The 58,854-nt window shown below is 60.8% G+C and overlaps 1 protein-coding gene, 17 non-coding genes and 1 pseudogene across 18 annotated transcripts; 2 read left to right on the forward strand and 17 right to left on the reverse strand.

Moving 5' to 3' along the window:
- Nucleotides 1-1,814: 1,814 nt before the first annotated feature.
- On the reverse strand, nt 1,815-1,933 carry LOC132596478 (5S ribosomal RNA). Its single transcript, XR_009562561.1, has one exon. It is a non-coding gene; the product is annotated as a 5S ribosomal RNA (ribosomal RNA).
- A 930-nt stretch (nt 1,934-2,863) lies between these two features.
- Nucleotides 2,864-2,982, reverse strand: LOC132596489 (5S ribosomal RNA). The gene has a single exon (XR_009562572.1). It is a non-coding gene; the product is annotated as a 5S ribosomal RNA (ribosomal RNA).
- A 2,696-nt stretch (nt 2,983-5,678) lies between these two features.
- On the reverse strand, nt 5,679-5,797 carry LOC132596492 (5S ribosomal RNA). Its single transcript, XR_009562575.1, has one exon. It is a non-coding gene; the product is annotated as a 5S ribosomal RNA (ribosomal RNA).
- A 931-nt stretch (nt 5,798-6,728) lies between these two features.
- LOC132596493 (5S ribosomal RNA) lies at nt 6,729-6,847 on the reverse strand. Its single transcript, XR_009562576.1, has one exon. It is a non-coding gene; the product is annotated as a 5S ribosomal RNA (ribosomal RNA).
- Nucleotides 6,848-7,778: 931 nt separating this feature from the next.
- LOC132596494 (5S ribosomal RNA) lies at nt 7,779-7,897 on the reverse strand. Its single transcript, XR_009562577.1, has one exon. It is a non-coding gene; the product is annotated as a 5S ribosomal RNA (ribosomal RNA).
- Nucleotides 7,898-10,591: 2,694 nt separating this feature from the next.
- LOC132596479 (5S ribosomal RNA) lies at nt 10,592-10,710 on the reverse strand. The gene has a single exon (XR_009562562.1). It is a non-coding gene; the product is annotated as a 5S ribosomal RNA (ribosomal RNA).
- Nucleotides 10,711-13,405: 2,695 nt separating this feature from the next.
- LOC132596480 (5S ribosomal RNA) lies at nt 13,406-13,524 on the reverse strand. The gene has a single exon (XR_009562563.1). It is a non-coding gene; the product is annotated as a 5S ribosomal RNA (ribosomal RNA).
- Nucleotides 13,525-16,218: 2,694 nt separating this feature from the next.
- LOC132596481 (5S ribosomal RNA) lies at nt 16,219-16,337 on the reverse strand. The gene has a single exon (XR_009562564.1). It is a non-coding gene; the product is annotated as a 5S ribosomal RNA (ribosomal RNA).
- Nucleotides 16,338-19,031: 2,694 nt separating this feature from the next.
- On the reverse strand, nt 19,032-19,150 carry LOC132596482 (5S ribosomal RNA). Its single transcript, XR_009562565.1, has one exon. It is a non-coding gene; the product is annotated as a 5S ribosomal RNA (ribosomal RNA).
- Nucleotides 19,151-21,844: 2,694 nt separating this feature from the next.
- LOC132596483 (5S ribosomal RNA) lies at nt 21,845-21,963 on the reverse strand. Its single transcript, XR_009562566.1, has one exon. It is a non-coding gene; the product is annotated as a 5S ribosomal RNA (ribosomal RNA).
- Nucleotides 21,964-24,657: 2,694 nt separating this feature from the next.
- On the reverse strand, nt 24,658-24,776 carry LOC132596484 (5S ribosomal RNA). Its single transcript, XR_009562567.1, has one exon. It is a non-coding gene; the product is annotated as a 5S ribosomal RNA (ribosomal RNA).
- A 931-nt stretch (nt 24,777-25,707) lies between these two features.
- LOC132596485 (5S ribosomal RNA) lies at nt 25,708-25,826 on the reverse strand. Its single transcript, XR_009562568.1, has one exon. It is a non-coding gene; the product is annotated as a 5S ribosomal RNA (ribosomal RNA).
- Nucleotides 25,827-28,520: 2,694 nt separating this feature from the next.
- LOC132596486 (5S ribosomal RNA) lies at nt 28,521-28,639 on the reverse strand. The gene has a single exon (XR_009562569.1). It is a non-coding gene; the product is annotated as a 5S ribosomal RNA (ribosomal RNA).
- Nucleotides 28,640-29,570: 931 nt separating this feature from the next.
- Nucleotides 29,571-29,689, reverse strand: LOC132596487 (5S ribosomal RNA). The gene has a single exon (XR_009562570.1). It is a non-coding gene; the product is annotated as a 5S ribosomal RNA (ribosomal RNA).
- A 2,695-nt stretch (nt 29,690-32,384) lies between these two features.
- LOC132596488 (5S ribosomal RNA) lies at nt 32,385-32,503 on the reverse strand. The gene has a single exon (XR_009562571.1). It is a non-coding gene; the product is annotated as a 5S ribosomal RNA (ribosomal RNA).
- A 931-nt stretch (nt 32,504-33,434) lies between these two features.
- LOC132596490 (5S ribosomal RNA) lies at nt 33,435-33,553 on the reverse strand. Its single transcript, XR_009562573.1, has one exon. It is a non-coding gene; the product is annotated as a 5S ribosomal RNA (ribosomal RNA).
- Nucleotides 33,554-36,254: 2,701 nt separating this feature from the next.
- Nucleotides 36,255-36,373, reverse strand: LOC132596491 (5S ribosomal RNA). The gene has a single exon (XR_009562574.1). It is a non-coding gene; the product is annotated as a 5S ribosomal RNA (ribosomal RNA).
- Nucleotides 36,374-39,443: 3,070 nt separating this feature from the next.
- Nucleotides 39,444-41,074, forward strand: LOC115850974 (transmembrane protein 102-like). Its single transcript, XM_060293424.1, has 2 exons — nt 39,444-39,657; nt 39,759-41,074. Exons 1-2 carry the CDS (start codon nt 39,444-39,446, stop codon nt 41,072-41,074), a joined length of 1,530 nt encoding a protein of 509 aa, XP_060149407.1.
- Nucleotides 41,075-51,417: 10,343 nt separating this feature from the next.
- On the forward strand, nt 51,418-52,235 carry LOC132596477 (glutathione-specific gamma-glutamylcyclotransferase 1-like; annotated as a pseudogene).
- Nucleotides 52,236-58,854: the final 6,619 nt, after the last annotated feature.

The raw sequence follows: 58,854 nt of genomic DNA on the forward strand, positions 1-58,854 counted from the left end.
CCACGAGGTGCGGCACCCGGCGGCCGAATGGGCTGAGATCCTGCCCTTGCGGCGCCCTGTGGCCACCTCCGCCTCCCTCACGGTACTGGCCGAGGCCTCGGACCAGCGGGCCCCGGCTCCCAGCTCAGCGCTGCTCCTCCGCCCCTCTCACCTCCTGCCCGACGTCCAGGCTACCGAGCACCCTCCACCCCCGCCCACCTTCATGCCACTCAGCCGGAACCCGGGAGGCAATGCCAACTACCAGGTGTATGACAGTCTGGTGCTGAAGCGGCAACCGCAGGAGGGCCAAGCGCGGGCCAACTCGCTGCTACCTTCCACCTCGGCCTCCAGGCCCTCTCTGCACGGGAGCCAGACTGGGAAAATGAACTTACCAGCAGCAAGTGGGGGCAGGGGCAGGGGGCGGCAGGGCATGGAGAGAGGAATAAAGAGCGCCAGAGTCCAGGAAACATTGGTGGTCTGTGGCTTGGAAGCGCCACTCCTTCTGCCAGCCTGGGTCCCTGCGCTTGGCTTCCTGCAATAAGAAGCCAGTGTCCCCTTCTTGGCCTGAGGGTCCCTTTGGTTTAGTGGCCACAGTTCTGCCAGCAGGCCCCTCCTGGTCCTATACCATGCACTAAGTACATCTGCAGCTGCAGACTCCAAACCCCTGGTCTCTGGGCACCTCCTCTGTGTCTCAGCTGTCCCTGTCCACAGAGAGCCTCATACAAGAAGTTGCTTCCAAACTGGGAGGTTCCACATCTGGGCAGGTCCAGCTCCAGGCCCAGTGAAGGGCATGAAGAAGGCTGAGGCTCTGGACTCCAGCCAGGCCTTCAGCAGGCCTCTGAGGCCAAGGTCTTCCTAGTCTCAAGAGGGGCCAAGAGACGCAATGTGTCATTTGAACAAGTGAGTCAGCGGGCGGTGAGCGAATGAATGACCGCTCGAGGGGATGTATGCCGGCCACCGGGCCCTGTTTGACTGTCCAGGCTCAGCTTACCTGACCCTGGTTACCAGGGAATGCCACTCTGGGCCCTCCTTTTCATCCCCCTCCCTCACTGTGACCTCACCACCTGCCCCATTATGACCCAGTCTGGCTCCCAGTTAAAACTGGAGGGCAGAGGGCCCAGGCAGTCCTGGGACCAACGGCCATGGGTGAGCGAAACTACTACCGAGCCGAGCCGTTCACTGGCCCCATCCCCAGGAAATGCCAGGAGCAAGGATACTCAATTCTTCTGATCCCGGTCAGCTTCATCTTGCTCAACGTGGGGATCAACATGGTGACTATGGTCAGGGCAGGATCTGTGCAGCGCGGTTGGGGGAGCCCTGGGGTCTTGAAGGGGCTGAGGTGGGAGGGCTGCTGGGGTGTGACCGGGACAAGGGTTGGATTTCAGGGCTCACCCTGCTCCCGGCCTCCCCCCTCCCCTTCTTCCCTCAACTCTGGAGGCATCTGAAGAGATTCTTGCGGGCACTTTTCAATCGTATTTTCCACAAAGGTGAGTGGGCGCCGGCGTGGGTTCAGGGGATGTGGGCCTGTCCCCTTTCTTCTATCCCTGCCTTGATTCTCAGCCCCTCAGGAACCCAGGCCCTGACCCATCTCGCCTTTCCCCACAGACAAGCAAGCCAGCTGTGTAGGCACCCATCGCATGTGCATGCGCTGCTCCGTGGATCCCAAGAACCTGTGCTCAAGAGTTTCTTCCCACTTCTGCCATCGCCCAAGCTTCCTGCTCGGGCAGGTAAACCCACCTTGACTACTGCCTGCAGCGGGGCTCGGCGGGGGCGGAGCCGGCGGCCCCCCCGCCGCGGGCGAGTAAAGGAGAAGGCGGGCGGAGCGGGAGGCAAAAAGCCTACAGCACCCGGTATTCCCAGGCGGTCTCCCATCCAAGTACTAACCAGGCCCGACCCTGCTTAGCTTCCGAGATCAGACGAGATCGGGCGCGTTCAGGGTGGTATGGCCGTAGACGGGGGCGGGGGGCCGCGGGCGGCCTCTTGAGGCCCAGTTTCGCTGGCGCTGGCGCCTTAACACCAGCCTGGCGGCCGGCCCGCCCCGGCAGGGCCCCCTCGCCCGCCCAGGCAGGGGCAACGGAGGTCTCGGGTATCGGGCGGCGGCGGAGGGTTTGGCGACCACCTCCCAGCCCAGGGCGGCCGTGACCCAGCAAACCCTTCGGCGCTTGGCGCCCCGCCCAAGATCCCGCACGTCGCTCACAGGGACGTGGCCCCGGAGGCTTCAGGGCCCGGGGCCCGCGGTCCCTTGGGCATCGGCCCTGCCCGCCCACGCGGCCCTAGGCGCAGCCCGGCCGCAGCCCGGGCCGGCCCTCCTGCCCGACAGCAGCTGGCCCGAAGCCACTGGGAGCCACCATTGAGTCGCCACGGCCCCTCAGCCCCGGCAAGGCCACCCTTGCCCCCACACCCCCCGCCGAGCTCAGGACCCCGCCCCTGGTGGCCGGCAGGCCCGGGGAAGCGGCCCCTGCCCTCGATCCCGCTCCCGCACCCGGCCGCGGTGACACGCCAGAGGGGCGGGGTGGGGGGTCTTTTGTCGGAGGGAGCTGTGGAGGGACACACCGGCACACAGGTGGCGGAGCCGGGGCTGGGCGCCGGTGGGGGCGGCCAGGTGCAGGTCGAGGGGCTCGCGGGCCGAAAGGACGGCAACTGGGCCCGCGGCGGAGTCTGGGTCCGGGCCAGCCACCCCGGGAGCGTCTGGGGTGCGCCTGCCTTCCAGGGCCGCCTTCTGGCCGCCTGGCCGGCCGGGCCGGCGGGGAGCGACCCCGCCGGCGCGCGCCGTGGTGGGAGGGGCCTGAGGAGGTGGGGCCTGCAGCGGGGCCCGGCGGAGGCGGAGCCGGCGGCCCCCGCCGCGGGCGAGTAAAGGAGAAGGCGGGCGGAGCGGGAGGCAAAAAGCCTACAGCACCCGGTATTCCCAGGCGGTCTCCCATCCAAGTACTAACCAGGCCCGACCCTGCTTAGCTTCCGAGATCAGACGAGATCGGGCGCGTTCAGGGTGGTATGGCCGTAGACGGGGGCGGGGGGCCGCGGGCGGCCTCTTGAGGCCCAGTTTCGCTGGCGCTGGCGCCTTAACGCCAGCCTGGCGGCCGGCCCGCCCCGGCAGGGCCCCCTCGCCCGCCCAGGCAGGGGCAACGGAGGTCTCGGGTATCGGGCGGCGGCGGAGGGTTTGGCGACCACCTCCCAGCCCAGGGCGGCCGTGACCCAGCAAACCCTTCGGCGCTTGGCGCCCCGCCCAAGATCCCGCACGTCGCTCACAGGGACGTGGCCCCGGAGGCTTCAGGGCCCGGGGCCCGCGGTCCCTTGGGCATCGGCCCTGCCCGCCCACGCGGCCCTAGGCGCAGCCCGGCCGCAGCCCGGGCCGGCCCTCCTGCCCGACAGCAGCTGGCCCGAAGCCACCGGGAGCCACCATTGAGTCGCCACGGCCCCTCAGCCCCGGCAAGGCCACCCTTGCCCCCACACCCCCCGCCGACTCAGGACCCCGCCCCTGGTGGCCGGCAGGCCCGGGGAAGCGGCCCCTGCCCTCGATCCCGCTCCCGCACCCGGCCGCGGTGACACGCCAGAGGGGCGGGGTGGGGGTGGGGCTTTTGTCGGAGGGAGCTGTGGAGGGACACACCGGCACACAGGTGGCGGCGCCGGGGCTGGGCGCCGGTGGGGGCGGCCAGGTGCAGGTCGAGGGGCTCGCGGGCCGAAAGGACGGCAACTGGGCCCATGGCGGAGTCTGGGTCTGGAGGGCTCTGAGCCTCCATCCGCTCTGGTGCCTCGGGTCTACCGGCCCGACGCCTGGTAGCGCGACACCCCACCGGCCCACAGACGTAGCCTCCCCAGCTGTGCTCACAGCGAGTCCAACCGCAGCCTGCATCCCTCCACGGGACACTTGGATTACTCCCGCGATCCCCACGAGGTGCGGCACCCGGCGGCCGAATGGGCTGAGATCCTGCCCTTGCGGCGCCCTGTGGCCACCTCCGCCTCCCTCCCGGTACTGGCCGAGGCCTCGGACCAGCGGGCCCCGGCTCCCAGCTCAGCGCTGCTCCTCCGCCCCTCTCACCTCCTGCCCGACGTCCAGGCTACCGAGCACCCTCCACCCCCGCCCACCTTCATGCCACTCAGCCGGAACCCGGGAGGCAATGCCAACTACCAGGTGTATGACAGTCTGGTGCTGAAGCGGCAACCGCAGGAGGGCCAAGCGCGGGCCAACTCGCTGCTACCTTCCACCTCGGCCTCCAGGCCCTCTCTGCACGGGAGCCAGACTGGGAAAATGAACTTACCAGCAGCAAGTGGGGGCAGGGGCAGGGGGCGGCAGGGCATGGAGAAAGGAATAAAGAGCGCCAGAGTCCAGGAAACATTGGTGGTCTGTGGCTTGGAAGCGCCACTCCTTCTGCCAGCCTGGGTCCCTGCGCTTGGCTTCCTGCAATAAGAAGCCAGTGTCCCCTTCTTGGCCTGAGGGTCCCTTTGGTTTAGTGGCCACAGTTCTGCCAGCAGGCCCCTCCTGGTCCTATACCATGCACTAAGTACATCTGCAGCTGCAGACTCCAAACCCCTGGTCTCTGGGCACCTCCTCTGTGTCTCAGCTGTCCCTGTCCACAGAGAGCCTCATACAAGAAGTTGCTTCCAAACTGGGAGGTTCCACATCTGGGCAGGTCCAGCTCCAGGCCCAGTGAAGGGCATGAAGAAGGCTGAGGCTCTGGACTCCAGCCAGGCCTTCAGCAGGCCTCTGAGGCCAAGGTCTTCCTAGTCTCAAGAGGGGCCAAGAGACGCAATGTGTCATTTGAACAAGTGAGTCAGCGGGCGGTGAGCGAATGAATGACCGCTCGAGGGGATGTATGCCGGCCACCGGGCCCTGTTTGACTGTCCAGGCTCAGCTTACCTGACCCTGGTTACCAGGGAATGCCACTCTGGGCCCTCCTTTTCATCCCCCTCCCTCACTGTGACCTCACCACCTGCCCCATTATGACCCAGTCTGGCTCCCAGTTAAAACTGGAGGGCAGAGGGCCCAGGCAGTCCTGGGACCAACGGCCATGGGTGAGCGAAACTACTACCGAGCCGAGCCGTTCACTGGCCCCATCCCCAGGAAATGCCAGGAGCAAGGATACTCAATTCTTCTGATCCCGGTCAGCTTCATCTTGCTCAACGTGGGGATCAACATGGTGACTACGGTCAGGGCAGGATCTGTGCAGCGCGGTTGGGGGAGCCCTGGGGTCTTGAAGGGGCTGAGGTGGGAGGGCTGCTGGGGTGTGACCGGGACAAGGGTTGGATTTCAGGGCTCACCCTGCTCCCGGCCTCCCCCCTCCCCTTCTTCCCTCAACTCTGGAGGCATCTGAAGAGATTCTTGCGGGCACTTTTCAATCGTATTTTCCACAAAGGTGAGTGGGCGCCGGCGTGGGTTCAGGGGATGTGGGCCTGTCCCCTTTCTTCTATCCCTGCCTTGATTCTCAGCCCCTCAGGAACCCAGGCCCTGACCCATCTCGCCTTTCCCCACAGACAAGCAAGCCAGCTGTGTAGGCACCCATCGCATGTGCATGCGCTGCTCCGTGGATCCCAAGAACCTGTGCTCAAGAGTTTCTTCCCACTTCTGCCATCGCCCAAGCTTCCTGCTCGGGCAGGTAAACCCACCTTGACTACTGCCTGCAGCGGGGCTCGGCGGGGGCGGAGCCGGCGGCCCCCCCGCCGCGGGCGAGTAAAGGAGAAGGCGGGCGGAGCGGGAGGCAAAAAGCCTACAGCACCCGGTATTCCCAGGCGGTCTCCCATCCAAGTACTAACCAGGCCCGACCCTGCTTAGCTTCCGAGATCAGACGAGATCGGGCGCGTTCAGGGTGGTATGGCCGTAGACGGGGGCGGGGGGCCGCGGGCGGCCTCTTGAGGCCCAGTTTCGCTGGCGCTGGCGCCTTAACACCAGCCTGGCGGCCGGCCCGCCCCGGCAGGGCCCCCTCGCCCGCCCAGGCAGGGGCAACGGAGGTCTCGGGTATCGGGCGGCGGCGGAGGGTTTGGCGACCACCTCCCAGCCCAGGGCGGCCGTGACCCAGCAAACCCTTCGGCGCTTGGCGCCCCGCCCAAGATCCCGCACGTCGCTCACAGGGACGTGGCCCCGGAGGCTTCAGGGCCCGGGGCCCGCGGTCCCTTGGGCATCGGCCCTGCCCGCCCACGCGGCCCTAGGCGCAGCCCGGCCGCAGCCCGGGCCGGCCCTCCTGCCCGACAGCAGCTGGCCCGAAGCCACTGGGAGCCACCATTGAGTCGCCACGGCCCCTCAGCCCCGGCAAGGCCACCCTTGCCCCCACACCCCCCGCCGAGCTCAGGACCCCGCCCCTGGTGGCCGGCAGGCCCGGGGAAGCGGCCCCTGCCCTCGATCCCGCTCCCGCACCCGGCCGCGGTGACACGCCAGAGGGGCGGGGTGGGGGGGGCTTTTGTCGGAGGGAGCTGTGGAGGGACACACCGGCACACAGGTGGCGGCGCCGGGGCTGGGCGCCGGTGGGGGCGGCCAGGTGCAGGTCGAGGGGCTCGCGGGCCGAAAGGACGGCAACTGGGCCCGCGGCGGAGTCTGGGTCCGGGCCAGCCACCCCGGGAGCGTCTGGGGTGCGCCTGCCTTCCAGGGCCGCCTTCTGGCCGCCTGGCCGGCCGGGCCGGCGGGGAGCGACCCCGCCGGCGCGCGCCGTGGTGGGAGGGGCCTGAGGAGGTGGGGCCTGCAGCGGGGCCCGGCGGGGGCGGAGCCGGCGGCCCCCGCCGCGGGCGAGTAAAGGAGAAGGCGGGCGGAGCGGGAGGCAAAAAGCCTACAGCACCCGGTATTCCCAGGCGGTCTCCCATCCAAGTACTAACCAGGCCCGACCCTGCTTAGCTTCCGAGATCAGACGAGATCGGGCGCGTTCAGGGTGGTATGGCCGTAGACGGGGGCGGGGGGCCGCGGGCGGCCTCTTGAGGCCCAGTTTCGCTGGCGCTGGCGCCTTAACGCCAGCCTGGCGGCCGGCCCGCCCCGGCAGGGCCCCCTCGCCCGCCCAGGCAGGGGCAACGGAGGTCTCGGGTATCGGGCGGCGGCGGAGGGTTTGGCGACCACCTCCCAGCCCAGGGCGGCCGTGACCCAGCAAACCCTTCGGCGCTTGGCGCCCCGCCCAAGATCCCGCACGTCGCTCACAGGGACGTGGCCCCGGAGGCTTCAGGGCCCGGGGCCCGCGGTCCCTTGGGCATCGGCCCTGCCCGCCCACGCGGCCCTAGGCGCAGCCCGGCCGCAGCCCGGGCCGGCCCTCCTGCCCGACAGCAGCTGGCCCGAAGCCACTGGGAGCCACCATTGAGTCGCCACGGCCCCTCAGCCCCGGCAAGGCCACCCTTGCCCCCACACCCCCCGCCGAGCTCAGGACCCCGCCCCTGGTGGCCGGCAGGCCCGGGGAAGCGGCCCCTGCCCTCGATCCCGCTCCCGCACCCGGCCGCGGTGACACGCCAGAGGGGCGGGGTGGGGGGGGCTTTTGTCGGAGGGAGCTGTGGAGGGACACACCGGCACACAGGTGGCGGAGCCGGGGCTGGGCGCCGGTGGGGGCGGCCAGGTGCAGGTCGAGGGGCTCGCGGGCCGAAAGGACGGCAACTGGGCCCGCGGCGGAGTCTGGGTCCGGGCCAGCCACCCCGGGAGCGTCTGGGGTGCGCCTGCCTTCCAGGGCCGCCTTCTGGCCGCCTGGCCGGCCGGGCCGGCGGGGAGCGACCCCGCCGGCGCGCGCCGTGGTGGGAGGGGCCTGAGGAGGTGGGGCCTGCAGCGGGGCCCGGCGGGGGCGGAGCCGGCGGCCCCCGCCGCGGGCGAGTAAAGGAGAAGGCGGGCGGAGCGGGAGGCAAAAAGCCTACAGCACCCGGTATTCCCAGGCGGTCTCCCATCCAAGTACTAACCAGGCCCGACCCTGCTTAGCTTCCGAGATCAGACGAGATCGGGCGCGTTCAGGGTGGTATGGCCGTAGACGGGGGCGGGGGGCCGCGGGCGGCCTCTTGAGGCCCAGTTTCGCTGGCGCTGGCGCCTTAACGCCAGCCTGGCGGCCGGCCCGCCCCGGCAGGGCCCCCTCGCCCGCCCAGGCAGGGGCAACGGAGGTCTCGGGTATCGGGCGGCGGCGGAGGGTTTGGCGACCACCTCCCAGCCCAGGGCGGCCGTGACCCAGCAAACCCTTCGGCGCTTGGCGCCCCGCCCAAGATCCCGCACGTCGCTCACAGGGACGTGGCCCCGGAGGCTTCAGGGCCCGGGGCCCGCGGTCCCTTGGGCATCGGCCCTGCCCGCCCACGCGGCCCTAGGCGCAGCCCGGCCGCAGCCCGGGCCGGCCCTCCTGCCCGACAGCAGCTGGCCCGAAGCCACCGGGAGCCACCATTGAGTCGCCACGGCCCCTCAGCCCCGGCAAGGCCACCCTTGCCCCCACACCCCCCGCCGAGCTCAGGACCCCGCCCCTGGTGGCCGGCAGGCCCGGGGAAGCGGCCCCTGCCCTCGATCCCGCTCCCGCACCCGGCCGCGGTGACACGCCAGAGGGGCGGGGTGGGGGGGGCTTTTGTCGGAGGGAGCTGTGGAGGGACACACCGGCACACAGGTGGCGGCGCCGGGGCTGGGCGCCGGTGGGGGCGGCCAGGTGCAGGTCGAGGGGCTCGCGGGCCGAAAGGACGGCAACTGGGCCCGCGGCGGAGTCTGGGTCTGGAGGGCTCTGAGCCTCCATCCGCTCTGGTGCCTCGGGTCTACCGGCCCGACGCCTGGTAGCGCGACACCCCACCGGCCCACAGACGTAGCCTCCCCAGCTGTGCTCACAGCGAGTCCAACCGCAGCCTGCATCCCTCCACGGGACACTTGGATTACTCCCGCGATCCCCACGAGGTGCGGCACCCGGCGGCCGAATGGGCTGAGATCCTGCCCTTGCGGCGCCCTGTGGCCACCTCCGCCTCCCTCACGGTACTGGCCGAGGCCTCGGACCAGCGGGCCCCGGCTCCCAGCTCAGCGCTGCTCCTCCGCCCCTCTCACCTCCTGCCCGACGTCCAGGCTACCGAGCACCCTCCACCCCCGCCCACCTTCATGCCACTCAGCCGGAACCCGGGAGGCAATGCCAACTACCAGGTGTATGACAGTCTGGTGCTGAAGCGGCAACCGCAGGAGGGCCAAGCGCGGGCCAACTCGCTGCTACCTTCCACCTCGGCCTCCAGGCCCTCTCTGCACGGGAGCCAGACTGGGAAAATGAACTTACCAGCAGCAAGTGGGGGCAGGGGCAGGGGGCGGCAGGGCATGGAGAGAGGAATAAAGAGCGCCAGAGTCCAGGAAACATTGGTGGTCTGTGGCTTGGAAGCGCCACTCCTTCTGCCAGCCTGGGTCCCTGCGCTTGGCTTCCTGCAATAAGAAGCCAGTGTCCCCTTCTTGGCCTGAGGGTCCCTTTGGTTTAGTGGCCACAGTTCTGCCAGCAGGCCCCTCCTGGTCCTATACCATGCACTAAGTACATCTGCAGCTGCAGACTCCAAACCCCTGGTCTCTGGGCACCTCCTCTGTGTCTCAGCTGTCCCTGTCCACAGAGAGCCTCATACAAGAAGTTGCTTCCAAACTGGGAGGTTCCACATCTGGGCAGGTCCAGCTCCAGGCCCAGTGAAGGGCATGAAGAAGGCTGAGGCTCTGGACTCCAGCCAGGCCTTCAGCAGGCCTCTGAGGCCAAGGTCTTCCTAGTCTCAAGAGGGGCCAAGAGACGCAATGTGTCATTTGAACAAGTGAGTCAGCGGGCGGTGAGCGAATGAATGACCGCTCGAGGGGATGTATGCCGGCCACCGGGCCCTGTTTGACTGTCCAGGCTCAGCTTACCTGACCCTGGTTACCAGGGAATGCCACTCTGGGCCCTCCTTTTCATCCCCCTCCCTCACTGTGACCTCACCACCTGCCCCATTATGACCCAGTCTGGCTCCCAGTTAAAACTGGAGGGCAGAGGGCCCAGGCAGTCCTGGGACCAACGGCCATGGGTGAGCGAAACTACTACCGAGCCGAGCCGTTCACTGGCCCCATCCCCAGGAAATGCCAGGAGCAAGGATACTCAATTCTTCTGATCCCGGTCAGCTTCATCTTGCTCAACGTGGGGATCAACATGGTGACTACGGTCAGGGCAGGATCTGTGCAGCGCGGTTGGGGGAGCCCTGGGGTCTTGAAGGGGCTGAGGTGGGAGGGCTGCTGGGGTGTGACCGGGACAAGGGTTGGATTTCAGGGCTCACCCTGCTCCCGGCCTCCCCCCTCCCCTTCTTCCCTCAACTCTGGAGGCATCTGAAGAGATTCTTGCGGGCACTTTTCAATCGTATTTTCCACAAAGGTGAGTGGGCGCCGGCGTGGGTTCAGGGGATGTGGGCCTGTCCCCTTTCTTCTATCCCTGCCTTGATTCTCAGCCCCTCAGGAACCCAGGCCCTGACCCATCTCGCCTTTCCCCACAGACAAGCAAGCCAGCTGTGTAGGCACCCATCGCATGTGCATGCGCTGCTCCGTGGATCCCAAGAACCTGTGCTCAAGAGTTTCTTCCCACTTCTGCCATCGCCCAAGCTTCCTGCTCGGGCAGGTAAACCACCTTGACTACTGCCTGCAGCGGGGCTCGGCGGGGGCGGAGCCGGCGGCCCCCCCGCCGCGGGCGAGTAAAGGAGAAGGCGGGCGGAGCGGGAGGCAAAAAGCCTACAGCACCCGGTATTCCCAGGCGGTCTCCCATCCAAGTACTAACCAGGCCCGACCCTGCTTAGCTTCCGAGATCAGACGAGATCGGGCGCGTTCAGGGTGGTATGGCCGTAGACGGGGGCGGGGGGCCGCGGGCGGCCTCTTGAGGCCCAGTTTCGCTGGCGCTGGCGCCTTAACGCCAGCCTGGCGGCCGGCCCGCCCCGGCAGGGCCCCCTCGCCCGCCCAGGCAGGGGCAACGGAGGTTTCGGGTATCGGGCGGCGGCGGAGGGTTTGGCGACCACCTCCCAGCCCAGGGCGGCCGTGACCCAGCAAACCCTTCGGCGCTTGGCGCCCCGCCCAAGATCCCGCACGTCGCTCACAGGGACGTGGCCCCGGAGGCTTCAGGGCCCGGGGCCCGCGGTCCCTTGGGCATCGGCCCTGCCCGCCCACGCGGCCCTAGGCGCAGCCCGGCCGCAGCCCGGGCCGGCCCTCCTGCCCGACAGCAGCTGGCCCGAAGCCACTGGGAGCCACCATTGAGTCGCCACGGCCCCTCAGCCCCGGCAAGGCCACCCTTGCCCCCACACCCCCCGCCGAGCTCAGGACCCCGCCCCTGGTGGCCGGCAGGTCCGGGGAAGCGGCCCCTGCCCTCGATCCCGCTCCCGCACCCGGCCGCGGTGACACGCCAGAGGGGCGGGGTGGGGGGGGGCTTTTGTCGGAGGGAGCTGTGGAGGGACACACCGGCACACAGGTGGCGGCGCCGGGGCTGGGCGCCGGTGGGGGCGGCCAGGTGCAGGTCGAGGGGCTCGCGGGCCGAAAGGACGGCAACTGGGCCCGCGGCGGAGTCTGGGTCTGGAGGGCTCTGAGCCTCCATCCGCTCTGGTGCCTCGGGTCTACCGGCCCGACGCCTGGTAGCGCGACACCCCACCGGCCCACAGACGTAGCCTCCCCAGCTGTGCTCACAGCGAGTCCAACCGCAGCCTGCATCCCTCCACGGGACACTTGGATTACTCCCGCGATCCCCACGAGGTGCGGCACCCGGCGGCCGAATGGGCTGAGATCCTGCCCTTGCGGCGCCCTGTGGCCACCTCCGCCTCCCTCACGGTACTGGCCGAGGCCTCGGACCAGCGGGCCCCGGCTCCCAGCTCAGCGCTGCTCCTCCGCCCCTCTCACCTCCTGCCCGACGTCCAGGCTACCGAGCACCCTCCACCCCCGCCCACCTTCATGCCACTCAGCCGGAACCCGGGAGGCAATGCCAACTACCAGGTGTATGACAGTCTGGTGCTGAAGCGGCAACCGCAGGAGGGCCAAGCGCGGGCCAACTCGCTGCTACCTTCCACCTCGGCCTCCAGGCCCTCTCTGCACGGGAGCCAGACTGGGAAAATGAACTTACCAGCAGCAAGTGGGGGCAGGGGCAGGGGGCGGCAGGGCATGGAGAGAGGAATAAAGAGCGCCAGAGTCCAGGAAACATTGGTGGTCTGTGGCTTGGAAGCGCCACTCCTTCTGCCAGCCTGGGTCCCGGCGCTTGGCTTCCTGCAATAAGAAGCCAGTGTCCCCTTCTTGGCCTGAGGGTCCCTTTGGTTTAGTGGCCACAGTTCTGCCAGCAGGCCCCTCCTGGTCCTATACCATGCACTAAGTACATCTGCAGCTGCAGACTCCAAACCCCTGGTCTCTGGGCACCTCCTCTGCGTCTCAGCTGTCCCTGTCCACAGAGAGCCTCATACAAGAAGTTGCTTCCAAACTGGGAGGTTCCACATCTGGGCAGGTCCAGCTCCAGGCCCAGTGAAGGGCATGAAGAAGGCTGAGGCTCTGGACTCCAGCCAGGCCTTCAGCAGGCCTCTGAGGCCAAGGTCTTCCTAGTCTCAAGAGGGGCCAAGAGACGCAATGTGTCATTTGAACAAGTGAGTCAGCGGGCGGTGAGCGAATGAATGACCGCTCGAGGGGATGTATGCCGGCCACCGGGCCCTGTTTGACTGTCCAGGCTCAGCTTACCTGACCCTGGTTACCAGGGAATGCCACTCTGGGCCCTCCTTTTCATCCCCCTCCCTCACTGTGACCTCACCACCTGCCCCATTATGACCCAGTCTGGCTCCCAGTTAAAACTGGAGGGCAGAGGGCCCAGGCAGTCCTGGGACCAACGGCCATGGGTGAGCGAAACTACTACCGAGCCGAGCCGTTCACTGGCCCCATCCCCAGGAAATGCCAGGAGCAAGGATACTCAATTCTTCTGATCCCGGTCAGCTTCATCTTGCTCAACGTGGGGATCAACATGGTGACTACGGTCAGGGCAGGATCTGTGCAGCGCGGTTGGGGGAGCCCTGGGGTCTTGAAGGGGCTGAGGTGGGAGGGCTGCTGGGGTGTGACCGGGACAAGGGTTGGATTTCAGGGCTCACCCTGCTCCCGGCCTCCCCCCTCCCCTTCTTCCCTCAACTCTGGAGGCATCTGAAGAGATTCTTGCGGGCACTTTTCAATCGTATTTTCCACAAAGGTGAGTGGGCGCCGGCGTGGGTTCAGGGGATGTGGGCCTGTCCCCTTTCTTCTATCCCTGCCTTGATTCTCAGCCCCTCAGGAACCCAGGCCCTGACCCATCTCGCCTTTCCCCACAGACAAGCAAGCCAGCTGTGTAGGCACCCATCGCATGTGCATGCGCTGCTCCGTGGATCCCAAGAACCTGTGCTCAAGAGTTTCTTCCCACTTCTGCCATCGCCCAAGCTTCCTGCTCGGGCAGGTAAACCACCTTGACTACTGCCTGCAGCGGGGCTCGGCGGGGGCGGAGCCGGCGGCCCCCCCGCCGCGGGCGAGTAAAGGAGAAGGCGGGCGGAGCGGGAGGCAAAAAGCCTACAGCACCCGGTATTCCCAGGCGGTCTCCCATCCAAGTACTAACCAGGCCCGACCCTGCTTAGCTTCCGAGATCAGACGAGATCGGGCGCGTTCAGGGTGGTATGGCCGTAGACGGGGGCGGGGGGCCGCGGGCGGCCTCTTGAGGCCCAGTTTCGCTGGCGCTGGCGCCTTAACGCCAGCCTGGCGGCCGGCCCGCCCCGGCAGGGCCCCCTCGCCCGCCCAGGCAGGGGCAACGGAGGTTTCGGGTATCGGGCGGCGGCGGAGGGTTTGGCGACCACCTCCCAGCCCAGGGCGGCCGTGACCCAGCAAACCCTTCGGCGCTTGGCGCCCCGCCCAAGATCCCGCACGTCGCTCACAGGGACGTGGCCCCGGAGGCTTCAGGGCCCGGGGCCCGCGGTCCCTTGGGCATCGGCCCTGCCCGCCCACGCGGCCCTAGGCGCAGCCCGGCCGCAGCCCGGGCCGGCCCTCCTGCCCGACAGCAGCTGGCCCGAAGCCACTGGGAGCCACCATTGAGTCGCCACGGCCCCTCAGCCCCGGCAAGGCCACCCTTGCCCCCACACCCCCCGCCGAGCTCAGGACCCCGCCCCTGGTGGCCGGCAGGTCCGGGGAAGCGGCCCCTGCCCTCGATCCCGCTCCCGCACCCGGCCGCGGTGACACGCCAGAGGGGCGGGGTGGGGGGGGCTTTTGTCGGAGGGAGCTGTGGAGGGACACACCGGCACACAGGTGGCGGCGCCGGGGCTGGGCGCCGGTGGGGGCGGCCAGGTGCAGGTCGAGGGGCTCGCGGGCCGAAAGGACGGCAACTGGGCCCGCGGCGGAGTCTGGGTCTGGAGGGCTCTGAGCCTCCATCCGCTCTGGTGCCTCGGGTCTACCGGCCCGACGCCTGGTAGCGCGACACCCCACCGGCCCACAGACGTAGCCTCCCCAGCTGTGCTCACAGCGAGTCCAACCGCAGCCTGCATCCCTCCACGGGACACTTGGATTACTCCCGCGATCCCCACGAGGTGCGGCACCCGGCGGCCGAATGGGCTGAGATCCTGCCCTTGCGGCGCCCTGTGGCCACCTCCGCCTCCCTCACGGTACTGGCCGAGGCCTCGGACCAGCGGGCCCCGGCTCCCAGCTCAGCGCTGCTCCTCCGCCCCTCTCACCTCCTGCCCGACGTCCAGGCTACCGAGCACCCTCCACCCCCGCCCACCTTCATGCCACTCAGCCGGAACCCGGGAGGCAATGCCAACTACCAGGTGTATGACAGTCTGGTGCTGAAGCGGCAACCGCAGGAGGGCCAAGCGCGGGCCAACTCGCTGCTACCTTCCACCTCGGCCTCCAGGCCCTCTCTGCACGGGAGCCAGACTGGGAAAATGAACTTACCAGCAGCAAGTGGGGGCAGGGGCAGGGGGCGGCAGGGCATGGAGAGAGGAATAAAGAGCGCCAGAGTCCAGGAAACATTGGTGGTCTGTGGCTTGGAAGCGCCACTCCTTCTGCCAGCCTGGGTCCCTGCGCTTGGCTTCCTGCAATAAGAAGCCAGTGTCCCCTTCTTGGCCTGAGGGTCCCTTTGGTTTAGTGGCCACAGTTCTGCCAGCAGGCCCCTCCTGGTCCTATACCATGCACTAAGTACATCTGCAGCTGCAGACTCCAAACCCCTGGTCTCTGGGCACCTCCTCTGCGTCTCAGCTGTCCCTGTCCACAGAGAGCCTCATACAAGAAGTTGCTTCCAAACTGGGAGGTTCCACATCTGGGCAGGTCCAGCTCCAGGCCCAGTGAAGGGCATGAAGAAGGCTGAGGCTCTGGACTCCAGCCAGGCCTTCAGCAGGCCTCTGAGGCCAAGGTCTTCCTAGTCTCAAGAGGGGCCAAGAGACGCAATGTGTCATTTGAACAAGTGAGTCAGCGGGCGGTGAGCGAATGAATGACCGCTCGAGGGGATGTATGCCGGCCACCGGGCCCTGTTTGACTGTCCAGGCTCAGCTTACCTGACCCTGGTTACCAGGGAATGCCACTCTGGGCCCTCCTTTTCATCCCCCTCCCTCACTGTGACCTCACCACCTGCCCCATTATGACCCAGTCTGGCTCCCAGTTAAAACTGGAGGGCAGAGGGCCCAGGCAGTCCTGGGACCAACGGCCATGGGTGAGCGAAACTACTACCGAGCCGAGCCGTTCACTGGCCCCATCCCCAGGAAATGCCAGGAGCAAGGATACTCAATTCTTCTGATCCCGGTCAGCTTCATCTTGCTCAACGTGGGGATCAACATGGTGACTACGGTCAGGGCAGGATCTGTGCAGCGCGGTTGGGGGAGCCCTGGGGTCTTGAAGGGGCTGAGGTGGGAGGGCTGCTGGGGTGTGACCGGGACAAGGGTTGGATTTCAGGGCTCACCCTGCTCCCGGCCTCCCCCCTCCCCTTCTTCCCTCAACTCTGGAGGCATCTGAAGAGATTCTTGCGGGCACTTTTCAATCGTATTTTCCACAAAGGTGAGTGGGCGCCGGCGTGGGTTCAGGGGATGTGGGCCTGTCCCCTTTCTTCTATCCCTGCCTTGATTCTCAGCCCCTCAGGAACCCAGGCCCTGACCCATCTCGCCTTTCCCCACAGACAAGCAAGCCAGCTGTGTAGGCACCCATCGCATGTGCATGCGCTGCTCCGTGGATCCCAAGAACCTGTGCTCAAGAGTTTCTTCCCACTTCTGCCATCGCCCAAGCTTCCTGCTCGGGCAGGTAAACCACCTTGACTACTGCCTGCAGCGGGGCTCGGCGGGGGCGGAGCCGGCGGCCCCCCCGCCGCGGGCGAGTAAAGGAGAAGGCGGGCGGAGCGGGAGGCAAAAAGCCTACAGCACCCGGTATTCCCAGGCGGTCTCCCATCCAAGTACTAACCAGGCCCGACCCTGCTTAGCTTCCGAGATCAGACGAGATCGGGCGCGTTCAGGGTGGTATGGCCGTAGACGGGGGCGGGGGGCCGCGGGCGGCCTCTTGAGGCCCAGTTTCGCTGGCGCTGGCGCCTTAACGCCAGCCTGGCGGCCGGCCCGCCCCGGCAGGGCCCCCTCGCCCGCCCAGGCAGGGGCAACGGAGGTCTCGGGTATCGGGCGGCGGCGGAGGGTTTGGCGACCACCTCCCAGCCCAGGGCGGCCGTGACCCAGCAAACCCTTCGGCGCTTGGCGCCCCGCCCAAGATCCCGCACGTCGCTCACAGGGACGTGGCCCCGGAGGCTTCAGGGCCCGGGGCCCGCGGTCCCTTGGGCATCGGCCCTGCCCGCCCACGCGGCCCTAGGCGCAGCCCGGCCGCAGCCCGGGCCGGCCCTCCTGCCCGACAGCAGCTGGCCCGAAGCCACTGGGAGCCACCATTGAGTCGCCACGGCCCCTCAGCCCCGGCAAGGCCACCCTTGCCCCCACACCCCCCGCCGAGCTCAGGACCCCGCCCCTGGTGGCCGGCAGGCCCGGGGAAGCGGCCCCTGCCCTCGATCCCGCTCCCGCACCCGGCCGCGGTGACACGCCAGAGGGGCGGGGTGGGGGGGGGCTTTTGTCGGAGGGAGCTGTGGAGGGACACACCGGCACACAGGTGGCGGCGCCGGGGCTGGGCGCCGGTGGGGGCGGCCAGGTGCAGGTCGAGGGGCTCGCGGGCCGAAAGGACGGCAACTGGGCCCGCGGCGGAGTCTGGGTCTGGAGGGCTCTGAGCCTCCATCCGCTCTGGTGCCTCGGGTCTACCGGCCCGACGCCTGGTAGCGCGACACCCCACCGGCCCACAGACGTAGCCTCCCCAGCTGTGCTCACAGCGAGTCCAACCGCAGCCTGCATCCCTCCACGGGACACTTGGATTACTCCCGCGATCCCCACGAGGTGCGGCACCCGGCGGCCGAATGGGCTGAGATCCTGCCCTTGCGGCGCCCTGTGGCCACCTCCGCCTCCCTCACGGTACTGGCCGAGGCCTCGGACCAGCGGGCCCCGGCTCCCAGCTCAGCGCTGCTCCTCCGCCCCTCTCACCTCCTGCCCGACGTCCAGGCTACCGAGCACCCTCCACCCCCGCCCACCTTCATGCCACTCAGCCGGAACCCGGGAGGCAATGCCAACTACCAGGTGTATGACAGTCTGGTGCTGAAGCGGCAACCGCAGGAGGGCCAAGCGCGGGCCAACTCGCTGCTACCTTCCACCTCGGCCTCCAGGCCCTCTCTGCACGGGAGCCAGACTGGGAAAATGAACTTACCAGCAGCAAGTGGGGGCAGGGGCAGGGGGCGGCAGGGCATGGAGAGAGGAATAAAGAGCGCCAGAGTCCAGGAAACATTGGTGGTCTGTGGCTTGGAAGCGCCACTCCTTCTGCCAGCCTGGGTCCCTGCGCTTGGCTTCCTGCAATAAGAAGCCAGTGTCCCCTTCTTGGCCTGAGGGTCCCTTTGGTTTAGTGGCCACAGTTCTGCCAGCAGGCCCCTCCTGGTCCTATACCATGCACTAAGTACATCTGCAGCTGCAGACTCCAACCCCTGGTCTCTGGGCACCTCCTCTGCGTCTCAGCTGTCCCTGTCCACAGAGAGCCTCATACAAGAAGTTGCTTCCAAACTGGGAGGTTCCACATCTGGGCAGGTCCAGCTCCAGGCCCAGTGAAGGGCATGAAGAAGGCTGAGGCTCTGGACTCCAGCCAGGCCTTCAGCAGGCCTCTGAGGCCAAGGTCTTCCTAGTCTCAAGAGGGGCCAAGAGACGCAATGTGTCATTTGAACAAGTGAGTCAGCGGGCGGTGAGCGAATGAATGACCGCTCGAGGGGATGTATGCCGGCCACCGGGCCCTGTTTGACTGTCCAGGCTCAGCTTACCTGACCCTGGTTACCAGGGAATGCCACTCTGGGCCCTCCTTTTCATCCCCCTCCCTCACTGTGACCTCACCACCTGCCCCATTATGACCCAGTCTGGCTCCCAGTTAAAACTGGAGGGCAGAGGGCCCAGGCAGTCCTGGGACCAACGGCCATGGGTGAGCGAAACTACTACCGAGCCGAGCCGTTCACTGGCCCCATCCCCAGGAAATGCCAGGAGCAAGGATACTCAATTCTTCTGATCCCGGTCAGCTTCATCTTGCTCAACGTGGGGATCAACATGGTGACTACGGTCAGGGCAGGATCTGTGCAGCGCGGTTGGGGGAGCCCTGGGGTCTTGAAGGGGCTGAGGTGGGAGGGCTGCTGGGGTGTGACCGGGACAAGGGTTGGATTTCAGGGCTCACCCTGCTCCCGGCCTCCCCCCTCCCCTTCTTCCCTCAACTCTGGAGGCATCTGAAGAGATTCTTGCGGGCACTTTTCAATCGTATTTTCCACAAAGGTGAGTGGGCGCCGGCGTGGGTTCAGGGGATGTGGGCCTGTCCCCTTTCTTCTATCCCTGCCTTGATTCTCAGCCCCTCAGGAACCCAGGCCCTGACCCATCTCGCCTTTCCCCACAGACAAGCAAGCCAGCTGTGTAGGCACCCATCGCATGTGCATGCGCTGCTCCGTGGATCCCAAGAACCTGTGCTCAAGAGTTTCTTCCCACTTCTGCCATCGCCCAAGCTTCCTGCTCGGGCAGGTAAACCACCTTGACTACTGCCTGCAGCGGGGCTCGGCGGGGGCGGAGCCGGCGGCCCCCCCGCCGCGGGCGAGTAAAGGAGAAGGCGGGCGGAGCGGGAGGCAAAAAGCCTACAGCACCCGGTATTCCCAGGCGGTCTCCCATCCAAGTACTAACCAGGCCCGACCCTGCTTAGCTTCCGAGATCAGACGAGATCGGGCGCGTTCAGGGTGGTATGGCCGTAGACGGGGGCGGGGGGCCGCGGGCGGCCTCTTGAGGCCCAGTTTCGCTGGCGCTGGCGCCTCAACGCCAGCCTGGCGGCCGGCCCGCCCCGGCAGGGCCCCCTCGCCCGCCCAGGCAGGGGCAACGGAGGTCTCGGGTATCGGGCGGCGGCGGAGGGTTTGGCGACCACCTCCCAGCCCAGGGCGGCCGTGACCCAGCAAACCCTTCGGCGCTTGGCGCCCCGCCCAAGATCCCGCACGTCGCTCACAGGGACGTGGCCCCGGAGGCTTCAGGGCCCGGGGCCCGCGGTCCCTTGGGCATCGGCCCTGCCCGCCCACGCGGCCCTAGGCGCAGCCCGGCCGCAGCCCGGGCCGGCCCTCCTGCCCGACAGCAGCTGGCCCGAAGCCACTGGGAGCCACCATTGAGTCGCCACGGCCCCTCAGCCCCGGCAAGGCCACCCTTGCCCCCACACCCCCCGCCGAGCTCAGGACCCCGCCCCTGGTGGCCGGCAGGCCCGGGGAAGCGGCCCCTGCCCTCGATCCCGCTCCCGCACCCGGCCGCGGTGACACGCCAGAGGGGCGGGGTGGGGGGGGCTTTTGTCGGAGGGAGCTGTGGAGGGACACACCGGCACACAGGTGGCGGCGCCGGGGCTGGGCGCCGGTGGGGGCGGCCAGGTGCAGGTCGAGGGGCTCGCGGGCCGAAAGGACGGCAACTGGGCCCGCGGCAGAGTCTGGGTCTGGAGGGCTCTGAGCCTCCATCCGCTCTGGTGCCTCGGGTCTACCGGCCCGACGCCTGGTAGCGCGACACCCCACCGGCCCACAGACGTAGCCTCCCCAGCTGTGCTCACAGCGAGTCCAACCGCAGCCTGCATCCCTCCACGGGACACTTGGATTACTCCCGCGATCCCCACGAGGTGCGGCACCCGGCGGCCGAATGGGCTGAGATCCTGCCCTTGCGGCGCCCTGTGGCCACCTCCGCCTCCCTCACGGTACTGGCCGAGGCCTCGGACCAGCGGGCCCCGGCTCCCAGCTCAGCGCTGCTCCTCCGCCCCTCTCACCTCCTGCCCGACGTCCAGGCTACCGAGCACCCTCCACCCCCGCCCACCTTCATGCCACTCAGCCGGAACCCGGGAGGCAATGCCAACTACCAGGTGTATGACAGTCTGGTGCTGAAGCGGCAACCGCAGGAGGGCCAAGCGCGGGCCAACTCGCTGCTACCTTCCACCTCGGCCTCCAGGCCCTCTCTGCACGGGAGCCAGACTGGGAAAATGAACTTACCAGCAGCAAGTGGGGGCAGGGGCAGGGGGCGGCAGGGCATGGAGAGAGGAATAAAGAGCGCCAGAGTCCAGGAAACATTGGTGGTCTGTGGCTTGGAAGCGCCACTCCTTCTGCCAGCCTGGGTCCCTGCGCTTGGCTTCCTGCAATAAGAAGCCAGTGTCCCCTTCTTGGCCTGAGGGTCCCTTTGGTTTAGTGGCCACAGTTCTGCCAGCAGGCCCCTCCTGGTCCTATACCATGCACTAAGTACATCTGCAGCTGCAGACTCCAAACCCCTGGTCTCTGGGCACCTCCTCTGCGTCTCAGCTGTCCCTGTCCACAGAGAGCCTCATACAAGAAGTTGCTTCCAAACTGGGAGGTTCCACATCTGGGCAGGTCCAGCTCCAGGCCCAGTGAAGGGCATGAAGAAGGCTGAGGCTCTGGACTCCAGCCAGGCCTTCAGCAGGCCTCTGAGGCCAAGGTCTTCCTAGTCTCAAGAGGGGCCAAGAGACGCAATGTGTCATTTGAACAAGTGAGTCAGCGGGCGGTGAGCGAATGAATGACCGCTCGAGGGGATGTATGCCGGCCACCGGGCCCTGTTTGACTGTCCAGGCTCAGCTTACCTGACCCTGGTTACCAGGGAATGCCACTCTGGGCCCTCCTTTTCATCCCCCTCCCTCACTGTGACCTCACCACCTGCCCCATTATGACCCAGTCTGGCTCCCAGTTAAAACTGGAGGGCAGAGGGCCCAGGCAGTCCTGGGACCAACGGCCATGGGTGAGCGAAACTACTACCGAGCCGAGCCGTTCACTGGCCCCATCCCCAGGAAATGCCAGGAGCAAGGATACTCAATTCTTCTGATCCCGGTCAGCTTCATCTTGCTCAACGTGGGGATCAACATGGTGACTACGGTCAGGGCAGGATCTGTGCAGCGCGGTTGGGGGAGCCCTGGGGTCTTGAAGGGGCTGAGGTGGGAGGGCTGCTGGGGTGTGACCGGGACAAGGGTTGGATTTCAGGGCTCACCCTGCTCCCGGCCTCCCCCCTCCCCTTCTTCCCTCAACTCTGGAGGCATCTGAAGAGATTCTTGCGGGCACTTTTCAATCGTATTTTCCACAAAGGTGAGTGGGCGCCGGCGTGGGTTCAGGGGATGTGGGCCTGTCCCCTTTCTTCTATCCCTGCCTTGATTCTCAGCCCCTCAGGAACCCAGGCCCTGACCCATCTCGCCTTTCCCCACAGACAAGCAAGCCAGCTGTGTAGGCACCCATCGCATGTGCATGCGCTGCTCCGTGGATCCCAAGAACCTGTGCTCAAGAGTTTCTTCCCACTTCTGCCATCGCCCAAGCTTCCTGCTCGGGCAGGTAAACCACCTTGACTACTGCCTGCAGCGGGGCTCGGCGGGGGCGGAGCCGGCGGCCCCCCCGCCGCGGGCGAGTAAAGGAGAAGGCGGGCGGAGCGGGAGGCAAAAAGCCTACAGCACCCGGTATTCCCAGGCGGTCTCCCATCCAAGTACTAACCAGGCCCGACCCTGCTTAGCTTCCGAGATCAGACGAGATCGGGCGCGTTCAGGGTGGTATGGCCGTAGACGGGGGCGGGGGGCCGCGGGCGGCCTCTTGAGGCCCAGTTTCGCTGGCGCTGGCGCCTCAACGCCAGCCTGGCGGCCGGCCCGCCCCGGCAGGGCCCCCTCGCCCGCCCAGGCAGGGGCAACGGAGGTCTCGGGTATCGGGCGGCGGCGGAGGGTTTGGCGACCACCTCCCAGCCCAGGGCGGCCGTGACCCAGCAAACCCTTCGGCGCTTGGCGCCCCGCCCAAGATCCCGCACGTCGCTCACAGGGACGTGGCCCCGGAGGCTTCAGGGCCCGGGGCCCGCGGTCCCTTGGGCATCGGCCCTGCCCGCCCACGCGGCCCTAGGCGCAGCCCGGCCGCAGCCCGGGCCGGCCCTCCTGCCCGACAGCAGCTGGCCCGAAGCCACTGGGAGCCACCATTGAGTCGCCACGGCCCCTCAGCCCCGGCAAGGCCACCCTTGCCCCCACACCCCCCGCCGAGCTCAGGACCCCGCCCCTGGTGGCCGGCAGGCCCGGGGAAGCGGCCCCTGCCCTCGATCCCGCTCCCGCACCCGGCCGCGGTGACACGCCAGAGGGGCGGGGTGGGGGGGGCTTTTGTCGGAGGGAGCTGTGGAGGGACACACCGGCACACAGGTGGCGGCGCCGGGGCTGGGCGCCGGTGGGGGCGGCCAGGTGCAGGTCGAGGGGCTCGCGGGCCGAAAGGACGGCAACTGGGCCCGCGGCAGAGTCTGGGTCTGGAGGGCTCTGAGCCTCCATCCGCTCTGGTGCCTCGGGTCTACCGGCCCGACGCCTGGTAGCGCGACACCCCACCGGCCCACAGACGTAGCCTCCCCAGCTGTGCTCACAGCGAGTCCAACCGCAGCCTGCATCCCTCCACGGGACACTTGGATTACTCCCGCGATCCCCACGAGGTGCGGCACCCGGCGGCCGAATGGGCTGAGATCCTGCCCTTGCGGCGCCCTGTGGCCACCTCCGCCTCCCTCACGGTACTGGCCGAGGCCTCGGACCAGCGGGCCCCGGCTCCCAGCTCAGCGCTGCTCCTCCGCCCCTCTCACCTCCTGCCCGACGTCCAGGCTACCGAGCACCCTCCACCCCCGCCCACCTTCATGCCACTCAGCCGGAACCCGGGAGGCAATGCCAACTACCAGGTGTATGACAGTCTGGTGCTGAAGCGGCAACCGCAGGAGGGCCAAGCGCGGGCCAACTCGCTGCTACCTTCCACCTCGGCCTCCAGGCCCTCTCTGCACGGGAGCCAGACTGGGAAAATGAACTTACCAGCAGCAAGTGGGGGCAGGGGCAGGGGGCGGCAGGGCATGGAGAGAGGAATAAAGAGCGCCAGAGTCCAGGAAACATTGGTGGTCTGTGGCTTGGAAGCGCCACTCCTTCTGCCAGCCTGGGTCCCTGCGCTTGGCTTCCTGCAATAAGAAGCCAGTGTCCCCTTCTTGGCCTGAGGGTCCCTTTGGTTTAGTGGCCACAGTTCTGCCAGCAGGCCCCTCCTGGTCCTATACCATGCACTAAGTACATCTGCAGCTGCAGACTCCAAACCCCTGGTCTCTGGGCACCTCCTCTGTGTCTCAGCTGTCCCTGTCCACAGAGAGCCTCATACAAGAAGTTGCTTCCAAACTGGGAGGTTCCACATCTGGGCAGGTCCAGCTCCAGGCCCAGTGAAGGGCATGAAGAAGGCTGAGGCTCTGGACTCCAGCCAGGCCTTCAGCAGGCCTCTGAGGCCAAGGTCTTCCTAGTCTCAAGAGGGGCCAAGAGACGCAATGTGTCATTTGAACAAGTGAGTCAGCGGGCGGTGAGCGAATGAATGACCGCTCGAGGGGATGTATGCCGGCCACCGGGCCCTGTTTGACTGTCCAGGCTCAGCTTACCTGACCCTGGTTACCAGGGAATGCCACTCTGGGCCCTCCTTTTCATCCCCCTCCCTCACTGTGACCTCACCACCTGCCCCATTATGACCCAGTCTGGCTCCCAGTTAAAACTGGAGGGCAGAGGGCCCAGGCAGTCCTGGGACCAACGGCCATGGGTGAGCGAAACTACTACCGAGCCGAGCCGTTCACTGGCCCCATCCCCAGGAAATGCCAGGAGCAAGGATACTCAATTCTTCTGATCCCGGTCAGCTTCATCTTGCTCAACGTGGGGATCAACATGGTGACTATGGTCAGGGCAGGATCTGTGCAGCGCGGTTGGGGGAGCCCTGGGGTCTTGAAGGGGCTGAGGTGGGAGGGCTGCTGGGGTGTGACCGGGACAAGGGTTGGATTTCAGGGCTCACCCTGCTCCCGGCCTCCCCCCTCCCCTTCTTCCCTCAACTCTGGAGGCATCTGAAGAGATTCTTGCGGGCACTTTTCAATCGTATTTTCCACAAAGGTGAGTGGGCGCCGGCGTGGGTTCAGGGGATGTGGGCCTGTCCCCTTTCTTCTATCCCTGCCTTGATTCTCAGCCCCTCAGGAACCCAGGCCCTGACCCATCTCGCCTTTCCCCACAGACAAGCAAGCCAGCTGTGTAGGCACCCATCGCATGTGCATGCGCTGCTCCGTGGATCCCAAGAACCTGTGCTCAAGAGTTTCTTCCCACTTCTGCCATCGCCCAAGCTTCCTGCTCGGGCAGGTAAACCACCTTGACTACTGCCTGCAGCGGGGCTCGGCGGGGGCGGAGCCGGCGGCCCCCCCGCCGCGGGCGAGTAAAGGAGAAGGCGGGCGGAGCGGGAGGCAAAAAGCCTACAGCACCCGGTATTCCCAGGCGGTCTCCCATCCAAGTACTAACCAGGCCCGACCCTGCTTAGCTTCCGAGATCAGACGAGATCGGGCGCGTTCAGGGTGGTATGGCCGTAGACGGGGGCGGGGGGCCGCGGGCGGCCTCTTGAGGCCCAGTTTCGCTGGCGCTGGCGCCTTAACGCCAGCCTGGCGGCCGGCCCGCCCCGGCAGGGCCCCCTCGCCCGCCCAGGCAGGGGCAACGGAGGTCTCGGGTATCGGGCGGCGGCGGAGGGTTTGGCGACCACCTCCCAGCCCAGGGCGGCCGTGACCCAGCAAACCCTTCGGCGCTTGGCGCCCCGCCCAAGATCCCGCACGTCGCTCACAGGGACGTGGCCCCGGAGGCTTCAGGGCCCGGGGCCCGCGGTCCCTTGGGCATCGGCCCTGCCCGCCCACGCGGCCCTAGGCGCAGCCCGGCCGCAGCCCGGGCCGGCCCTCCTGCCCGACAGCAGCTGGCCCGAAGCCACTGGGAGCCACCATTGAGTCGCCACGGCCCCTCAGCCCCGGCAAGGCCACCCTTGCCCCCACACCCCCCGCCGAGCTCAGGACCCCGCCCCTGGTGGCCGGCAGGCCCGGGGAAGCGGCCCCTGCCCTCGATCCCGCTCCCGCACCCGGCCGCGGTGACACGCCAGAGGGGCGGGGTGGGGGGGGCTTTTGTCGGAGGGAGCTGTGGAGGGACACACCGGCACACAGGTGGCGGCGCCGGGGCTGGGCGCCGGTGGGGGCGGCCAGGTGCAGGTCGAGGGGCTCGCGGGCCGAAAGGACGGCAACTGGGCCCGCGGCGGAGTCTGGGTCCGGGCCAGCCACCCCGGGAGCGTCTGGGGTGCGCCTGCCTTCCAGGGCCGCCTTCTGGCCGCCTGGCCGGCCGGGCCGGCGGGGAGCGACCCCGCCGGCGCGCGCCGTGGTGGGAGGGGCCTGAGGAGGTGGGGCCTGCAGCGGGGCCCGGCGGGGGCGGAGCCGGCGGCCCCCGCCGCGGGCGAGTAAAGGAGAAGGCGGGCGGAGCGGGAGGCAAAAAGCCTACAGCACCCGGTATTCCCAGGCGGTCTCCCATCCAAGTACTAACCAGGCCCGACCCTGCTTAGCTTCCGAGATCAGACGAGATCGGGCGCGTTCAGGGTGGTATGGCCGTAGACGGGGGCGGGGGGCCGCGGGCGGCCTCTTGAGGCCCAGTTTCGCTGGCGCTGGCGCCTTAACGCCAGCCTGGCGGCCGGCCCGCCCCGGCAGGGCCCCCTCGCCCGCCCAGGCAGGGGCAACGGAGGTCTCGGGTATCGGGCGGCGGCGGAGGGTTTGGCGACCACCTCCCAGCCCAGGGCGGCCGTGACCCAGCAAACCCTTCGGCGCTTGGCGCCCCGCCCAAGATCCCGCACGTCGCTCACAGGGACGTGGCCCCGGAGGCTTCAGGGCCCGGGGCCCGCGGTCCCTTGGGCATCGGCCCTGCCCGCCCACGCGGCCCTAGGCGCAGCCCGGCCGCAGCCCGGGCCGGCCCTCCTGCCCGACAGCAGCTGGCCCGAAGCCACTGGGAGCCACCATTGAGTCGCCACGGCCCCTCAGCCCCGGCAAGGCCACCCTTGCCCCCACACCCCCCGCCGAGCTCAGGACCCCGCCCCTGGTGGCCGGCAGGCCCGGGGAAGCGGCCCCTGCCCTCGATCCCGCTCCCGCACCCGGCCGCGGTGACACGCCAGAGGGGCGGGGTGGGGGGGGCTTTTGTCGGAGGGAGCTGTGGAGGGACACACCGGCACACAGGTGGCGGCGCCGGGGCTGGGCGCCGGTGGGGGCGGCCAGGTGCAGGTCGAGGGGCTCGCGGGCCGAAAGGACGGCAACTGGGCCCGCGGCAGAGTCTGGGTCTGGAGGGCTCTGAGCCTCCATCCGCTCTGGTGCCTCGGGTCTACCGGCCCGACGCCTGGTAGCGCGACACCCCACCGGCCCACAGACGTAGCCTCCCCAGCTGTGCTCACAGCGAGTCCAACCGCAGCCTGCATCCCTCCACGGGACACTTGGATTACTCCCGCGATCCCCACGAGGTGCGGCACCCGGCGGCCGAATGGGCTGAGATCCTGCCCTTGCGGCGCCCTGTGGCCACCTCCGCCTCCCTCACGGTACTGGCCGAGGCCTCGGACCAGCGGGCCCCGGCTCCCAGCTCAGCGCTGCTCCTCCGCCCCTCTCACCTCCTGCCCGACGTCCAGGCTACCGAGCACCCTCCACCCCCGCCCACCTTCATGCCACTCAGCCGGAACCCGGGAGGCAATGCCAACTACCAGGTGTATGACAGTCTGGTGCTGAAGCGGCAACCGCAGGAGGGCCAAGCGCGGGCCAACTCGCTGCTACCTTCCACCTCGGCCTCCAGGCCCTCTCTGCACGGGAGCCAGACTGGGAAAATGAACTTACCAGCAGCAAGTGGGGGCAGGGGCAGGGGGCGGCAGGGCATGGAGAGAGGAATAAAGAGCGCCAGAGTCCAGGAAACATTGGTGGTCTGTGGCTTGGAAGCGCCACTCCTTCTGCCAGCCTGGGTCCCTGCGCTTGGCTTCCTGCAATAAGAAGCCAGTGTCCCCTTCTTGGCCTGAGGGTCCCTTTGGTTTAGTGGCCACAGTTCTGCCAGCAGGCCCCTCCTGGTCCTATACCATGCACTAAGTACATCTGCAGCTGCAGACTCCAAACCCCTGGTCTCTGGGCACCTCCTCTGTGTCTCAGCTGTCCCTGTCCACAGAGAGCCTCATACAAGAAGTTGCTTCCAAACTGGGAGGTTCCACATCTGGGCAGGTCCAGCTCCAGGCCCAGTGAAGGGCATGAAGAAGGCTGAGGCTCTGGACTCCAGCCAGGCCTTCAGCAGGCCTCTGAGGCCAAGGTCTTCCTAGTCTCAAGAGGGGCCAAGAGACGCAATGTGTCATTTGAACAAGTGAGTCAGCGGGCGGTGAGCGAATGAATGACCGCTCGAGGGGATGTATGCCGGCCACCGGGCCCTGTTTGACTGTCCAGGCTCAGCTTACCTGACCCTGGTTACCAGGGAATGCCACTCTGGGCCCTCCTTTTCATCCCCCTCCCTCACTGTGACCTCACCACCTGCCCCATTATGACCCAGTCTGGCTCCCAGTTAAAACTGGAGGGCAGAGGGCCCAGGCAGTCCTGGGACCAACGGCCATGGGTGAGCGAAACTACTACCGAGCCGAGCCGTTCACTGGCCCCATCCCCAGGAAATGCCAGGAGCAAGGATACTCAATTCTTCTGATCCCGGTCAGCTTCATCTTGCTCAACGTGGGGATCAACATGGTGACTACGGTCAGGGCAGGATCTGTGCAGCGCGGTTGGGGGAGCCCTGGGGTCTTGAAGGGGCTGAGGTGGGAGGGCTGCTGGGGTGTGACCGGGACAAGGGTTGGATTTCAGGGCTCACCCTGCTCCCGGCCTCCCCCCTCCCCTTCTTCCCTCAACTCTGGAGGCATCTGAAGAGATTCTTGCGGGCACTTTTCAATCGTATTTTCCACAAAGGTGAGTGGGCGCCGGCGTGGGTTCAGGGGATGTGGGCCTGTCCCCTTTCTTCTATCCCTGCCTTGATTCTCAGCCCCTCAGGAACCCAGGCCCTGACCCATCTCGCCTTTCCCCACAGACAAGCAAGCCAGCTGTGTAGGCACCCATCGCATGTGCATGCGCTGCTCCGTGGATCCCAAGAACCTGTGCTCAAGAGTTTCTTCCCACTTCTGCCATCGCCCAAGCTTCCTGCTCGGGCAGGTAAACCACCTTGACTACTGCCTGCAGCGGGGCTCGGCGGGGGCGGAGCCGGCGGCCCCCCCGCCGCGGGCGAGTAAAGGAGAAGGCGGGCGGAGCGGGAGGCAAAAAGCCTACAGCACCCGGTATTCCCAGGCGGTCTCCCATCCAAGTACTAACCAGGCCCGACCCTGCTTAGCTTCCGAGATCAGACGAGATCGGGCGCGTTCAGGGTGGTATGGCCGTAGACGGGGGCGGGGGGCCGCGGGCGGCCTCTTGAGGCCCAGTTTCGCTGGCGCTGGCGCCTTAACGCCAGCCTGGCGGCCGGCCCGCCCCGGCAGGGCCCCCTCGCCCGCCCAGGCAGGGGCAACGGAGGTCTCGGGTATCGGGCGGCGGCGGAGGGTTTGGCGACCACCTCCCAGCCCAGGGCGGCCGTGACCCAGCAAACCCTTCGGCGCTTGGCGCCCCGCCCAAGATCCCGCACGTCGCTCACAGGGACGTGGCCCCGGAGGCTTCAGGGCCCGGGGCCCGCGGTCCCTTGGGCATCGGCCCTGCCCGCCCACGCGGCCCTAGGCGCAGCCCGGCCGCAGCCCGGGCCGGCCCTCCTGCCCGACAGCAGCTGGCCCGAAGCCACTGGGAGCCACCATTGAGTCGCCACGGCCCCTCAGCCCCGGCAAGGCCACCCTTGCCCCCACACCCCCCGCCGAGCTCAGGACCCCGCCCCTGGTGGCCGGCAGGCCCGGGGAAGCGGCCCCTGCCCTCGATCCCGCTCCCGCACCCGGCCGCGGTGACACGCCAGAGGGGCGGGGTGGGGGGGGCTTTTGTCGGAGGGAGCTGTGGAGGGACACACCGGCACACAGGTGGCGGCGCCGGGGCTGGGCGCCGGTGGGGGCGGCCAGGTGCAGGTCGAGGGGCTCGCGGGCCGAAAGGACGGCAACTGGGCCCGCGGCGGAGTCTGGGTCCGGGCCAGCCACCCCGGGAGCGTCTGGGGTGCGCCTGCCTTCCAGGGCCGCCTTCTGGCCGCCTGGCCGGCCGGGCCGGCGGGGAGCGACCCCGCCGGCGCGCGCCGTGGTGGGAGGGGCCTGAGGAGGTGGGGCCTGCAGCGGGGCCCGGCGGGGGCGGAGCCGGCGGCCCCCGCCGCGGGCGAGTAAAGGAGAAGGCGGGCGGAGCGGGAGGCAAAAAGCCTACAGCACCCGGTATTCCCAGGCGGTCTCCCATCCAAGTACTAACCAGGCCCGACCCTGCTTAGCTTCCGAGATCAGACGAGATCGGGCGCGTTCAGGGTGGTATGGCCGTAGACGGGGGCGGGGGACCGCGGGCGGCCTCTTGAGGCCCAGTTTCGCTGGCGCTGGCGCCTTAACGCCAGCCTGGCGGCCGGCCCGCCCCGGCAGGGCCCCCTCGCCCGCCCAGGCAGGGGCAACGGAGGTCTCGGGTATCGGGCGGCGGCGGAGGGTTTGGCGACCACCTCCCAGCCCAGGGCGGCCGTGACCCAGCAAACCCTTCGGCGCTTGGCGCCCCGCCCAAGATCCCGCACGTCGCTCACAGGGACGTGGCCCCGGAGGCTTCAGGGCCCGGGGCCCGCGGTCCCTTGGGCATCGGCCCTGCCCGCCCACGCGGCCCTAGGCGCAGCCCGGCCGCAGCCCGGGCCGGCCCTCCTGCCCGACAGCAGCTGGCCCGAAGCCACTGGGAGCCACCATTGAGTCGCCACGGCCCCTCAGCCCCGGCAAGGCCACCCTTGCCCCCACACCCCCCGCCGAGCTCAGGACCCCGCCCCTGGTGGCCGGCAGGCCCGGGGAAGTGGCCCCTGCCCTCGATCCCGCTCCCGCACCCGGCCGCGGTGACACGCCAGAGGGGCGGGGTGGGGCGGGGCTTTTGTCGGAGGGAGCTGTGGAGGGACACACCGGCACACAGGTGGCGGCGCCGGGGCTGGGCGCCGGTGGGGGCGGCCAGGTGCAGGTCGAGGGGCTCGCGGGCCGAAAGGACGGCAACTGGGCCCGCGGCAGAGTCTGGGTCTGGAGGGCTCTGAGCCTCCATCCGCTCTGGTGCCTCGGGTCTACCGGCCCGACGCCTGGTAGCGCGACACCCCACCGGCCCACAGACGTAGCCTCCCCAGCTGTGCTCACAGCGAGTCCAACCGCAGCCTGCATCCCTCCACGGGACACTTGGATTACTCCCGCGATCCCCACGAGGTGCGGCACCCGGCGGCCGAATGGGCTGAGATCCTGCCCTTGCGGCGCCCTGTGGCCACCTCCGCCTCCCTCACGGTACTCGCCGAGGCCTCGGACCAGCGGGCCCCGGCTCCCAGCTCAGCGCTGCTCCTCCGCCCCTCTCACCTCCTGCCCGACGTCCAGGCTACCGAGCACCCTCCACCCCCGCCCACCTTCATGCCACTCAGCCGGAACCCGGGAGGCAATGCCAACTACCAGGTGTATGACAGTCTGGTGCTGAAGCGGCAACCGCAGGAGGGCCAAGCGCGGGCCAACTCGCTGCTACCTTCCACCTCGGCCTCCAGGCCCTCTCTGCACGGGAGCCAGACTGGGAAAATGAACTTACCAGCAGCAAGTGGGGGCAGGGGCAGGGGGCGGCAGGGCATGGAGAGAGGAATAAAGAGCGCCAGAGTCCAGGAAACATTGGTGGTCTGTGGCTTGGAAGCGCCACTCCTTCTGCCAGCCTGGGTCCCTGCGCTTGGCTTCCTGCAATAAGAAGCCAGTGTCCCCTTCTTGGCCTGAGGGTCCCTTTGGTTTAGTGGCCACAGTTCTGCCAGCAGGCCCCTCCTGGTCCTATACCATGCACTAAGTACATCTGCAGCTGCAGACTCCAAACCCCTGGTCTCTGGGCACCTCCTCTGTGTCTCAGCTGTCCCTGTCCACAGAGAGCCTCATACAAGAAGTTGCTTCCAAACTGGGAGGTTCCACATCTGGGCAGGTCCAGCTCCAGGCCCAGTGAAGGGCATGAAGAAGGCTGAGGCTCTGGACTCCAGCCAGGCCTTCAGCAGGCCTCTGAGGCCAAGGTCTTCCTAGTCTCAAGAGGGGCCAAGAGACGCAATGTGTCATTTGAACAAGTGAGTCAGCGGGCGGTGAGCGAATGAATGACCGCTCGAGGGGATGTATGCCGGCCACCGGGCCCTGTTTGACTGTCCAGGCTCAGCTTACCTGACCCTGGTTACCAGGGAATGCCACTCTGGGCCCTCCTTTTCATCCCCCTCCCTCACTGTGACCTCACCACCTGCCCCATTATGACCCAGTCTGGCTCCCAGTTAAAACTGGAGGGCAGAGGGCCCAGGCAGTCCTGGGACCAACGGCCATGGGTGAGCGAAACTACTACCGAGCCGAGCCGTTCACTGGCCCCATCCCCAGGAAATGCCAGGAGCAAGGATACTCAATTCTTCTGATCCCGGTCAGCTTCATCTTGCTCAACGTGGGGATCAACATGGTGACTATGGTCAGGGCAGGATCTGTGCAGCGCGGTTGGGGGAGCCCTGGGGTCTTGAAGGGGCTGAGGTGGGAGGGCTGCTGGGGTGTGACCGGGACAAGGGTTGGATTTCAGGGCTCACCCTGCTCCCGGCCTCCCCCCTCCCCTTCTTCCCTCAACTCTGGAGGCATCTGAAGAGATTCTTGCGGGCACTTTTCAATCGTATTTTCCACAAAGGTGAGTGGGCGCCGGCGTGGGTTCAGGGGATGTGGGCCTGTCCCCTTTCTTCTATCCCTGCCTTGATTCTCAGCCCCTCAGGAACCCAGGCCCTGACCCATCTCGCCTTTCCCCACAGACAAGCAAGCCAGCTGTGTAGGCACCCATCGCATGTGCATGCGCTGCTCCGTGGATCCCAAGAACCTGTGCTCAAGAGTTTCTTCCCACTTCTGCCATCGCCCAAGCTTCCTGCTCGGGCAGGTAAACCACCTTGACTACTGCCTGCAGCGGGGCTCGGCGGGGGCGGAGCCGGCGGCCCCCCCGCCGCGGGCGAGTAAAGGAGAAGGCGGGCGGAGCGGGAGGCAAAAAGCCTACAGCACCCGGTATTCCCAGGCGGTCTCCCATCCAAGTACTAACCAGGCCCGACCCTGCTTAGCTTCCGAGATCAGACGAGATCGGGCGCGTTCAGGGTGGTATGGCCGTAGACGGGGGCGGGGGGCCGCGGGCGGCCTCTTGAGGCCCAGTTTCGCTGGCGCTGGCGCCTTAACGCCAGCCTGGCGGCCGGCCCGCCCCGGCAGGGCCCCCTCGCCCGCCCAGGCAGGGGCAACGGAGGTCTCGGGTATCGGGCGGCGGCGGAGGGTTTGGCGACCACCTCCCAGCCCAGGGCGGCCGTGACCCAGCAAACCCTTCGGCGCTTGGCGCCCCGCCCAAGATCCCGCACGTCGCTCACAGGGACGTGGCCCCGGAGGCTTCAGGGCCCGGGGCCCGCGGTCCCTTGGGCATCGGCCCTGCCCGCCCACGCGGCCCTAGGCGCAGCCCGGCCGCAGCCCGGGCCGGCCCTCCTGCCCGACAGCAGCTGGCCCGAAGCCACTGGGAGCCACCATTGAGTCGCCACGGCCCCTCAGCCCCGGCAAGGCCACCCTTGCCCCCACACCCCCCGCCGAGCTCAGGACCCCGCCCCTGGTGGCCGGCAGGCCCGGGGAAGCGGCCCCTGCCCTCGATCCCGCTCCCGCACCCGGCCGCGGTGACACGCCAGAGGGGCGGGGTGGGGGGGGCTTTTGTCGGAGGGAGCTGTGGAGGGACACACCGGCACACAGGTGGCGGCGCCGGGGCTGGGCGCCGGTGGGGGCGGCCAGGTGCAGGTCGAGGGGCTCGCGGGCCGAAAGGACGGCAACTGGGCCCGCGGCGGAGTCTGGGTCCGGGCCAGCCACCCCGGGAGCGTCTGGGGTGCGCCTGCCTTCCAGGGCCGCCTTCTGGCCGCCTGGCCGGCCGGGCCGGCGGGGAGCGACCCCGCCGGCGCGCGCCGTGGTGGGAGGGGCCTGAGGAGGTGGGGCCTGCAGCGGGGCCCGGCGGGGGCGGAGCCGGCGGCCCCCGCCGCGGGCGAGTAAAGGAGAAGGCGGGCGGAGCGGGAGGCAAAAAGCCTACAGCACCCGGTATTCCCAGGCGGTCTCCCATCCAAGTACTAACCAGGCCCGACCCTGCTTAGCTTCCGAGATCAGACGAGATCGGGCGCGTTCAGGGTGGTATGGCCGTAGACGGGGGCGGGGGGCCGCGGGCGGCCTCTTGAGGCCCAGTTTCGCTGGCGCTGGCGCCTTAACGCCAGCCTGGCGGCCGGCCCGCCCCGGCAGGGCCCCCTCGCCCGCCCAGGCAGGGGCAACGGAGGTCTCGGGTATCGGGCGGCGGCGGAGGGTTTGGCGACCACCTCCCAGCCCAGGGCGGCCGTGACCCAGCAAACCCTTCGGCGCTTGGCGCCCCGCCCAAGATCCCGCACGTCGCTCACAGGGACGTGGCCCCGGAGGCTTCAGGGCCCGGGGCCCGCGGTCCCTTGGGCATCGGCCCTGCCCGCCCACGCGGCCCTAGGCGCAGCCCGGCCGCAGCCCGGGCCGGCCCTCCTGCCCGACAGCAGCTGGCCCGAAGCCACTGGGAGCCACCATTGAGTCGCCACGGCCCCTCAGCCCCGGCAAGGCCACCCTTGCCCCCACACCCCCCGCCGAGCTCAGGACCCCGCCCCTGGTGGCCGGCAGGCCCGGGGAAGCGGCCCCTGCCCTCGATCCCGCTCCCGCACCCGGCCGCGGTGACACGCCAGAGGGGCGGGGTGGGGGTGGGGCGGGGCTTTTGTCGGAGGGAGCTGTGGAGGGACACACCGGCACACAGGTGGCGGCGCCGGGGCTGGGCGCCGGTGGGGGCGGCCAGGTGCAGGTCGAGGGGCTCGCGGGCCGAAAGGACGGCAACTGGGCCCGCGGCGGAGTCTGGGTCTGGAGGGCTCTGAGCCTCCATCCGCTCTGGTGCCTCGGGTCTACCGGCCCGACGCCTGGTAGCGCGACACCCCACCGGCCCACAGACGTAGCCTCCCCAGCTGTGCTCACAGCGAGTCCAACCGCAGCCTGCATCCCTCCACGGGACACTTGGATTACTCCCGCGATCCCCACGAGGTGCGGCACCCGGCGGCCGAATGGGCTGAGATCCTGCCCTTGCGGCGCCCTGTGGCCACCTCCGCCTCCCTCACGGTACTGGCCGAGGCCTCGGACCAGCGGGCCCCGGCTCCCAGCTCAGCGCTGCTCCTCCGCCCCTCTCACCTCCTGCCCGACGTCCAGGCTACCGAGCACCCTCCACCCCCGCCCACCTTCATGCCACTCAGCCGGAACCCGGGAGGCAATGCCAACTACCAGGTGTATGACAGTCTGGTGCTGAAGCGGCAACCGCAGGAGGGCCAAGCGCGGGCCAACTCGCTGCTACCTTCCACCTCGGCCTCCAGGCCCTCTCTGCACGGGAGCCAGACTGGGAAAATGAACTTACCAGCAGCAAGTGGGGGCAGGGGCAGGGGGCGGCAGGGCATGGAGAGAGGAATAAAGAGCGCCAGAGTCCAGGAAACATTGGTGGTCTGTGGCTTGGAAGCGCCACTCCTTCTGCCAGCCTGGGTCCCTGCGCTTGGCTTCCTGCAATAAGAAGCCAGTGTCCCCTTCTTGGCCTGAGGGTCCCTTTGGTTTAGTGGCCACAGTTCTGCCAGCAGGCCCCTCCTGGTCCTATACCATGCACTAAGTACATCTGCAGCTGCAGACTCCAAACCCCTGGTCTCTGGGCACCTCCTCTGCGTCTCAGCTGTCCCTGTCCACAGAGAGCCTCATACAAGAAGTTGCTTCCAAACTGGGAGGTTCCACATCTGGGCAGGTCCAGCTCCAGGCCCAGTGAAGGGCATGAAGAAGGCTGAGGCTCTGGACTCCAGCCAGGCCTTCAGCAGGCCTCTGAGGCCAAGGTCTTCCTAGTCTCAAGAGGGGCCAAGAGACGCAATGTGTCATTTGAACAAGTGAGTCAGCGGGCGGTGAGCGAATGAATGACCGCTCGAGGGGATGTATGCCGGCCACCGGGCCCTGTTTGACTGTCCAGGCTCAGCTTACCTGACCCTGGTTACCAGGGAATGCCACTCTGGGCCCTCCTTTTCATCCCCCTCCCTCACTGTGACCTCACCACCTGCCCCATTATGACCCAGTCTGGCTCCCAGTTAAAACTGGAGGGCAGAGGGCCCAGGCAGTCCTGGGACCAACGGCCATGGGTGAGCGAAACTACTACCGAGCCGAGCCGTTCACTGGCCCCATCCCCAGGAAATGCCAGGAGCAAGGATACTCAATTCTTCTGATCCCGGTCAGCTTCATCTTGCTCAACGTGGGGATCAACATGGTGACTACGGTCAGGGCAGGATCTGTGCAGCGCGGTTGGGGGAGCCCTGGGGTCTTGAAGGGGCTGAGGTGGGAGGGCTGCTGGGGTGTGACCGGGACAAGGGTTGGATTTCAGGGCTCACCCTGCTCCCGGCCTCCCCCCTCCCCTTCTTCCCTCAACTCTGGAGGCATCTGAAGAGATTCTTGCGGGCACTTTTCAATCGTATTTTCCACAAAGGTGAGTGGGCGCCGGCGTGGGTTCAGGGGATGTGGGCCTGTCCCCTTTCTTCTATCCCTGCCTTGATTCTCAGCCCCTCAGGAACCCAGGCCCTGACCCATCTCGCCTTTCCCCACAGACAAGCAAGCCAGCTGTGTAGGCACCCATCGCATGTGCATGCGCTGCTCCGTGGATCCCAAGAACCTGTGCTCAAGAGTTTCTTCCCACTTCTGCCATCGCCCAAGCTTCCTGCTCGGGCAGGTAAACCACCTTGACTACTGCCTGCAGCGGGGCTCGGCGGGGGCGGAGCCGGCGGCCCCCCCGCCGCGGGCGAGTAAAGGAGAAGGCGGGCGGAGCGGGAGGCAAAAAGCCTACAGCACCCGGTATTCCCAGGCGGTCTCCCATCCAAGTACTAACCAGGCCCGACCCTGCTTAGCTTCCGAGATCAGACGAGATCGGGCGCGTTCAGGGTGGTATGGCCGTAGACGGGGGCGGGGGACCGCGGGCGGCCTCTTGAGGCCCAGTTTCGCTGGCGCTGGCGCCTTAACGCCAGCCTGGCGGCCGGCCCGCCCCGGCAGGGCCCCCTCGCCCGCCCAGGCAGGGGCAACGGAGGTCTCGGGTATCGGGCGGCGGCGGAGGGTTTGGCGACCACCTCCCAGCCCAGGGCGGCCGTGACCCAGCAAACCCTTCGGCGCTTGGCGCCCCGCCCAAGATCCCGCACGTCGCTCACAGGGACGTGGCCCCGGAGGCTTCAGGGCCCGGGGCCCGCCGTCCCTTGGGCATCGGCCCTGCCCGCCCACGCGGCGCTAGGCGCAGCCCGGCCGCAGCCCGGGCCGGCCCTCCTGCCCGACAGCAGCCGGCCCGAAGCCACCGGGAGCCACCATTGAGTCGCCACGGCCCCTCAGCCCCGGCAAGGCCACCCTTGCCCCCACACCCCCCGCCGAGCTCAGGACCCCGCCCCTGGTGGCCGGCAGGCCCGGGGAAGCTGCCCCTGCCCTCGATCCCGCTCCCGCACCCGGCCGCGGTGACACGCCAGAGGGGCGGGGTGGGGGTGGGGCGGGGCTTTTGTCGGAGGGAGCTGTGGAGGGACACACCGGCACACAGGTGGCGGCGCCGGGGCTGGGCGCCGGTGGGGGCGGCCAGGTGCAGGTCGAGGGGCTCGCGGGCCGAAAGGACGGCAACTGGGCCCGCGGCGGAGTCTGGGTCCGGGCCAGCCACCCCGGGAGCGGGAGCCACAAGGCCCTAGAGCTGCATTGTGAATTACAGTAGCCACTAGCCAAATGCCTATTAGAATGTAAATTATTAAAAATTAAGGAAAATTAATTGTTTTTAAAATTAAGTTAAAATGTTAAAAATTTCTCTTCCTCAGGGAACAGAATTTCTCTGGCATCCAATTCTGTTCCCTGGTGGTCCAGTTGTTGGGACTTGGCGCTTTCACTGCTGTGGCTGGGGTTCAAACCCTGGTCGGGGAACTCAGACCCCGGAAGCTTCATGGCTTGGCCAAAAAAAAAAAAATTCTTTTCCTCAGTGCCACGACTTTCTAAGTGTCAGTAGGCACATGGAGCTAGCGGCTACTGCACTGGACGGCACAGATTTAGAACATTTGCATCACCATGGAAAATGCTATTGGAGAGCAGTGCTTTAGAGTTTAGAGCAATTTTCCTTTCCCTGTCACCCACCCCCAGCATCTTAAAGCTCCCCCAGAGACCAGAGAACTTAGCTCTTTTTAGGGTGGCTCAGAAGCCACCCTCTGGGGAGGAGGTAAGATGTGGGGATGGACAGCCAATGCCTGATTTCCCCAGACTGTGAGAAAGAGCCCAGGCTTCAGTTTTCCTCATCTGGTCTCTTGGGTCACGACCAGATGTATGGAAACTTGCCTCCCCCGTTCTGGGCTGTGTTTGGGGCTCTTGGTTACTGAAGGAGAAGACCTCTCTTTGTCAGTGACTAGGAATCCTTGTGTTTTAGGCTCCCCAAATTGAGCCCTGGATTCTGAGGGTCCCCTCCTTCATAGGCCTCTAAATTTTTCGAGGTGTCTCCACTTAATTTTCTTGCCCATGGACTTAGGCCTAGTTCACTGTGGAGACAGACCCCTGGGAAAAAGGAATGTTAGAAATCCTGGTCCAGTATGCATTGGTCTAATCTGTGAGCGTGTCTCTGGTGTCCTATCTTTCTGTCCTATTATTCTGGCTCCTAGTTTCGTCCTGGACTTAAGCTGTGTCCATGATAGCACTGGTCGCTGAAAGCCATTTCCTTCCCCTGATAATTTTTCATTGCCCTGCGCTAGCCCAGCTGGAGTTTCCTCTGGACTTGATTTTCAGTCCTGATAACTCTTCTGTATACACACATAAGCTGCGAGATTCCAAAGCGTTTTCCCTGCCACCACTTGTGTGTCTGAGGTGGGCAACACTAATATGTCCCTTCCCTGAGTCAGATGTCCATCCCTGGGTCACTACATGCACACTACCGGTGTGTTTTTGTCTAATGTTACCACCACCGATTCCAAGGAGATACGTCCCAGTTGGAGAGCCCATTTCCAACACCTCTCTGGCTCAGCTCTGACCTTGGACAAGTCATGTGCAACCTTTCTAGGCTTGCAGTCTCATCTCTAAAATGAAGTTATAATTGCATGCAAGAACCCTTCTAGATTTAAATGACCAGGGCTCCTCTACTCCCAAGTGAGATGTAGAGTCCCCTATTTCTCCGCATGCCCTAGTGTATGTCCCTCATTATTGTTTGCTATTCAGATCCATCCTATTAGGCCTCTGTTCTAACCCCAAGGAGTGTTTGTGTGGTTCACCTGGTCTTGTAAAGACACAGAATAGTTTATCATAAAGACACAGAATAGTTTACCATAAAGACACAGAATAGCTTATCTCCACAGAAACTACAACTTCCATCAGGCACTACTGCAACGGAACAGGAAAGGATGTGGGGGCGTGGCCCTAACGCCCTGGTAGCTTTGAAGACAAACTACAACTCCCAGGACAGCCACGAGATCTCTGCAGAGAGAAAGGAGTGACTGAACTCTGACTGGAGGCCGGGCTGGTCCGGAACCATCCCGACAGTCTCCAGAAAGGAGCGTGGTTATAATTTAGGGGCGTGGCCTTGCAGGCAGCAGGAAGAAGTTACCTGTTGAATCTTCCTATCCATTCTCTTCCCAGCCTTTGTAGCTAACCCTAAGAGGGAAGCCGCAAACCACTAGCCTCTTCTGAAAAAGAGGTAAGGGGACGTAGTCAAGGGGCAGCGAAGGAGGCTATTGCATTCCTTAGGAGGGGCCAAACAGCTCCTTTCTACCTGCTGAGACAGGTGAACCGTTCCATGGGGGCGGGGACCAGCATATGAGAAAAGGGCAAGGACGGAGGAGGTATTTATTTGTTCTCTTTCAAGACTAAATTTAGGGCCCTTCGTCTGCAGACCCATTGGTGGACTCTGTCTTGGGAACCCTCTTGGCCTCTGGAAGAGAAAAGAACGGGGGCCAGTTTTCCGCAGCAAAAGGAACGGCCCGTCTGGGCTTCCTCCCGTCTGTGTATTTCCTAGCCCCCAAACGATAGAGCCATATGGCTTCCGCGGTCTGGAGGAGTGCTCCCTGGTGGGGCCCACCGCCCCCAGCCCCAGCCCGGCCGCTCACGGACATGGACTTCTGCTCTGGGGCGCAGCTGAAAGAACTAACCCAGCTGATCCAGGAGCTGGGTGTGCAGGCGAGCTGGAGTGAAATTCCCAAGCCAGGACCAGATCTCCTCCAGGGCAAGGACTTTGTTTTCTCTTTGCTAGGTAAGTAACCCTGCCAGCCTTTGGGAACTTGCAGCTCTCAGCTACGCCTCACCCCGCCCCGGCTCTGGATCACGACTTTACGATCCCTTCTGTTTCCTTAGGTCTCGTTCACCGCCGGGACCCTCGCTTTCCTCCTCAGGCAGAGCTCCTGCTGCTTCGTTGCGGGATTCGCGAGGGCTCCCTGGATCTGGGACCTGCGCCTCTAGGGCCCTACGCTCGGGGACCTAACTACGACGCGGGCTTCACACTCCTGGTGCCCGTGCTTTCGCTAGATGGCACTGGGCAGGAGCTGCAACCGGACGTGGGATCCTGTTACACATGGCTCTTCCTTCCAGATCAGGTACGCGGAACCTCGGTCCGGGAGGCATGGCAGGATTGCCTAGGACCCTCAGTCCCAGGAGGACGTGATTCGATCCACCCAGCCCAAAACAAAGAAACTCCCAAGGATCCGCAAATCTCCGTGGACCAGCCACACGTCACTGAGCCTGAGGCACACGAGTCTTTGGAAAACTCACCTAGTAATGTTTCAGTGCCAGAGTTGCCTCAACAAGACGTAACCGATGTTGACTTTCCCTCACCACTGAAAAAAACGAATGGTGACGTCACCAAAGCAACCGACGTTAGCCCAGTGCCACAGCCGTTGGAGGCTCCGGAGGCATGGCCCACATTGTGCCCCGCCCAGGTGGCTGCCTGGTTCTTTGCTTCGCTGGCTGCGGTCGCTGAGTCCCTGTTTCCGGTTCCGGGTGCCCCGCGCTTGGTCCAGGCAGCCCGCCACGCGGGGGTCACCACTATCCTCCTGGCTACGCCCGGGACCCCGCGCCGCCTCCTGCTTTTCGACTTGATCCCCGTGGTGTCCGTGGCCGGCTGGCCCCAGGAGCCTGGGAGCCACTCGTGGGCCGGCCCGCTGGCCTCGGAGTCGTCTTCCTTCTACCTGGTGCCCGGCGGCGGCGGCACAGAGCGGCCGGACGCCTCCGGCTCGCAGCTCTGCTTCGCCCGCCAAGAGCTGGCGCTCAAGACGCGCATACCCGTTTCCCTGCTGCAAGCGCACGCGGCGGCTCAGGCGCTGCTGCGCCCTCTGGTGGCCGGGACTACGGTCGCCGCGCCCTACCTCCTACGGACGTTGCTCTACTGGGCGTGTGAGCGGCTGCCTGCGCTCTATTTGGCGCGACCCGAGAATGCGGGCGCCTGCTGCCTCGGGCTGCTGGATGAACTGGGCCGGGTGCTCGAGGCCGGGACGCTGCCCCACTATTTTCTGAGTGGCCAAAAGCTCCGTGCGGGGGACGGGGCCGCTTCGCTGCTCGGGGCGTTGGCCCTGCTTCGCAGGGACCCTGCCCGCGCCCTGCGGGCCGCTGTGGAAGAGGCCAAGGCTGCACGCAAGGGGGGAGGCTTAGCCGGCGTGGGAGGCGGGGCCCATTAAAGACGCTGTTCCTACTAACCTGGAATGTGCTTCTGCTGGCCAGCGGGATGTGGAGGGGACTGCTCTCCCCTCACCTGGGAGACAGGCTGAGCGCTTTGGGCCCGAAGAGCCCGTTCTAGAAGGCCTCCTCGCCGGTTCCTCCGCTTCCTCCCACCCTCCTCCCGCCCCATCCCTGGCACAGGTCGTTCCATTCTGGCCAAATCTGTGGCCAGCACCCCGCCCACTCCGGTGCAGCCCCTGGCATCCACCTCCCGCTAGTTCTTATGGTCTTTTCTCTTAGGAGTCAATAGGGATGGGCGTAATATATTTGCTGAAAAAACGTGTAAAGGAGAAAGGTATGGAGACCAGGGACTGACCAATTTGTCTCACACAAAAGCAGAGACATTAAGGAGGCCGGATTTCACCCCAGGCTAGACCTCACCACCACCGCTATCTCTTCAGTTATTCCCCCCACCTTCCTCATCCAGTTCTGTCCTCCATCCCGGGCAGTAGGGTCCCTTTCTCCATTCTCGGGGCATCCGCCATTCCATCTATCTAAGCCCAACCTCTCCCCCCATCCAGAGTTCCATTCAGTGGAGTCGCCTCCTTGTCCCTCCTCCTCTGAACCCCGAGACATGCGAGACATGCGGCCTTGCCTCGGCTCCGCCTGTCTCTAAGACTGTCGCCACTCCCTGCCTCCAAGGAACCCCGGGGTTCCGCCCGCCTAGCTTTACCTCTTGCTCTTTGCCGGCGTCTCCGCCCCCTGCCCCACCCCCGGGCCGGCTTTCGGAGGAGGGTGAGCTGCTGTCGCCGCCGCCGCCTCAGCTTCCCACAGCCGCTACCGCTGCCGCCGCTCCGCTTGGTCCAGCCGCCAGGCCCAGCGCTCAATTCGCCAGACCAGGGCGCTCTGCGGAGACACCCTCACTTCTTCCTGGGGTCCGGGACGCCTAGACGGGCGTGGGGTGGAAGCTCCGCTTGCGGGGTACAGGGAGGGAGGAGCCTGGAACCGGTGCCAGCGCCAGCCGTCCCCGGATCGACAAGACAGGACAGGTTGAGAGGCGTCGGGGAAGGAAGGGGGGGCGCTATAGGCAGTCCCGGGGAGGACAAGGAAGCCCTGTCGCAGAAAGCTCTGATGCGCTCTGACTTATAGCGGGTCTGTTCACATTTGGGTACCCGTGACAACGTGGGTGCACTCCTCTCTCGGGGTCTGGTTGGATTGGAGGGCGTGGGATCTAAACAGCACCAGCTGTCTCCGAGGAAATTAGGGGCTGCCAGAAAAAAACAAAAGAGCCAAAAACTTATGCTCCTTATTCCGAGGTGACACAGGACCCTCCAGACAACCACCTGGTGTAACCACTAGGAAGGGCGGATTTGGAGGTTACTTCAAAAGGAGTGGATGGTAACAAGGTGAGGAAAGGGGCTCAGCAGCTGGAACGCTGTGCCACTAGAAACGGCGGTGACTTGGTAAAAAGCGGTATCGTCCAGAGACAGGGTCTGGGAACCTCTTCTTGCTGATTGGCGACAGTCTGGATATTCCAAGGCATACATTGTTTTGGGATTTCAGTGAAAAAAAGTGGGGGATCCTTCACTTAGTGGGTGGCAAAGGAAAAGACACCAAGGTTGGGTTCTCCCTAGACACTGGCAGCACCCCAGCAGGGGTGGGGTGAGCTAATATCCCCAAAGCTAAGGACCCACACCCTTAAAATTACAAGAATGGCTTTGGCAGGAGTGCAGGGCCCGGAAATAGGGTGGAAAGGTGCCTGGGGATATTGGAACCACATCCTGGAAAATTTGAGGGTCTTGGCTTTGGGATAGTGTTAGTGGGGGACAGGGACACTGGAGATCAGAGAAGGGGGAGTTTTCTGTGGGGGGCAAAGGTCGAGGGTGGGGTCAACTGAGAGGTACATAGGCTGCTGGGTCTGGCGAAGCTAGCACGAGGCCCAAGGGTGGGAGCTGGTGCCTGGGGTGGGGGTCGTCTAGGGCTTATCCTCAGATCCCGTGGGTGAGGCGGCGAGTCGGACTGGAGAGTCAAGAGCATGTCCTGGTGAGCTAGCGGGCTTCTCCGGGGTGGCCCAGCGCGCTCCGGGAGCCTGCCGGTTTGGGGGTGTCTCCTCCCGGGGCGCCATGGCGGCACTGGCCAGCAGCCTGATCCGGCAGAAGCGGGAGGTCCACGAGCCCGGGGACAGCTGGCCCATGTCGGCGCAGCGGCGCGTGTGTCCCCGCAGCACCAAGTCCCTTTGCCAGAAGCAGCTCCTCATCCTGCTGTCCAAGGTGCGACTGTGCACCCCCCCACACACACACACAGTGAGCTCCCCTTAGTGAAGGCCCACATTGACCTGTCCTATCTTCTTCTGTGGGCAGGGGTCCTGAAAAACAGGGGCAGATGTCACCAGGTCCACCGTCGTGGCAGGTCAGGCAGTTTTTGTGTGGGTCCCTGATGGGCCCAACTTCTGCCCGGCTGCCTGGCAGAAGGCTGGGGTTGTTCTAGGGTCCATGAAGGTGGATCCACATAGAAGGTACCAGAAGAATCTGAGGCTGAAATTACATATTACCTAATGATAGCAGGCTACCCCCGACCCCCAACCCTTCCTGACTCTGGGTCTCAGTCTTCTCCATAAGATGAGCAAAAATGCATGCATTTTTATGCCACATACTTATCACAGCTTGTAATCAATCACAAGCTTAGTGTCTGTCTTCCCCTCTAGAATGGAAGTTCCACGAGGACAGGCTACGTCCGTCTTGCTCACCGTTGTGAGCAGTGGCTGTGGTACCAGAAATATTCATCATATTGTGAAAGGGAGGGAGAGGGAAGAGAGGGAGGGAGGAAGGGGAAACTGAGTGGGCAGAGGGAAATTGGATTCCTATTATCTAAGGGCTCTGGGTTACGGGAGCAGGGCTAGAGAGAAGAACCGGAACACTGTGCCCAGTCTGCAGAGGAAGCTGGGAGAGTGGACTGAAATCGCTGACCCACATCACCGGAGCAGTGGGTCCTCAGCTCAGAAAAGCAAACTTGTGTCTGTCCTCTGGACTTACTCTTTACAAGCCCCGTGCCCCTTCCTTGTGGGGAGGTGGGCAGAGGTAGGAGACCTCCCTGCTTTCGTCCTCCTCCTCCTGGACCCCCACCCCCACCCCAGGCCAGTCTCAGGAGGTGGTTTCTTTCCCCCTTTCTCCCACACAGAGGCCGGCTCGCCTCTCAGTGGGATGGTGAATAAGCCCTTGGGTGACGCTAGTTGCCATCAGGCATTAGGGGCCTAATGAGAATCATCTTCCTTGACGACTCCAGCACCTTCCATCTCCAGGGCCGCCAAAAGCCCGGCCAGCCCTCCCCACACTGCACCTCCGAGCTCCAGACAGACGTGGGCTATGGGGAGGGACGAGAGCCGCTCTCCGCAAGCCCCCGTGCCAAGCTGAGGCGGCAAGAGCCAGCAGCCGGGGAGGAGGGAGGCTTCCGGGAAGGCTCCAAGCCCATTTTCCAAAAAGAAAATGTCACTTTTCTAGATGAAAAGGAAACTCAGTGTCGAGAGTTGTAGCACTGAGACAGGTAGATGAGGGACAGAGACGAAGCGCCCCAGCTGGCCTTGCTCTGACCTACCTCTTCCCACACTCTGGTTGAGTGAAGAGATATGGGGGGCGGGGGGGGTGACCCTGAAGATCCACACACACACCCCCGGCATACGAGCTATGTCCATAGGATTGAAGACCCTCTTCCTCCAGAGTAGAGTGGGATTGAGAGCCGGTCCTTGGGGGTTGGGGCGTGATACCCAATGATGCTATAAAATCATTTCTATTGATCCAAGGCCTGGCTGACAGTGGACGGTTGACTCGTCTGGTCTGATCTGGGTTGTGCTCGAATGGAACGGGCCTGACGGTGGGAAAGAACGCCACCCCCCCACTCCTGCCCCTCGGCAGGTGCCTGGGTGAGTGTGCAAGAGGACGGTTCCCCACCCCCACCCCCATGTCCCTTTAAAGGCTGGCAAAACAACTTGTAGGAAGGCATGTCCCTTCCTCTTCGTGTCCCTCCACCCCCCGCAGCGGACAGATTTTCCAGGAGCTGCGTGCGTCCCGGACCCATCCCCAAACGGAGCTGAGCCGGCGAGCTCCGGCGCGGCCCGAGAGGGGCTGGGCGCGACAGCTCGGCTGGTTCCCACCCAGGGCTCCGAAGAGCCCCACGCACACTCTGGGGTGGGGATAGGGTACCCTCTATGCGCGCCTCTGTCCGAGAGGCTGTAAAACACCTCTGGCCACCAGCGAGGAGAGAGCATCCTTTGAAAAGGGACAACAGTGGCTGCGGTGGCGTCTTCCGGGGTGGGGGAGGGAATGTGGCCGCCGCAGCCGGCCGGCCCCACTGGGGCCCCAGCGCTAGCCTGCTCTGGGGAGGAAAAATAAAACATGAAACAGGGGTTAGCGGAATCGTGAGGTCGGCCCTTGCCCAAGTCTCATTAAGGAGACGCGCGCGCTCCCAGGCTGGGGATGCGTAATGGACACGTGGACAGGGGAGGGGAAGCTGGGGCGCGAGGCAGGAGTTGGGGGGCGTCTCCGTGGCGCGCGAATCGTGGGCCGCGCGCTCCGGGGCCACGTGACCACGGGGAATCGGGGAGGGGCGGGGAAGGGAGCGAGCCCGCCAGGCTCCGCGCCCGCTACTGCCGGGGTGGGCGCTGAATCCCGGACGGACGAGGAAGGAGGGCGGGCGAGCGAGTGTGTGTGTGTTTCTCTCCGCCGTCATTTACGGCGGAGCAGCCGGCGTGATAGTCGAGGAGGCAGCGGCGGTGGCGGCTCCGTTCAACTGTGGCTCCCCACACCTCCTCTTCCTTTTTGCTCCTTGATTCTTCTTCTCCCCTCACACTCGTCCATGGGGAGCCGGCTGCACTGCTGGCACCTCCTCTCCACTCGGCCCCGTAGGCACCAGCTTCCGCCTCCCTGACCGCGGGCTGCGCGGGCGCGCGGTGCCCCGGCCCCTGGCGTGGCGCCGGGGACTTGCCGCCTGCAGCCCAGGCAGGCGCGGTGCTCCGCTCACCCAAACTGACTCCGAGAGAGAGCGAGCCAGAGAGCGAGCAGATGCCCGGCTGCACCGAGACATCGGGCATCCGGGGGCAGGGCGGGGGCGGCGGGGAAGAAGAGACATCGGAGACTCTGAACCCCGGAAAAGTTCAAGGTTTGTGCAGATTCCCCCGGGGAAGGCGGAGCAGCGTGGCCCTCTGCTGAGACAGAGCGACACAGCATGTGGAACCTTAGTTCCCCGACCAGGCTTCGAACCCGCAGCCCCTGCGGTGAAAGCACAGAGTCTTAACCACTGGACTACCAGGGAAGTCCCTCAGAATACAGAATTCTTATCTACTGCTTATGTGTGGTTATTCAAGCAGGGCTGTCGCTATTAAACATATTCCTGGGACTTCCCTGCTGGCGCAGTGAAAAACAATCCGCCTGCCAACGCAGGGGACACAGGTTCAATCCCTGGTCCAGGAAGATCCCACATGCTGAGGAGCAACTACTGTGCTCTAGAGCCTGCAAGCCACAACTACTGAGTCTGCATGCCGCAACTACTGAAGCCCGTGCGCCTAGAGCCCACGCTCCACAACAAAGAGAAGCCACCGCAAGGAGAAACCTGTGCATTACAACGAAGAGTAGCCCCCGCTCACCACAACTAGAGAAAGCCCACGTGCAGCAACGAAGACCCAACGCAGCCAAAATAAATAAATAAAAATTAAAAAACAAACATATCCTAAAAGAGAGTCCCAGAAGCCAGTAGTTGAGTTCTGGTTATAGAAAGACAAAAGATACTGTCTAGCAGAATCTTGATTATCCAGACAAAAAGGATAAAGAGGGTTCTTACTAAGGCCAACCTAGTGAAAAAGGAACATCTAGTATATAGGATACCCTATTTCTCAGATGAGATTAAAAGGAACATTTATAGTCCTGATGTGACATGAAAAATATATCAAATTTGAAGCAGCAATCAGAAAAAAACAATTTTTTCTTTGGTGGTAAAATATTTTCATCTTTCATAACCAAGAGCTTTCATAACCATTACCTACATACTGCTAATGGAATATTTCAGATTCTGTCCTGTCTACAGGGGTTATTTTCAGCATTGGATCTATCTGTGACCTGGGAATCTCTTATAGTTCTCCTAAGATCCACCACCTCAAGGACTCAACGTCTATTCAAGCAGCATGTGGTTCCATAAAAGCAATCAGAGTGCACTGTCCTCAACTGTGGATCCCGGAAGACCAAAGGAGGCTTTAATATTGAGGTTGTTTGGCTTGCACAACAGTCAAGAAAAGTCAGTGAATGCCAAGCTGGTTTGCTTCCTTTGATGGAAGCTGCTGAAAAGGTCTTCCCGTTTGGAAGCATTTACCAGTTTTTCTGGTACAATAGCTACAGCTGTGGGCTTTCTGAGTGTGAACAGACATATGGAAGACATGAAATATTAGGGACAGACACCATCTGCAACTGATTGTCTCACAGGAATACTGTCTCACTGCAATATAGGAGTAGCAAGGGACACACTTTTCTCAGGGCCATACACTGGCAAAAAAACCCAAAAAACAAAAAACAAAAAACTTTTGGGGACTTCCCTGATGGTCCAGTGGTTAAGAATCCGCCTTCCAATGCAGGGGATGCGGGTTTGATCCGTGGTCAGGGAACTAAGATCCCACATGCTGTGGGGCAACTAAGCCCGCACTCTAGCGCCCGGGTGCCGCAACTAAGACCCGATGCAGCCAAAGAAAACAAACAAGAAAACCCTTTTGGCTGACAAAGATCTTAAAGATATGAATAAATGGGATTGTAAGACTGTGTCCTTTGCAGCTAGCATCCTCAGCACTTCCTGCCCTAATCATTCAAAGGTTAAATGAACACAGTTGATGAATACTTGTTTTAGAAGTATTTAGAAGTATTTAGTATTTAGATGAATGCCTTGTTTTAGAAGAGACATTTAAAGAAAAAACCAAGACATTATGGCTTTTCCCTAATTAATATCCATCCTCTTATTAAACTACACTTATGTGGGGTATAAAGGGGATACAAAGATAGATAATAAAAACCATATACACTAAAGGACCAATTCTTTATCCATAAGTTAACCTCTAACCATAAAGTAGTATAGAAGGAAAGAAGAATTTTTATGAAGGGGCCATCAGGCTTTCAGGTAAAGATAGTAGACTGAAAATCACATTTAAATTTTCTTTCTCTTGGAAGAAATTCTGCCATAATTAAAGGGAAAAAATGTAAAGGTATAAATTCATAAAGATGGGGAAGAGAAAATAAAACAGCAACAAAATCTCAGTAACTGTGAAACAAATGGTGTTAGCAAAAATACCACAGAATTCTCAAAGGCTTAGGACTGGTAGCGCCTCTGGAACTGTATGGAGGGGAAATGGGGGGAGGGGATGTTAAAAGAAAGAGGATCAAGAAACTGTTACAGCCCTAGATCCCCCCACCATTCTAAGCTACCTCAGCCCCTCAATAAAACTGAAAGATTGATTCTTTCAGAGAAAATTAGATGGCACTTTGGGACTTCCCTGGTGGTGCAGTGGTTAAGAATCCGCCTGCCAACGCAGGGGACACAGGTTTGAGCCCTGGTCTGGGAAGATCCCACATGCCACGGAGCAACTAAGCCCGTGCGCCACAACTACTGAGCCCACGTGCCACAACTACTGAAGCCTGTGCGCCTAGAGCCTGTGCTCCACAAGAGAAGCCACCGCAATGAGAAGCTAGTGCACCCCAACGAAGAGTAGCCCCCGCTCGCCACAACTAGAGAAAGCCTGTGCGCAGCAACAAAGACCCAATGCAGCCAAAAATAAATAAATATATAAAAAATAAAATAAATAAAATAGTAAGATAGATGGCACTTTGAAGGGGATGCCAGGTATGGCTGAGGGGTGGTGAAGGAAGTGAATTTATGCATATACTGAATGCTGAGACTCTCCAGCCCTCTTTCCCAATTTAGCTCCCAGGAGGCTGCTAGAAACTCTTTATATTCTAAACAGGAGAGGCAAGGATAATTTTTTGAAAAATTAAGCCAGCCCCTAAAGAAGACATGAAAGTACTGACACAGAGGATTCCAGCTACCCTCGGTGATGGGTAACTGGAGCTCCTAACCTGGCCCTCATGGTTTAGAGGACCATACTCTGATCTTCCTCTGGCCTCCTCCGAACCCCTGTATAGAAGAATCCACACGGCCAAAGAGACATGCCCAGGTAGAACACATAGAATTTCCTGGCTAAAAAGCCCTAACACTGTTTCCAGGGCCTTCTTGAAATACTTCTACTGGTCACTTTTCCTGAGGGTCAGTAAGCATACCCTTAGGCCCAAGGGATGGCCAAAGGGTGGAAGTTGAATAAAGGAAGAGTAGGCTGTGAAACAGGGTTCTTCAGTTGCACTCCTGAGTGAACAGATGGGGAATTTTAACAAAGAACCAAATGGAAGTCCTAGAACTGAAAAGTACAGTATCTGTTGCTGTTTGTATTTTTTTTGGCCGTGCCGTGCGGCCTGTGGGATCTTAGTTCCCAGACCAGGGCCTGAACCTGTGCCCCCTGCAGTGGAAGTGCAGAGTCTTAACCACTGGACTGCCAGGGAAGTCCCGAAAAGTACAATATCTGAAATGAAAGTTATACTGAATGGATGTAACAGAACACTGTAGCCTATAAAAGGAGAGTCTGTATACTTGAAGACAGATCAACAGGAATCACCCCATCTGAAGAACAGAAAGGAAGAAAACAATAACAACTAAAAACCACCCTTAGTGATCTCAGGGACAATATCGAGTGCTTACACGTATGTGTAAGTGGAGGTCTGAAAGGAGGGAATAGAGATGCTGAGGCAGAAAAAAATTTAAAGAAATAATGGAAAAAAAATTTCCCAAATTTGGCAGAAACTATCAATTTACAGATCCAAGCTCAGTGAACCCGAAGCCAGATAAATACAATGAAAACACCTAGGTCCATAACAGTCAAGCTGCTGAAAACCAAACATAAAAGAAAAAGAGAGGGTGGCCATAGATCAGCACTGTCCAACAGAACTTTCTGTAATGATGGAAATGTTCTACTTCTGCACTGCCCAATCTAGTAACCACCAGCCATGCGAACATTTGAAATGTGGCTGATGCAACTGAGGAAATGAATTTTTTATTTTATTTTAATTAATTTCAATTTATATAGCCATAAATGGCTAGTGGCTATCATACTGAACAGTGTAGCTAAGAAACCTTATGAGATATCAACCCATCATAATATGTGCACTTTACTGATTCAAACAAACAGTAATAATAAAAACAAACAAAAAAGTTTAAGATATGGAGATAATTGAAAACTTGAGAACTGACTGGGTATTTGATGTTAACAAATTCTTGTTAATTTTTTAATGTGCACAGTTATTGTGGTTATGTTTTTAATAAGACACCATCTGTTTTAAACATATATATTGAAATATTTACATATGAAATAAATGTCTAAGATTCACGTCAAAACAATATGCTGTGGACAGGGGTATAGATGAAACAATATTAACTATGGGTTGATAATTATTGAAGCCAAATGATGGGCACACAGGGACTCATTACACTACTTTGCTTACTTTTGTAGAGTTAAAAATTTTTCATAAAATGTTTTTAGAAAGTAGAGCAAAAGGAGAAAGAGATGGAAAATAGGACCAAAAAAAGGGAGATCGGTCCAGGAGGGTCAACATTCAAATAGCAAGACTTCCAATAAGAGAGACAGAGAAAATGGAGGGAAATGTATAAAAAAGAAAAACTCCCAGAACTGAAGGATACAAGTTTCTACATTGAAAGAGCCCAAAAAGTACCTAGTAAAATGGGTGAAAGAGACACACACACCAAGGCACATCACTGTGAAACTTCAGAACATGGAGGATAAAGAAAGGATTGTACAAGCTTTCACTGAGAAAGAACATGGCACAGAAAAGGATCAACAATCAGAATGGCTTCAGACTAGGAAGCAAATTATTTTCCTAACCGAGAATGATATACAGAAACCATCAGACAAGTGTGAAGATAAAAAAGACATTTTAAAACATGTGAAGTCTCAAAAACGTTATTCTCTACATACTTATTCTTAGGAAGCTACTAGAGGATGTTTTTCATCAAAATGAAGGAGTAAACCAAGGAAAGAAAAATACAATAGGAGACCCAACATACCAGACAGGCGAAGGGAATGAATCCTCAGGGCTATTATGAAGGGAGATCCCAGGATGACAGTTCCAGGTGTTGAAGGAAGTCAGTTCAGACTGACACAGTCAAAAGACTCCAAAAGGAGACTATAAGAAAGTGAAACCGATTAAGACTATCTTGAAGGGTCTGATCTCACTGCAATTTGGGAATGAATTACAGTTAACACAAAAAATTAAACAAACAGGAGCGGCCAAGCAGTGCCAGGCCGGGTGGGTACGTCTGTCGGTCCTGCCGTGCCCACACCAGAGACCAGCCCTGGAGGCGGCCCGGGCCCGTCCTGTGGCTGGCACCATGAAGCAGGAGTTGGCAGCCCAGAACACCCCACCCCCAGGACGACGGCGGCCCCCAAGCGCTGTGGATTTCCGGGTACGGCTCCCTGGTGTGGAGGCCTGACTTCGCCTACAGCGACAGCCGTGTGGGCTTCGTGCACCGCTACAGCGGCCGCCTCTGACAGGGAGACATCTTCCATCAGGGCAGCGACAAGATGCCTGGTCGTGTGGTGACCCTCCCTGAAGATCGTGAGGGCTGCACTTGGGGTGTGGCGTACCAGGTGCAAGGTGAGCAGGTCAATGAGGCCCTGAAGTACTTGAACGTGTGGGAGGCAGTGCTTGGTAGCTATGATACCAAGGAGGTCACCTTCTGCCCTCAAGATGCCCCTGACCAACCACTCAAGGCACTGGCCTACGTGGCCACCCCGCAGAACCCTGGTTACCTGGGCCCTGCGCCTGAGGAGGCCATTGCTACGCAGATCCTGGCCTGTCGAGGCTTCTCTGGCCACAGCCTTGAGTACTTGCTGCGCCTGGCAGACTTCAGGCAGCTCTGTGGGCCCCAGGCACAGGACGAGCACCTGGCAGCCATCGTGGATGCTGTAGGCACCATGCTGCCCTGCTTCTGCCCCACTGAGCAGGCTTTGGCACTGGTCTGAGGGCCTGAGCCCCTACGTGGACACAGGGGCCAGGTCCCTACTCCAGTGCACACAGACAGACTTGATATAGCTGGAGCCCACTAAGAACACTTGGTGGGCCGACTGGGGCCTCTCTCAAGCCCCTGCCTGTCTGCCAGCCCCCAGATCTCCTACCTGACACTGACTTACTACTTGAAACTCTATTTATTGCACCATGTTGGTGTGGTGGGCAGGGTGGGGGGCCTGCCCTAGATATAGGCGCCCTGCTGAGCAGTGCCCCACCCCAGGCGCCTGTTGCCTGATCAGAATCCCCCCAGTGCTGCTGCTATCCCCATACTACCCAGGCCTCCACCTCCCCAGGGAGCCTCCAAGAGCCTTGACCCTCTGCCCCTGACTCCAGATCAACCATTCCCTAGCCCCAGAAATAACACCCGTCAAAGGTCCCAGCCTGCTGGTGAGGGTAGGAGGAAGTGAGGAGAGGGGGCCCTACAAGAACTGAGGCCCCTGCCAGCTGTGCTCTTCCCCCAGGTCCCCAGGGCAGAGCTGGATCTGGAGGCCAGACACAGCTGCTGAGGCTGGGCCTAGGCCTCTTACCCATTTGGCTTTGTTTCCCTGTCCTTCTGTCTGTCTGTCTGTCTGTGCTACTCCTGTCTGTTTGTTGGTCTATTCCTCGGAAGCTCATCACTATAGGTCCTGGCACCTTCCCAGTCTGTCCCATACTATAATCCATAAGCTGATCTCATTAAAAAAAAAAATTAAACAAAAAGACAGGTATTAATGTGTAAATATCTAATTACTTATAAAAATTTTATGGAGAAAAAAATAATCACACTATATAGCTCAGCTATGAGGAGTATATATAATCATAACAACATAAACAATGAACACTGATTAAAGCAAATTCTAAGACAGCTCTATCAGGAAAACAGGAGGATTGGAAATATGTATGTAGACGACGGCCATAAGTGGTGACAGAAGGCTGGGGACTGGGTTTTTCTTAGCTAACTACAGAACTAGTTGACTCTAAGTTGTATTTTTATAATCCCGATAAAATTAAAATTTGAAAGAACGGTGCTATCCATGTTCTCACAAGAGTTTACAGCCTGGTGAAAAAGGAGGCCAAGCAGCTGTGAGAACATTACAGCATCTATACAAAGATTGGGATGAACACGTGTTATATCATCGTTCTACTGTCTTTTTGCAGACACTGACTTGAAGAAGCAGTCAGTTGCCAGGTATCAAGTTTGAAGGAGTATATTGGGAAAATGTTTCTAAGCAACTGACACAGATGAAATCAAAAACAAGGATATCAAAGTCAGAGAAAACTCAGAGAAAATTCATTTAGACATTTGTTAAGGTTTTTGTTTTATTTAAATAGAAGGGATCAATTCTCTTTTCTTTTTAAGGAATATAATTATATGATATAAATAAACTCAAGAGAAGCTCCCAACGGGGGCAAGCTAAGCTTTACTTTGTGTAATATTGATAAGTTGAATTCACAAAGGCTTTTACAACCAACATTATTAGTACAGCTGAAAAAATTTTCTAGGTCAAATTTCTAGTAGATATCTAAGGTATAACCTATTTTACATTTTAAGAGGGAACAGTGTCTTTCAATAATGTTTCAAAAAGACTATAAGCCAATAAGTAGTTTGACGATGTTTTTAATGAAAAGTTTTTGTACTAAATGTTACATTACAGTTTTGGCGACTAGGTTTGATTTATCTGTCCTACGTTGATATCAAATTAGCCAAAATAGCTAAAACTCACACTGCTTTCAAAATTTCATTTCCTAAACCCCCATTTTTTCTTTCCTGATTTTATGGTCTGGAGTACTAGAAAAGTACTAATTTTTCCTGCATGAGCTCTTGAATTTAAACATTATGTTCGCATAACATTTAAATGCCAATCAACCTTTACCTGGCTTTATCTGGATCTTTATGGTCTAAGCTTGTTGAAGTTAAGATCTGATTCTTTTTGTTCATACTAGGACAAGAGCAGAATGGAAGCTGAAATCTGAAGTAGCCCAGCACTTTAAGCTAGTCATTAGCTTCACCTTGCACTAGCAGACATTAAATAGAGCTGCTCACAGCGGGGAAAGAAACTTCACCTCTTTGCAAGTTTTTGCTTATCTTCTCCATTGGGCAATACCAATTAATGAGAAAATACCCATTATTATGACATCCCTGCAAGAAAAGAATCCATGGGGAAAACATGGAGAATCGATAGTTGACTACAGATGGAAGCTGCTTTATTATATTCTGCTTAGATAGAAAATTTTTAAGATTGTTTTTATAATGTCACGTTTGTGAAACTGAAAACTTGCTAGTCCTAATATCATAACAATACTTTTGAGGGAGGGGTTTGGACTAAGATTCAATTTCTTTCATGAGGGTTCCTATTTGGGATGTTCATTTCACTGAATGTGAAATGGAAATGCAAATAGGGAAGTAAACTGACATTTATTTATTTACTGTTTCCTTTTGGTTTTAAGAGTAGGAAATTTGCCCTCATTTCTGTGACCCAAATTCCCTTTCCTAATTCTAAAGTAAAGCATTCTCGCACCCATGCTGACTGTCCTCAAATATTTGGCTTGAGGCTCTGTGGGCCAACAGGAGGTTAGACTTCAATGAGAAGAGAGGAGATGTAAATTTGAGTTAGTTAGTTTCTTTTAGGATTCTGTGCTGGAAAAGCCCCTTAACACATTAGTCTCATTATAGCAAGAGAGCCAATTCCTTCTGCACAGAAATCCTTGTTTTGTTCTTCTAGACTGAGCCAAGTTATATTGTGACTCACTCATTGTCACTCTAAATCATTACACCCTTTGCTGAGAAAGAAGCAGTCAACTGCTGAGGCAGCAAGGTAGTTAGTCAACTGGCAAGCAGGCTTGGTGCACTGGTACTTTAAGTAATTTTATTGCTGATGTCTCACCATAAGTACTAGTATCCCACACTGGTATTTCCAGGAGATAGAGCAATGGGATCCTACCTGTCTTGATTGGAAAGTGGAAGGTTGAAATTTTTTGCTCATCATTTAAAACATATTTTATAGTCTCATTCATACTATTGTATCATTTCAAGTTCTCGATAGAAGGGGATAGCAATCCTCTTTGTCGCATCTTCTGTCAGTCACAGTGCACCTTTCCCTCTTGTTGTCGCATCTTCTGTCAGTCACAGTGCACCTCTCCCTCTTTTTTTTTTTTTTTTTTTTTGTGCCTCTTGTTTTTTTTTTGGTTAAATTGTGAGCTGACTTTCAGTAGAGACTTTCTTCTCAGATGGGAGTCCTGATGGCCTTAAAGTTCAAAACCATTGCATAAAGGCCATTTTGCATTTGCTTCTGCCAGGTACCCTGGGTTTCACCAGTTCTGGTCCAATTTTACATTAATTTACTGGTTTGGAGAATTCTTCACGTACACAGTATAAATTCCGGCCCTGGATTTCTCACAAGAGGTCGCCCAGAACCCAGGTCAAAGAGAACTCTCTCATCACTTGCCCCTGTGGAAATCTTTTTCTAGTTCCCCTTTCATTGAGGGACTTGCCCTTCCAGGCTCTCAGCTTTGTGCAGGGATCAGTTACAATTCCCCATCTCAGGTCAGCCCAAGGTGGTCTCTTCTGTCCTTGTGAGCATTAAAACCCTCAACTTCTTGGGCTTATATCTGTATTTTATCCCTTGAGGGTTGCTTCAGCTTCAGCTTACATGCTTACTACTCTGCCTTCATGTTGCTCGAACCCCAGAAGGCTTATATTTCAAAGAGAAATTCAAAGTGGTGAAAACGAAACGATACTCTAAGCTAGGACCTTAAGCATTCTAAAAAGTCAATATTTTCAAGATGGAGAAGCTCTTAGAAACTTCATAAAGTTCTGAGCTCCTCTAAGATGCTGCTACACTTACCACACACTTATCATATTTAAATGCAGATAACCCAACTATTTATGGCTGTGTATTCAAAGATGACCTCCACACAGCTCTACTGAAATCTATTCTTGTGACATTCAAATTCCCTATGAAAGTCTTAGGAAAAAAAAGTTTGTACATAACACCTTGAGACGTTTGTTTGTTGAGTAAAAAGAAAATAACTTTGTGTCAAGGCGTGACTTCTGTGTGTATTTTTAATGAAAAATAAAAGTCTTCTCCACAGATTTATTTCAAACCCTATTCCATGACCAAATCTAATATAAGAAAGAGAGGGGTTGCTTTACAGATAACATTGGCAAGACATAAACCTGTACCCGCTGAGTGAAGTAGAAGTCTAACCTGCAGGTTGTTCAGAGGCTCCATCTTCATGACTTGGGCCCAAGGTGTTGAGAGGCAGGGAGACATCAATGCTCTGGTTTGGCATCAGTGGTGTATGGATGGCCAGAGGAGTGCTGGGGATGACACCAAAGCTAGGAGAGAGGATGAAGAAATCCCAGAGGTTAATCAGGAGGCAGGATTTAGTCACGTCTTTGGGTTTCAATGGCTTTTTACTCCATTTGAAGGAAACATAAGGAATAGCAGGCACTAAAGTGCCCAATTCTAATTTGCTGTAACACGTTACAACATAACCTCTTTTTTCCATTAAGAAGATTTGAGGAAGGAGAAAACATTCATAAGCACAGAACTGGTTTGCTAATGCTCTGATTCTGAAAGTTTCTTATGTTTATCATGCCACTAGAGGGACAGGTTTGATAAGCATCTTTTTCTTATACATCTTCCTTTAGATAATCTTTGGGAGAAAGAACACTTAAGAATACCCACCCTGTAAAGTATAATGATATTATTTCACTTGCTTGATAACCTGCCTGATCAGACCAGAGGATGATTTACTGGTAACTCTCATTTTCCTTCTTCTTTATTTACTTACACAGGATACAATCATTGGGAAAGAGCCAGTCTAAGTAAAGCAGAGTTGATTGGCTTAAACATTCCAAACAACACCCCAAAGGATAAGCTGTAGACTCAAATCTGGCCACTTTCTTCGCCTAAGGCAGGCAGTGAGTACCCACCAGTTTGACTTCTCAGAGAAGCCTGCCTAATAATAATACAAGAATAGTAAAGAGATGGGAAAAGCCTGAGTCTGAAGTTACAAAAAAACCCAAAAATATATGAGGGGAGACAGACATGTCTTACGTCTCAGAAGCATAAGAATACAATTTTAAAAAGATGGAGCAGAAAGGAAAAGTAGGCTCATAGGTGTAACAAATAAACAACTTAATGATATAAATTTATAATGAATTTATGTTCTAATGAGCCTCAGGAAGGAAGATGGGATTTTAATATTTATAAAATAATTAGAGTTTATATAGGTAGTATCAATTTCAAGAGTCAAAGACTAGCAGAAGAAACATTTTCCTTTTTGTAGATAAACTACACTTTAGAGTCCCAAATGCAATAAAGAAATGATTTTGAGTAGACACATCACTCATTTTGGTATCAACATTTATGGGTCAAAAAACGCTTTTGCCCTTGCTCTCATTATTTATCTATGTGGAAAACCATAAGGAATCTAAAAAAAGGTTACTAGAACTAATAAGTAAGTTTAATGAAGTTTCAAGATACAAGTTCAATGTACAAAAATCAGTTGTATTTCTATATACTAGCAACAACCAAAAACTAAAATATGCTTCTTACTATAACATCAAAACTATAAAGCACTTAAATGTGACAAAAGATGTGCAAGATCTGTACACGAAAAACTATAAAACACTGCAGAGAGAAGTTAAGGATGACCTAGATAAATGGGGAGACATGCTATGCTAATGGATTAGAAGACTCAATATTGGTTGATGCCAATTCTTCCTCAAACTGATCTGCACATTCACTGCACTCTCAAGCAAAATTCCAGCAGGCAAAAGACCTAGAATTGCCAAAACAATTTTTGAAAAAGAACATACATAGTAGGAGGGTTTATACTATCTGACTTCAAGACTTACTACGGAAAAAAAGTTTACTTTGACTCTTACTTTACACATATTATCTCACCAAAAGTACCTCAAAATGAATTCTAAAAGGTAAAGGTAGGAGCTAAATATATTAACACTTCTATTAAAAACATTAAAAAAAATTGTAACTGTGGGTCAGGCAAAGATTTGTTAAACAGAACACAAAAAGCAAAAGACATAAAAAGGAAAAAATTGTAAAGTAAACTTTATTTAAGTAAAAAACTTGGGCTTCCCTGGTGGCGCAGTGGTTAAGAATCCTCCTGCCAATGCAGGGGACACAGGTTCAATCCCTGGTCCAGGAAGATCCCACATGCTGCGGAGCAACTAAGCCCGTGAGCCACAACTACTGAGCCTGCGCTCTAGAGCCTGAGAGCCACAACTACTGAAGCCCGCGCTCCTAAAGCCCGTGCTCTGCGACAAGAGAAGCCACTGCAATGAGAAGCCCGCACACCTCAACGAAGAGTAGTAGCCTCTGCTCACGGCAACTAGAGAAAGCCGGCACGCAGCAATGAAGACCCCACATAGCAAAAAAAAAAACAAACGAACAAACAACAAAACAGTGTATATGTGTCAACTGCAATCTCCCTTAAATAAATAAAACAAAAAATAAATAAATAAAACAAAAAATAAAAAACTTGTTCTTTGAAAAACACTGTTAAGAAAATAAGGCAAGCCACAGACTGGGAGAAAATATTTGCAAGACGTATCTGACAAAGGACTTGTATCCAGAATATATAAAGAACTTTATTACTTGATAATAAGACAATCAATTAAAAAGAAAAAGGAACGA

The sequence above is a fragment of the Globicephala melas genome, unplaced genomic scaffold, assembly GCF_963455315.2.
Source record: "Globicephala melas unplaced genomic scaffold, mGloMel1.2 SCAFFOLD_758, whole genome shotgun sequence".
NCBI lineage: Eukaryota > Metazoa > Chordata > Mammalia > Artiodactyla > Delphinidae > Globicephala > Globicephala melas.

What these genes read in the sequence shown, in the direction of transcription:
- LOC115850974 (XM_060293424.1), top strand. Translation starts at nt 39,444, where the DNA reads ATGGCTTCCGCGGTCTGGAGGAGTGCTCCCTGGTGGGGCCCACCGCCC. An exon ending in CTTTGTTTTCTCTTTGCTAG is followed by an intron (nt 39,658 to 39,758) that starts GTAAGTAACCCT and finishes CTGTTTCCTTAG; the next exon opens with GTCTCGTTCACCGCCGGGAC.